The following is a 72,089-nucleotide window of genomic DNA, read 5'->3' as shown; positions in this document are numbered from 1 at the left end:
TTTCTTTGTCTGTCCACAGTATACTGGGCTAAATTAATTTATTTTATAATCAATTTCTCATATAATATTATTAATCTACACCAGTGATAAATTTGGCCCTCTGCACAGCGCTAAGAAGATTGTCTGGGAGCAATGGGAGGGTTTTGAGGACCGTAATTCTGCCTTCTTATTTGGCACTTAATTCACTATTAGGTTTCATGGTATTTTATGTTCTTTAAAGGCTCGCTGTGTGCAATCACATCAGTTAAAGAAAAATCTTRCCATCAGGTTCTCATTCTTTTCACTAACCCAGGCAGAATGACCCCCAGGACTGAAATATATGTCATAAGACAGAGCCCTAGTGGGTTTTTTAAAGGCAGAAAATAGCCATCAGGCAAATCTGTCAATTCCTGTTGTTTATCTCTCTTAATTTATATCATTAAGTCTAGAGCAAGGTTAGCCAGCAATATCACAGTCAATTTGATACGTTATGATTGGTGGGAACTGACCAGTGAAATTATTATTCACCTCTGGGGATATGAATAAATATATTCTAACAGACAACAATTTTCCCCTCCCAATCTAACTGTTGGCGGTGAAAGAATACGCTCCTGCTTGATCTTTCTTCTGARCAGACCGTCATAGCAAGGAGGTTGAAATCCCTTGAGGGGCTGGAAGGGCAAGAGGACAAGGGAGGGCCCCGTTTTGTCTGCCGAGGACCAGGAGCAGTTCGCAGTTGCCCTGCATGTGTATCACTTTTTGTGAAAGATTCCTCTAGTGTGTAATGTTAAGTGCTATAGCACCACTGTGATTTGAGGTGTCATGCCCATTTTTACTACTGTGTGATATTTAGAGAAGTATTAGAGAAGTAACACTGGCCTAAATCCATATAACCAGGATTAGGAATTCTAAGTCTGCTGCAGTCTCTGATATAGTTTTCTGCTTCACAACTGACCCAAGTAATTGCCACTTAGGTACCAAAATGATAGTCCCAGCAAAGCAGAGAAGATGATCCCTTTGCAGTTAGTGGTTCAGCAGATAGCTCATCATTTGTGTTAGTGCACATACACATGTAAAACATTCTGAAATTAGTGTCTTTCTGTATGTTCTTGAATAGTAGCTTATGCAAGTAATAGCGGCAACCCAGAATTTCATATCCGAAATGTAGAATTTTAAAATACCTGCTATAGTCCAAATTTTARCAGTCTTTGCAAGCACCTTTCTGAAGTAGCATATTCCCTATGTCAGACAGTTCACAGAAAGATGATAAACATCATCTTACAGTGAGAATTTATCCTAGACTATCCTGTGAGATTTAAGCCCAGTGCTATGGCCAGTAGTTTGCCAAACAGGAAACATTCAACATGCTACAAATTTAAGGAAGATAAGAAAGATGTGAGGCACTGGAATGTGTAGAAAATGCTAATAGATCAAGAAAAAAATACTGATTGTAGGTCTCTTGAACCTGATAAAAAACTGCAGGATGTAGGCTAGAAACTTGAGATAGGAAAAAAGGAAATGATCGACAGTACTCAAAATAAAAATATATCCTAAGAGGCCAGTCCAAAACCTGTCTGCTTGTGAAAAGAAACACCTTGGTAATAAGAGCACAACTGCCTGTCACTGGATAGCTGAGAAATAGGGTGACGTGCTCCTGAAATTTTAGATACAATACTCATTCCCAGGTAAAGCTAACTTAGTTGTATAAAGCTAGTGAGAGAAAATGTGGTTCTGTGCTCCAGAAAACTCCACTATTCCTCCTCTAAGGAAAAAAAAAAATATATATATATATATATATATATATATATCTTGTAGGAGAAGAGACAGAAGAGCCCATGATTATGTTAGAATGAACTGCAAGTGGGTTCAGATATTTACTATACAGCAAACCAAAGCCCACCTTAAGAAAGCAGGCCTCAGCTGCACTATCAGCCACGTGAAGAGGCTGTCAGCAGCTGTGTGTCAGTGGGTATTAGCAGCAGAACATCCTACTGAAATGCACTGCAATTATACTTATTATCACCAAGAGTACTGTATGTTAATACTGTTGATTAAATAGATGCTTGTCATGAAAGGGCACTTTTTTAATTCAAATGCCCTTGAAACATGTTTGGGGAGTTTCAGGAGTCAGTGTTGGTAGTAAGGAGGCTTTTTGCTATGCTAAACTTCATTTRCTGTTCTGTTACACTCTGCTTAGGTGTAATGCAACATTTCAGCCTTTGCTGGGTAGCTAGCGCTCCCTTTTTGACCTTGCCAAACTTTGGAAATGGGCCATATCCTGCCCAAAAGGCTTACAATGTTGTTGGAGTGGTGCTGTATTCCAGCCACTACTGTGCTGTGTCCTACAATATCCCAGGCTTCTACTAACCAAACTCGTTTGGAAACAGAGTTAATTAACATTTAGCAGGCCAGATGCATGGGCAGAGTGATTGCTTGCCTGTCTAAAAGGCCGTAATGCAGGAGGGTTACAAAGYGGTTGAGGTGGAGAAGCAAAACTTCTCTGCCTGCAGCCAGCAGCACAGCTGGTGAGTGGCCCTTCCACATGCTGGTCAGATCCCCAGCTAAGGAGACGGGGCACAAGAACCAGATAGGTTTCAGGGTGGAATCTTCAGCTCTTATTCAGGAAAATAATGTACCTAGCAAGATCTTTCCCTGACCCTTCTGAAGGTCTCAGCTCCTGGGACTGTTCTGGGCAATGCTATGGTACCCACTGCTAAGCTTAATACATTTACAGAAGGGAGTCTAGCTCTGAAAAACGAGTTTGGTAAGTGTCTGTGGCCTATTTTGAGCTAAAGTCTCAACCATTTTGAGACACAARACTCCTCCAGGGACTCCTAGGACAGTCCAGGGACATCACAAGCAACAACTCCATAGAAAAAAATCAGTTAATTTCCCTCTGAAAACCACTAGCTTTCCTACCTTCTCTATTTCTCATGGAAAACTRTTCCAGGGTTTCATGGCTATACACCTCCAGCAGTTGCCAGCCTACGATCTTGTCCAGTTTATACTAGGGTCTTGTGCAAACAGTGTATTTTAATTTTAGTAAGTCCCTTCTCCCRCTCTTGTGTTTTCCCCTGCTTGTATTTATAGGTAATATTCTCTCATCAGCCATCTGACACGTGGCTTTTCGGCCTTATGGTGATAAGCAGACATACAGACTGCAACTTTGATTCGAGCTCTTTGTTATTCAGGTACTCAAAGAAGTCTGGTTATTAAAGTGATTCTATCTTGAATGTGTCACTGCAGGACGTGGAGGACCGACTTGCCAAAGGGGATGTGTATGCTGGTGGCCATCTCTGTGGAGCACGAGGAGGCCCCTCTCATGGGAGGTGTGCGAGCCATTGTGATGGACTCGCAGTACCTAATCGAGCCATGTGGCTCAGGAAAAGCCAGGCTGACCCATATCTGCAGAATTGACCTAAAGTAAGTGTCCCATCTGCAGAGAGCAGATGCCCATTCACCAGGGCAAAAACCTCCAGCTCAGGGAGGGGAGGTGTCAGGAGCAGAGGACACACTTAATGTAGCTTTGCCACTTCAGGGGAGAATTTTTGCAGCATTTCTATTCAGCAAGCTCATTTTTTTGTTCAGAGGCCATCACTGTTAAGATGATAAAAATAAAATCTGGTTATTTGATTTCTACAAAGGCAAACCTCAGAGTATGCTTACAATGCCAAGTATTCCAAGTTCCCAACACCATGGGCAGGAAGGGATAGGAGGCATGACAGGCCCATTCCTGTGGAGCGTATTTCTTGGGTATTTGGGTTTCTCAACAATCGTGTCCTTTCATTTCTTCAGAGGACATTCCCCAGAGTGGTACAACAAAGGCTTTGGACATCTGTGTGCAGCAGAAGTTGCCAGGATCAGAAACTCATTTCAGCCTCTGATTGCCGAGGGACCAGAAACGAAAATCTGAGGAAGTGTTCATGGAAGTGTGTGAGCATAAATCAGGGTATGGCGGAGYAGAAGGACACAAAGCAAAGACCTTGTTTAATTTACTTGTAATAGAAATCTGACTAAAACTGGGTCTGAACTAAGGTGAAAGAGGAATTTTATAGGAAAGWTCTTTTATTCTGGAGACTTCACCTCCCCCCACGACAGCCTTTCCACATTAATTTCAATTATTGAAGTAAACATTTTTTCAAAGAGATTTTATCATTATTACTTTAAAACTAGACTATTACCATTACATGTGTGTTACATAACTCTGGTATTTAAAGGCTTCTAAGAAGCGTATTTTAATTGTAAATAAATTATGTACAGAATGTATATATTATATCTATATTATATCTATATATATGTATATGTATAAATTAATTATTTTGTATATAACTCAGTGCTTTGTAGAAGAAATCACCTGCATCAGCTGGACCTTAAATGAATCCGTCACTTGTTTTTTAGTGTGACACTGCTATATAAGCTGTGTTTGCTATTATCACAGGGCTACCAGGCAAAATCCATGTGATAACAGAAACACCTGTTTTTAAATTTGTTCCGTGTTTGTGTATGCTACAAGGAGGTACCTGGAAATAGATGTAGGAAGAATTAAAAGAACTGAGGAGGAGGGAGGTTATTGTATGTTTAAAAGTGATGAGGAATGAATCAGTATCACCAAATAAAATAAATGGAAATGTGACCGAGGTAGGCATTTTGAAGGCCATCTATATTCAGCTGCAGAAGGTTTGTGACTGTTAGTACAAGATGATGAAAGTTTACCTATAGCCTTAATTAATGATGTATTTGCCACTAGAGAGTCTCACTGTTTGCAGTGTTCAGAGTAACTGCTCATTCTTAGCAAGTACAAGATGACGCTGTGTGTACTGAGGTGACCTCAGGTGACCTCCTTGTCTGAAGTCAAACTGGTAAGTTATTAAGCTGTAAATCTTTTGTTTAGCATTTTGTCCAGTAAGTGTTTCTGTGTTGTTTTTTCCTTCTTCCATAGAGATGGCTAATTATTAAGAAACTCAAAAAGCAGATTTTCCACATCCAGTGACCACAGAGATGTGCAGATAAATACCATGCCTTTTTATACTCTTCCTATAAAAATAACTGAACTTTTTAAAGCTTTTAAACACATCTCAAAGATCTGAAATATTAAATGCAGACTATGCTTGGGAAGATCACTTTTGCAATAACAGCAAGCGTTTTCATACTATATTGCACTGATCTGCATGGTCCTGCCTCTGATGGCTTGGTGGGAGCAGGATCAGCCCTGACTATGAGGAGTAAGAGCCATTTAAGCCCATTACATCATTTCGTTTTCAGGGACCTATTACTTTCTAATGGAAGAATGCTTTAAAAGTAGTAATAATAACGTGTTGCCGTTACCTTTGAGAAGGGGTTCCGTTTTGTTTTTAACTAACCTAAGACCAAAAATGAACTTGTATGTATGAGTCATGAGAATGTACAAGTCAGTTAATACTGTACTTCATTAATCGCTTTTGTTTATTTATTGCTGCATAAACCAGCTGAGTCATTCACAGCCAGTGTTTTAGTTCAATCCTTCCAACAAAACCCACTGAGATTTAGGATGAGGCCAGTTAAGGGAAAGGCCTTTCCTGCATGAAGCTGCAGAGTTTGTGCCCTGGCTGGCATGAGAGTGCAGGGTGCAAGAGCCAGCACGAGACCTGGGCAGGTCCCCCAGCGCTGTCCTGCGTTGGAGCAGCAGGACCCTGGGAAGTCCCTGTCTCCTCTCCCCGGTGAGCTGCCCCTCTCTTTCACTCGGTCTCAGCCGTGTTTTGCTGTTTGACTCGTAGGATGGGGGCGGTTGCGTGCCTGTGAGCTCGTGTTGTGTTTGTGGCCAGCAGTGTGCAAACAGTTCCTGGTTTGAAGTGTTAGCGGCGGGTGAGCGTTGGCGTGCCTGCACGCCCAGGAGGTCCTGGTGCTGCCCAGGTGGCACGGCCACCAGCCAGCCCTGGGCGTCCACGACGCCCACCTCGAGCAGGATTCAAGGTGCAGGAGCTGGCGGGGCCAGGGCAGCGCTCTGCCACCRGCTGCCAGCGCCCCTGCGAGCTCCAGAAACCGGCACCTCCTCCCCTTGGCGCCCGTAGCCATGGCAGCAGGTTTCACTCGGAAAAAGGATGAGCAGGCTGTTTCCCAAAACATGAGCAATTAGAGCCCTTCTGCTACATTAGTTTGCATAAATGAATACAATAGTGCCTCTGGATTAATGGACATGGCATTTCAGGCACTGGAAACAGCAATTGCCTAACACTAAATAATTTCATAAAGAAATGAAGGGAAAACCTGGGCAGCGGTTTTACCCTGGCTGACTCAGCTGGAAGGGACCCTGGGCCACCTGCCGCGGTTAGCAAGGTAGCTCTGCCCTCCTAGTGTTGCCGAATCTTTGCCATGTACTTCCAGCAGCTCTAAGCCACGTACCAATGAAATACGTTTCCTTTAAAATGTACTTTATGCCATGTCTACAGTTCAGCTACCACAGTATTTCGTATTGTTACATTGCCATTGAGAATACGTTATGATACTTACATTTTTAAATGTTATACTCATATCAATACCTCATATTTTTACCTCATCTGTTGGTATCAGTCATTAGTTGTAAATAATTGCAGAGCTGAATAAATTTGCATACACTAAAGAATCMCGTTTCCTTTATGTGTTCATTTCATCTGTTGGCACAAGAAACAAACACGGCCTGTTTGAGCCTTTTTGTTTTTATTACAGCCTGCTGTATGCCAAGCTGTTCTGATATGGGACTTTAAAAAATAACTGTATTATTGTCTATTAGGCTTATTCTATATTATTCTTAGGTATATACAAGAGCTTCTTGGCAAATACGTGTGAGAAATATATTTTCTAAAGAAGCCAGCAAGTTAGGATGGCCAACTTGAGAAAGGTAAACTTAGGTCTTCAGCAGTATTTAGGCACTTTTGATTCCCTCTGAATTCACCTTGTTTCTGCACCTGCATTCTTGTCAATAATGTAAGTCTAGATTTACAAGAGTGACTACTGAGTTGTGGTGTTGATGGTTTGATTCACCTCATGAGACCTTAGCCACCCCAAAGCCACTCAAACTACTGCAGAAGAGAAAAAGACACAACATCAGGATAGCAGTTTGTGTGGTCTGTCTTGCACATATCTGCAGATCAAATGACTTTCCCTTTGAATATCAAAAGAAAAGATGTCTCAGAAAACAGGATACTGAGCAGGGAGCCAGCTATTAGACACTGCTAGAAGAGCAAATGCTTTTTTGTCCCACTCTTCAGGGAAAACTAAATATTTAACTTTGGACTGAAAGGAAATATTGTTTTCCAATTCTCTGACATGAGCATCTACGTAAGTCCTTTTTTTTTCTTGCAAAGAAACATAGTATGTAATGTGCTCTCACTCCCATCTTTCCCTCCAACCTACCTTCAGCAATCTCTGGACAAATAGACTGTCCCAACACTAACAGCACTGGTGTTTCCACTCCTAGTATATGCAGTCTTGATAATGATGAGTTCTTGGGCACCCATCCACCTTGTAACCTCTAGCAGGAGTCACAACAAGACCTCCTGCCGTCTGATGCACTTGCTGTGCTGAGTCAGCATCAGCCTTTGAGGATCTTGGCATCCCTAAGAGATGATGTTCTTAGAAATAGCAGGTAGCTGTTAGACAAGAGCATGGGATGTACACACTCAAACGACTGTGACATAAAAATATTGGGAAAAATACACAAAAGATTGCTGGAGCCAGCAAATCAAATAGGAGAGGCTAAAGAGTTGTATTATCACTTCAGCTCAATGGTGACTTGGAAGAGCTGGTGAACAAATATAGATCTTGCCAGGCATCATAACAGCAAGCAGTGCTTATAAGGCATGAGCAAGCTGCATTCCTATGGGGATTTAGCATGTCCATGTCATGCTGTTCTTGCCAGACGGGCTGCACAAAAGCTTCATGTAGGTGACTGCTAGACCAAGCGCTGACATTGTTACACCTGCAGTTGCACCAGGACCAGAAATATGCTCTGGGTCCCTGATTCAGAACAAGGTGGGTGTTTGGACTTTGCTAAAAGGTACAAATGAAAGTGAGGCCTGTAATCCCAATACTCTCAACATCATAGGTTACTCAAATGTAGTAYGCAGATAGCAAAGACCATTCCCCCCAAAAATAATGGATGCAGAGTAGCACCATGCAACTCYAGACTGTCCTGTTTCAATGTGAATAAACTCAGCTCAGCAAATGTGTAAGTATGTAGAACTCAGGGACTAACACGAAACTGAACAATGTATCTGGGTTAATGAGTAAAAAATCAAGAAAATATAAAGATGTCTGTCAATAACTATATGTCTATCTCTTATAGGTTGATGTTAGGGAAAATTACACATACTCCCAGATATATTTCCTAATCCATGAAAAGTTATTAGTAACAACAGAGGGTGATTCATCTTGGACACTTATAAGGGAAAGGAGCGGGGGGGGGAGGGGGACACTGAATTTGCTGTTTACTGTGTAATGAAGCTATAAAAYGAGGTTAGGCCAGATGCCATTCAGACTCCATGGTAAAATGAGAAGAGGATTTGCTGAACAGAAGGGAGCCTGAGCACCAGAGACACTTCATGTCTCTAATTAAAGCTGGATCTTTTACATAAAAAGTAACTTCAACACTACCTCCTTCCATCTCCTGTGACTCTGAAACTGGAAACTGTATCTTCTACCCTACTACTGACCTGTCACAGGTAGCTGTTACTGACTGCATTATGCCACTGTGTAAGCCTGGATCTTGGACCCAACATACTCTCTCATGGGCTCAGCTCCAGCATGCCCCAAGACTGCACAGAGATCCACAGGGTTCATAGTTCATGGTAGGGTGGTCATGGCCATGCAGTCAATGGTCACAGTCCATGGCTACRATATGGGGAAGCTGAGCATCCTCAGACAGCTAGAGTTTGAATGCACAGTGCACCAAATGTCCTGTGCACCACAACAGAGACAAAGGTCCGTGATGAGGAACAATTGTGTCCATTTTTCTCCTGAAAGTGCAAGAGCAGGAAAATAGCCGAGAGCGACCATGAGCCTGCACCACTGCACAGTGATTGCACTCCTCTCTTAGTCCCACCACCATGAAAAGTCAGGGCCTCCAGTTCTCCTCCACAGAATGTGTGTCCTGCAAGAAGAGGGAGCTGGTAGCAGCTGCATTTTGAATGCAGTCTTTGAACTAGTCTTTACCTGAACTTTCTGGAGCGGGAGCACCTGCATGCRGTTTGTTGGCACCAATTTGCAAGCAGAGGGGCTGGTGCACAGGKTGTGACTGCATGTTACCAAGAAAATCCCTCATTCTGCAGCAACAACTTCTATTCCAGCAAGAAACTGCCCTGCTTGGAAAGAGTAGCAGCATGGAGCTTCACAGAGACACCAACTAGAGGATTAGGGCTTATTTTTTAATCAAAATATTCAGTTTTGCAAATGGGCATTAGGAAAACTCAGCCTAAAACTGCAGACTCTGCTCTTTCTTTTTCACCTGCTTATAGCAACTCAAACATGGAGCCAGCACTTGCCACAGTGAGACTTTGCAACAGCTTGMAATTTATGGGAGCGAATTAGCTGCGTGACCATCTGTCCCTCCCCAAACCATGCCAGACCCACTCCAGAGTCTTGTTGGAACAACTTCTTTTTCTTTAGAGGTTGCATATCAAATTACTATTTTTTAAAAATTAAATAAATGTGGCAACCACAGGTGGCAGACCAGACAGCAGTAACCCTACCAGCAGCATCTGTTCACCAGCAGTAACCCCACCACCACCATGTGCCAAACAGATGCTGGTTAGGTGCTTATGCACAGCCCGATACCCAGCACCCGACCAGAGCAGGCAGCTGAGTGTTGCTCAGCCTGCCCGACCACCTGCTGCACCTCCTGGGCTCCACGGTGCCTGGTCTTCTGCTGCAGCACCATGACTGGTCTGGCTTGGTGGGGAGGGGGAGAGCAAATCAAAAAGAAACAGTTTCTCCTTTTTTTCCCAGACTTACTTGGTTTAGAGAGATTTTGAATTTGCCATGGGGCCTAGCTGAAAGCAAGGAGTTTGACTATAGAAAGCAATATACTCTTCCATGTATAGCACTGTTAGTGTGTCACCAAACAAGATCCGCAAGGAGCCCAGCACCACGGTAAATGCAGACCTTTCTGGGTTCAAGGCAGCTGCAGTCTTTTGCCAAGTGTTTGCCTGACCCAGCCTCATCACTTGCCCTGAGGAAGACGGACAACCTCGCACACTATCTCCTTACCAGATACTTTTTTAGTAAGTCATATCTGCTTCTTAGGGAGTCTGGTATTTCTGCTTAGTCCCAGTAGGACTGGTTTGTTTGGTTTTTTTCCTTTGCAAGACACTGCTGGTAGAGGCTTTGGTGTGATAGGTCTGAGAGCAGAAGGCTGACCGACCATCCCTCCTACTTACTAACCAACCCAACCACCGACCAACCAACCTACCCACCAACCCACTGACTGACCCACTCATCCACTGACCTCCTGAGTGAAGAATTGCATGGCTCGGGCTGTGCCCTGTGCAGCCAGGTGCAGGAACAGATCTGGCTCAGGAGTGTCCCTGAGGAGCAACACCTCCAAAATGTATATCTGCTCTGGAAAACCTGACACCACGAAAGAGGATGCAGACGTGCTTTGCTCAATGTTTCTGATGTTAAGGGCATCATAGTACAAAAAACCAGTAATAGAGCCAGGTGAGGTTGTCCTTCAGTTGTCATGTATGGCGCTCTCAGCCCTTGAAGAGGTGCCCAGACGTCTGTAAATAGCTGAAGAGTGCCACTCACTTCACTACTGAAATCACCAGGACAGGATGGAAAATTTTGTTGCTATTTTTGATACAAATTAATTATTGCAAATAATGAAAAATTAAATAGCCTGGTAACACTGGGCTAAGCCAAAATGTTCCAGTATGGCCTTCTTGGCCTCCAATATTTTGTGCTGTGGGCAACCTTTTTCAACCATCGCTTGCATTTATCAGAAAAGAGATACAGTTATTGCTTTCATTTTTTTCAAATAATTGAGTAATTTAATCTTTTAAGTGCCTCTGAGATCACTTGCTGTAATTAAAGACAGAAGATGAATGACTGAAGTACAAGAGCACTGGAGGACTTTAAAAATGAATATGTCCTTGACTGTCTCCTGTGCATTTATATAATGATTATCCTGCATTAATATGACCAAACAGATACAAGGAGAAAATAGTAAGAGCTTGGTTGCATTTTTTTTTCTCCAGCACAATAATAGCACGCCATCAGCTGGAGGAATGTGCAGGTGAATACCAAGTAGGAGCAACCATGTGCTGCACAGTGCAGGACCCTGCAACCTCCTGGTATGAGATACACAGCAAGGCAATATCCGTTCACATATCCTGCAGCAATGTGACTRATAAATGAGTTACAAATGTGTAAAAAAATCACAAACATCCACTAGGAGCGGGCTTAAATGCTCAGCTAATGCTGAGAAAGGCAACTGTAACACCAGCAGCTCACTTCATGGGCATTTATTTTCTCAGCTTTTGGAAACAAGAAATGTTTGATTCTAATGGAGAAGGGTTACTGCAAAGTAGTAACTATCAGCAAGAAAATCCATAAGGCTTATAAACAGCATTTTATCTTCTGAATAAACCATACATCCTGGCTTGCCTGTGTCATACTTCAGTATTTCAATCCCCATTTCCTGGCCCAAATGTAAATACTTGCCCAAAGAGGGAATACGAGCCGGTGACAGAGTTGGAACTGATACTGCTGCGTTCTCCATCCAGGGCTAAAATCCCCGGACTACACCTGTGGCCAGCTGCAAAAGCGGCAGGCTCCTGCGCTTGCTGGGAYGGCACGGCGGGCTGCAGCCTGCCGGGAGCCTGCTCGCCCGGCTGCTCCCTTCCCCGTTCCCGGCAGGGCACTAGCTGCCCTCCAGAACCCGTTTTGCCTTCCCCACTGCCAGGCTACAAAACGCTGTCACCTCGTAAAACTTTACAGCACACGGAGTTCAGCTGTTGCACCTCGCTGAACACTTGACCTATTTGTGGTTACTTCCAGCGGGCGGAAAAAAAGAGGTTTCTTGGGTCAGGTGTTTTGTTTCTGCAGCCCTGCGAGTTTTCAGCTCTGCACAAAGCCCTTTGCAGCGCCGCAAACACAGAGGGAATCAGACAACAGCCAACTCTTTCCGTGCTCAGCGCCAAGCCCTCCCTGCAGCCAGCATCCCGCCGAGGCATGTTTTCATCTCTGCTTTTCCCCAGGGTCGCACCACACATCCGGCTCTGGATGCGCCCGCAGCTTCCTCGCGGCTTTTTTGCAGACACTCACTCGCCCCCCGGCAGCCCTTGGCCCCAKGAATTGCGCTTGGCCGTCAGAGGCATCTCAGGCTCCTAACAGCCAGCCAGGAGGGCTGAAAAAGCTCTGCCCAGGTCCTCCGTTCCCCTTCAAGTATCACTTCCATAAAAATCACAGCGACAGGCAGTATTACACCTCCCGGGTTGGGAAGGAAGTGTTAAAACTCATCCTCCCTCCTCAAAAAAATCCAAAGCTTTTTGTGTCACTCACCCTCTTCTTTTAGTGAGGAAGAAACTATTTTTACTAATAGAAGGTAGTACTAATACTAATAGGAAAGCGCTTAAGCAGAAACTAATAGGATCTGATATGAACTTGTAGTATTCAGAAAACATCCTCACCATTACTACTGCTGTTTTGTTTCGTGTAATGGTAGCACGGATCGCTTTGGCCTGTCGGTGCTCAGTTTCCCTCTGCACCTCAGACACCTGAGGGTCTCMTGGGACTTGGGCCAGCAACACATTTTGCAGAGACCAGGAGAGCCAGAAATGGCTAACGATGTTCTCGCACGTTGTGTTTTGAGTAAGTCTGGAGACAAGAAAAAGCCTTTTCACCTGCAGTAAAATTCATCATGTAGCATTTATCTATTAAGGGATAAATATGATGAATATAAGCATTTTTCAGATTATATTCTTTTTTTCTATTTTTTTTTTAACAAAGACTATTCAAAGTCCCATGGTCCATTAAGGGGGCCCTCGCATGCCAAGGGATTGTTCTGTCCGTGCTCTCCGGGCGACGAACTCACACGTCTTCTTGTGTCTTTGGATTTTCTGCCCTGCTTCATTAACTTTTTCCCTGGCTTCTTTCCACTTCTCTGGCCCTTCTGCCTCTCCTTCACAAACACACAAAGCATCACAAAATAATAGCCAGCAAAATGTCACCACCCACAAGTGTCTTGGCTGCAGACTGCTATTATTTCAACTTGCTGCTTTCTTAGTGAATTTAATTTTCTTAGAACTGCCTGACACAAACAGTTGTGCTCTTGTTCAACCCAGGAAACAAAATAAAAGTCTCTGACATATCTGATTCTGCTAGTTTCATCTTTTTTTAAAAAAAAAAAAAAAAAAAAGGAGGAGGTAAGGGGTGGCTTAACCAACCAGCACCAGCCTAACCTTGCAATGGTTCACTAGGGGTGGTTTGGCAAGCTAAGAGTGCTACATCAAAGGCAGGAAAGGCTTTTCCCTTTCTTTTCCTTGCCTCCTCTTCTTAGCTTTGTATGACTGAAGAAGGAACCAGATTGAACTTTCTTAGCTGAAGCTGAAACACAGCACCTAAACCTGACTTCTTCCTCCTTAATAAGGCTGGTTTCACCCAGCAGATGTTGAAAGCAGGAGGAACAGAACGAGTTCTCAAAGTGACTCAAAAGTTAAATAATACAACACAAGAAAAAGTGAATCCCGCGTGGTGTGTTTAAAGATTTTGACACTTGTATGGCCCCCGTCTGATTCATTTGTCTTTTTCCCTTTCTGCTCCCACTTCCTTTAACCCTGACATTTACTTTCCTTAGGATGTTTAATAAATATGCCACAAACTGGCTGCTTCGTGCCACATCTATGCTGACAAAATCCTTCTAGGCTGTGATTAACTCTACTGTAATAGAAGAGCTGTAAAATTTATTGCAGTAATACTAATGGAATAAGCTATTGCATCAATACACTTTTATATTGGTATGGTGGTTACTTTTTTTTTTTTTTTTTTTTTTTTTTTTTTTCTAGCAATTTTCACTCAACCAACCATCAAAAAACAGAGAATCAAAAAAATACTTCTAGAGCCCCCATGACATAACTCTGCTGGAAAAACCTCCATTTAGGCAGAAGCCTAACGGCTTGTCTCCACCAATCCCCAACAAAAGCTACAGTTATTTATGTGGCATTGGAAAAAACAAATAGCAGCACAAACTCCTTTCGGCATTATCACAGCATCTCTCCTAAGGTACTGTATAACTCTTGCTGCAAACAGAAACCTCGAGAGATTAAAAATGAAGATCATGTTACAATTTGTTATGTACAATATCTTTATTTCATCTCTCAGATTGTACAAAAATGATATACAATTCCTTCATTCACTTAGCCAAGACATTCTCCTGACATTCACTCTTCAATCTTTTTCAAGGAAAAGAACAGAAGCTCTGCACTCATGTCACAAAAATATTTTGAATAAAAATATAATTTTGTATGCTACAATATGTTAAATTTGGAGCACTGGGCAAACTGGCAACAACGATCCATTCTAGAAGCACAATTAAAACCAAGAAATGAGTCTACTTATCCTACGGCACGTTGGMACCCACTGCTACACTTGCATACTCCTGTGACTCCTCAGAAAATAAACCACCATGCTCTCTCAAGCTGTTTTTGTACTTCGAGTATGGAGCTCTCTCCGTTTAAAATCTTTGCTGTTGTTGGCGTTGCTACTCGAGATGCACAGATGGCCGCAGAGAAGTGCCACAGCGTCATTCACAGAGAGGTATCGCAGGAAAGAAATGCCCCRCGGCACGCGTCCTCGTTACAGCACGCGATCAGCGAACCAGTTTGCACGAGCGCACCGCAGCGCGCTCCGGACAGGTACCGAATCTCTGCCTATTCCAGGGCATTTGTGTTGTTAGTGGTGGGGTGGGGTTTTTTTCGTAAGAAAATCAACGAGAAACTCATGCTGGACCCTGATTACATACAATCAGGTAGATTCCCAGGGCAAAACCAAACCGTTATCTCCATCAGAGCAGTCTGCATTTCGCCTGGGCCATCACGGTAGAATTCATTCTCTGAAAGTTATACACTGCTTTGCACATACAATATTGTAAGCAGTTTGCTTTTGCAAATTATCGTACCCGAATCCAGGCGGTTACTGTTCTGCAGTGACATTTAAAAACTCCTCTGAAGGGAAGAACGCCAGCAGCTGTGTTATTTCTACGGGCCACAACACCATTACTGTATGTGATAATACAGCTTCAGAGTAACAAATCCCAATTTATCTACAAATTAAATATCCAGCTGGTGCCATCTGCCTGTCGGTGGTTACATATCACCCAGCCTGTATGGCAGAAGAGCCTGCAGCATCTCTTCCTCGCTAGGACTGCTGGATTCACACGTTGTTCTGTGACTGGCCCATTAAATAGCACAAGACAGTAACTTGCTGGATGTTTAATTGTTAGTAAAGTGTCAGCATGACGCAGGCACACTTTCGGGGACCGTCAGAGTGGCCCCCATATTGCCCTGGACTTGCCATGTTGGAGAGGTCCAGCTCAGGCCCACTGAATYCAGGGGAACCCAAGAGAGACACACTCAGCTCTGCAACAGGATCAAGCCCAGACTTATTAATCTATCAATGGCAAAATAATGGAACGGGAAAAGTTATATATGACCTGGCCAAAGTTTATACTAAATGAATGTCATTTTTTGTTATGTACTGCGATGGCATCTGACACAATGAAGTAAATGTACTGCAAGGTGATTCACTGCTGTGACATGGAGAAAGCCATTTGGCATTTCATATATTTAGGGAGAGCTACTTTTTTGCAATCCACGCTGCACCAGGCAGTAATACATAAATATATAGCAGTTTAAAATTTGCTCTTCTTCAGCAAATCCTATTAGACTATATATAATTTTTATATACCTTTTAATACTTAATCACTTACTTACCCTGAATTTTTCACCTTAATCTTGATAGCAAAATATACATTAGTGCAAAGAGAGACAATTTTAAATCTGGAACATAATTAATCATTATGATAAGATACTCATTCTTATCTATTTTTATATTTTACATAACAATAACTATGATCCAAATTACAAATGAAAATCACATTTCATATGTAAATTTTAATTTACAGCATAGAATCAYTGAACTGTAGAATCATTTAGGTTGGAAAGAACCTTGGGAGGTCATTTAGTCATCTACTAGCCATCTAGTAGATAAACATCATGTTTAATACAGTATAATCTGCTTTAGTAGATAAATAATTCTTAATTGACATAGAGCTTTAAAAAATTCTTTCCAGTGACTGACATTATTCACATGGCAATAAAAACACAATTACAGCTGAAGGCAATGCAGGCCAACAAACAGAGTGGAGAAAAATGACCACACTGCTTTATACAGTAGACACTCCTAATGCACTGATTCACACGACAGGCAAAATAACATAGGGGTTTATTCTATTCTCCATTTCTATTTCTATTAGCAACAATATTGCTAACATTTTGCCGAGGAAAAATGAGAGGCCCACAGACATTCAGTAATACTTTGGGAATCAAGTGTTGTTAGGGCCAGATCTAGTTTCTTAGGGTAGACTCTCCAGCAGACCTTGGAAACGGGTCAGAGAAAATGAACAGCATGTTTCTGAAGCAACAGTTCCAAGATCTCATACCCTGGCAAAGCAGCATAGAGCGCTGGATTATTACACTAAAATGTGGGGATTTAAAGTCTCCACACTTACTTACGTGCAAAGACTGTCTTTCTGAACTATGTACAAGACTCCAGCACACAAGCAGCTAGGCAGAAGCTCAGTTCCAGCTGTGGGTAACTGCTGCTGTGAGAAGTGCACAGACAGGGCTTCCCAGCTCGGCTATGTTCACAGACTCCGGTCCAGTTTCCTGACATCTGAGACAGCAAAGACATCACAGGCTCTGCTCTATGCTTTTTTGCTGAGCAGATCAAACAAAGAAACTTTAATCCATCTTATCTCTTCTCCATAGCTGGCATGTTCTCTGTCATCCCTCGGCATCTCCTGCTCCGAAGAGGGCAGAGCTGCCCATGCTGAGGTTGCTGCGACACCCCTGGTCAGACAGAGCAGGCAGTGGTGTGTTGCACTTAAAAGAACAGATCCTGCATAAAAAAATCCATWGTGCAGCAGCAACAATAAGAAGTTGGTGGGGAATCAGCAACCTGATTCATAGTTAATGAGTTTACTGAGAGTCGCCAGCAGCACAGAGACAAGAGTTCTCCGTTCTTGACCCCAGACCTCCTTGAGCAGTGGGGCCATCCCTTCCCCATTTGGCATGCTGGGTACTTCTGCTTAACATCCATAGTCATCATTCCCTAGTCATTAGGTGTTGGCTCTGATCACCTAACATCAGGACTCACCCCTAATTTGGAAAAATAAATCATTTTGTTTCTCTTCAATCTTTTCTCTGAAAATTTGACATCCAGGCTCTTCTGTCATTCCAGGTCTTCAAAAAAATKTATCTATCAAAGTCAAAGAGGGAAAACCAAAGAGGGAAAAACATCTGCTCAACAGAAGATCCCAAAGAAAGTTGTGTGATAACTCCAACCACAGGAATTTAGGACTTGTCACAAACCAAATATACTAAACCACAGAAAATTATTTCTGTAGACCATTTGCTAACAATTTTTTTCAATGTCCATGTCCTTCAGTATCAGGCAGCGTAAATGGCTTCCTAGTGCTGAAACAGTCACAACATTGTGTGCTATTATTTCAGATTTTCCAAGAGGATGCAAGTAAAAGTGCAATAAGTGATAGATACAGAGGGACAGCTCTATTTATATCGTCTTTCTACTCTCCTGGAATAGTAACTAATGAGGAATATAGTAACAATAAAAGCAACAAATATGAAAGCTATAAAGGCTAATAATGATTTTCTGGTTCGGAAAAAGTGACATTCGGGACATGAGACAATCTCTTCAGGGCATAGTATCTCAGGAGCTTCAGGTCTAGGAAAACCATTATTGTCAATTATTTCTCTGTAATGTTTCATAGAAGGCTTTGGTTCATACTGATTTGCAGCATAACTGTAGAGACCATATTTAGGAGCAGTCTTGTCATTAAAAGAATAGACAAAATAGCCTTGTAAGTTAACATTATCCAGGGTGTAAGCTGAAAAACAAAACAAAGTGTTGAAGAGAGGAATAAAAGTCATTTTGACATTCAAGAACAGTGTAATATGCCAGTAACTAGAGTAAGGGCAAGGGAGATGTCAAATGCAGATCTACACTTCTCTTCCCAAAGATAAGGTAGTATATACATACATCCACACAGTGCTTGTCATAAAAAGTAAGAGTTTTCCAAACATTCCCAGGTAGTTTGATCTGTGTGTACCATATAATTTATTCCTTTTGCATACAAAGCAATGAAGGTATGACTGTTTAATGATCAGCATGCAGCCTATTCTGTGATGGCTTTCTCTTCTAGCACGTAAAACAGCGTAAGTTTTGGTTTTCTGCACACTGTGTGCTTTCTTTATGTTTCTCTGATTGCTCTTTATCCCTTGCAGAGAATCCCCTGAGAGGGAAGGCTGAGGAAGGAGGACAACAGGCTACACTTCTGACTAGCAAATGTGCACTGACATCAGGAAAAGATACGTGCCAATGCTGAGGTCATATACTGGAACACCATCAGCACAGTGGAAAGGTCGTGCAGATCACAGGCTTCTCTGGATATTGGCCTGAGTTTCTGATCCAAGATGATCTGTGTTACTCTTTACCGAGAACATGTTCATAATCCATACTGTTAACCTGGCTACAGGAAGAACTTCAGCAGCAGTAACGCTATCCTTGAACCATCAGTCTTGCTTGACAAAACCAACCAGTCTACAGTAATAAAGGCAAACTGTAATATTTTATCCCTCCAAATCACTATTTTGCACAAATTAAAGCAACATCTAGCATATATACATATGACTGGAAAGTAACAACTGCTGCATATTCATACTCCCTGTGAAAATAATACTTTCTGCAGACATGCGCAAGGTACTTAGCACCTCTAACCACCTTTTTATCTGTGAAACGAGGTAATATTTACCTTCCCTGTTACAGAGCTGCTACCAGGGATAATTAGTTTGTGTTTGTAAAACGGCATGTGGATCTAATGGTGTTGCATAAATGGTTACTGCTGTTCTTTGTTTTCCATTGGCAAAGATGTACTTAAATACTGTACAAAACGCTTAAAAATATATCCTCATTCCAAAGGGTCCTGAACTGTATTCTGGAATCATTTATCTGCATAAACCCATTGGCTCCCCTGCAACAAYGCAGGTGAGCAACATTACATGCCCAGATGCTCCCATGTGCAGTCCCAGAAACTAGCTGGAGGAAAAAGGCAGAGTACAAAATTTAAGACGTGTGTACCAAAACCTCCTCACATTTCCCTCCAATGTGGTAAGGACAGAAGTTAACTCATGTGGGTTAGTACACAGGTCTTGCAGGAAAAGCGTAAGTTTTGGAGAAATCTCCATCCRTCATGATGTCAAGGTTAAGAGCCTGTTCCATGTGTAAAGACGGGATAGACAAAAGCACAATACCAATACGAGAGAAGAAAAGAGAGTGAAAAAAGATGGTATTACTGTGTGAGTAAACCCTGAGGAGAAGGGTGTGATGTCAAATACAGAACAGTGAACTTTCAGGCAAGTATTGTGGCTGTTTAGCAGAGAAATATTCACTAATACTAAGACCGGATCTATGCAAAAGAGAAGTTCTTTTAGAAACAGGGGGACATATAGGTTTTTTGGCTATTTGGAATTGGGAGAAAAGCTCAGATTCATATACACTTTGGAAACAGAAGTGCTAAGGACTCAAACAGCCTAAAGTGGTGGAGAGGAAAGAAAGCACTACAAAAAGACCACACTGAAACCACAGGCCTAACTATACCCAAGACATGTTTTTAACTCTACAGATCCAGAGAGCATGCACCCAGAGCTTCAAAACGCCAGAGGAAGAACTCCTGGGCCTTACTGATTTCCAGTAATTCCTGAAAGAGGTGGAAATTACAGAGAAGTTAAAGCCGATAGTTAAAAGAATGGACAGGAAAGGATGGACAGGATGACCTAGGAAATTATGGAACTGTCAGCCATACTTTACTCCCTAGTAAAACAGTGGAATATAAGGCTTGATAAATAATAATTACGGTAGACATTTATGCTTAATGCCAATCGGTTTAGCTTTATGGAAAATAAATCTTGTCAAACTAACTTGACATCTTTTTTATGAGATCAGTAGATCAATAAAAATAATGATGTTTGATGTAATATACTTAGAACTTCATAAGGCAGTTTACTAGGTATTATAAGGCATTTGGATCAGGAAAATAGAATGTTATCTTATGAGGTCAAGGCAGGCCCATAATAAAAAGCTTTCAACCGGTCTCAATTAAACCTGATAGGTCTAGTAATGTAACTGCAGAAGAGGAAACATCACAGGAAGAGTTTTCTACTGTGGTCATGTAGAAATTGTCTCTCAGCTCTAAGATATTTCATGACTTCAAATATTTCACAGACCTGAAACAAAAGTAGAACTTTTTCTCACAAAGTCTGCAAATAACACGAAGATCAGGGACACAGTGTAGCTAGTGCAGCATGCTTGGTACAAGCAAACAACTCATAGCTGATATGACCAAATGTAAGGATGTCAAGGGACAAGAAGGCCATGTGTCTGTTCAGAGGAGTTCTGCACTGAGAGCAGGGATCTTCRCAAGAGCTTCGAATCACAGCAGATAATCACATAGTGTGTGACCAATCTTCTGGTCAACAGGGCCAAAGGGCTAACAGGCTGCTTCAATGTATGAAACAGGAGTAAAAAGCTAAGAGATTTTATATACCTTGGACATAATTATGACTGTTATAAGAACAGCATGTCCAGGTCTGAGATTTACATCTTTCTTGAAGAATGATGGCAAACTGGAAAAGAGTTCAGTAATCAAAATGTTCAAAATCATGTTTAAAACAAGGGGCACAAAGAGCTTTATCTGCATTATCTATCAAAGAGTAGACTGAGAGGCGGCTTGTTTTCTGTCTGTGAATAGGTAGGCAATAAATGGAAACACATAACAAAATATAATGGCTTAACAGCTGAAGCTAAAAAAATTAATGCTAGAAGTAAGATTTATATATATCTATATACATGTATACATATAAACTGTAGCTACTCAGCCACTGCAACAGCTTACAGAGAGATTCTTCATCAGGAAGTTTCTCATTCAGGACTGGGGCTTTTCTAAAAAATCTGTGTCTATGTCTCAGGATGACTCAAAATGCCCCCTTTCTGCCTTATAATTTATGAATCTTTAAGACAGAAAGAAAGACTGGTTTGARTTCTGAATAGCAGGAAAGAGTCCAGGAAATGGCATAATGCAGTAGATAGCTGAACTATTATGAACAGCCAAAATCACTATTGGATAAGATATAGAGATAGCTGAGGAACAGAACTCATACCCAGCCTTGGGGCATATAAGTGGAAAACAACACAGCTAAACAACAGTAGAAGTGCAGTAAGAAGAAAATATGACTAAATGTATGTGGAGTTATTCACATAACATCTATTTAAATATCTTGAATCAACATAAAAAGTTCTTCTAACACTTTATGAAGAGTATGYGCAAAATCTGTCTCCCTGATGCTTAATAACATCAACTGATCATAAGACAAATGAAAAAATACATGTTAGGCTATGACAACATTTAATTTTTAGAGTACTATGGGTAAAATTTCTTTTTTCCTTTAAGTAAAGTATACTGTTATCACACAGTACACACTAATACTGGGATTTGTGGCATATAAACCATCTACAGTTCCTTACCTTTTAAAGCTTCATTGATATAATTCTGTATGTAATATACTCTGAGTTTATCATGCACCATATTCTGGTCATCATCAATTCCATTTGCCATAATATATATTGGGACATCGCCATACTTCGATTTCACCCACTTGAGCAATTTACGCAATCCCCAGGGCACCACTGCAACTCGTCCAGGAGAGTGCAGCCATGTGATATCATTGATCATTTGAACTTCCAGATAGTGATCATATTTTAGTGCATCTTCTTTCTCCCAGCCCACAAGAGTAGTTGTGTAATGACTTAAGGCAAAAAAATCAAATGAGCCTTGGATTAACTTCTTTTCTTCTTCTGAGAAATAAGGCAAGTGAAAATTATACAGATCAACACTGTTTCTTTGGTGAAGCCACCCTCTCATCATGTGTGGGTAATCACCATTCCCAAAGATGGGCTCTGCAAGCCAGCCAATGTCAAATTCTAAAATTCTGTCAGCAACTTCTTGGTCATTTTTTGAAAAGGGACAAGCCGGTTCTACCCAGTCAGCTTGCAGAGCTATAGAAATTTTCCCTTTCTGAGATCTTCTGAATTCTTTGTCATAAAGATGCCACGCTTTTGCATGGGCTTTCAACAGATTGTGTCCTGCAGTGTATGTCAAGTTCTTCACAGAGGGTTCGTTCATTGTGATCCAAAATTTCACATGGTCCCCAAGATTTGTGAAACAGAGTTTGGCATATTCAAGAAAGGCCTGAACAGTTTCTGGGTTTTCCCAAGCTCCGTATTTGGCAAGTGAAACTGGAAGCTCTTGATTCTCAGCCATAGGTTGCCACAATGCAACAACAGGAGTTATGTTAACTCTGAGAAGTTCACTAACAAAACACTGATAATAATGTACAAGTGTGTGGTTGATTAGAGAAAGGTTACCTAAAGGAAGAATTAAAGACCATTTTAGTGAAAAATGGAAATGTGTAACATGCATTTCCTGCAGAAGAGAGATCTGGAGCCTGATAGCAGCAAAGTCAACACAGTGTCGTTTGCGTTTGGAGGTAAAAACTCCGTTTACTTTAATAAGCTGCTTCGTCTGGTGAACATCCCACACATAAACATTAGGGTCAAGAAACTGAGAGGGTGTTGTGTCTACCTAGAAGGAACAAGAAACATGACAGACAAAAGTCATTAGTTCTAGATGTGTAGGAACTTCATAACCATCAGGCACAATCTACTGAAAGAACATCACAAGTGAGAACGTTGCATTTAGCACCTGTCACATCTCTGATTTGATAACATATCTGACTCATAAGAACGAATTAGTGTTCTGTTAACATGTGATATCAGAAAAGTACCGGATATATACATAATTTTCATCCTACTTCCCACACAAGCTTATGCCAACAGTCATGGTGTTTATATTTTCTCCAGATTGCTCCATTCTGCATGGGAAATGAGGGACTGGTCAAGGGGCAAGGCAGTAAACCTGCAAGAGATCTCCAGAGAAGCARCTGTCATTAAAGATTTTGAACATTTTGAAAATGTTCTTCTTTCAAGTTTAAGAAGCTCCACTGAAAGTCCTACAGAGAGCCTGCTTGTTGTAAATTACCCAGTGACTTCTTTTTCAAGACCACTCCCTGAATGCAGTAATAGAAATAATAAATGCAACATCATTTGTGTTCAGTTTTCTTTTTCATAACTATGATGAAAGATGAGTAATGCTCTGCACTTGATTTTTAGCATGAACTCAGATGATGACTAAAATTCTTGCTTCTTACTAAAGTTCTTCTTTATTTAACTCATACTGAACTATTTTCCAAATTATTTTAGCAGGCTATGATCTCTGAAACAAATTTTTTCTCTGACTTCTGAGTAATACCACTGTAAGTCACTGCAACAATAAATACATTTCTCTTTAGGGCTAAAGTCTGCATCTGAAGCCCCAGAGGCTTTGGATGTAGGAAGCATCTGTATGACCTACAAGACAGAATAAAAGATGAGCTTCTCAGGGTTCCTTAGAATTACTCTTTTACTTTTTAATGAATATCAAAAGCATACTAAGGAAAAATGAGAAAAAAAATGAGTTAGTTAAAATAACACACACCATAAAATTTCCTTCTCATTCATAGTCTAATATAATTTTTACAAAAAAGGTCCAAACTACAAGGTGCTCATCCTATATATGTGCCTATTTATCTTTTGCTGTTGTTGTTGTTGAAGGTCCCCATGAGTTTGAATTTCCTTATCCTGCCCTCYGTTTGAAAAGCAGGTGTCAGCCTACAACCAGTGTTCAACTTGTAGCTGAGGCTCTGCGGGTCYGCATAGAGAAGCTGCTGAAAATCAGTTGCTGTTTTCTCTGGAGAGGTCAGTGCTGTGCTTATAGAAGAAAGTAATAAAAAACAGCATGTCTGAGGGAAATTGCTTTTCTGAAGAATCGTCCCTTACAGATTACCAAAGCATACATTTCCACTAATACTGTGGGAATGCTGTCAAAAGAGTTTTTCCACCATGATGCATCTACAAACCATGCTATCTAAGCTTTACAGCACAAGATGTTTGAAYGGTCTTTGAAATTAAAATATTCAGTTTTAAAGGTTTTGGGGGTGGGAGGGATTTCTTAACTGTCTTGAGCTGACTGACTCAGTAACTTTACAGCAGTAACTTTACAGCAGATTCCAAAAGCAGCAATTTCATTTCCAATCTCTAATTTATCTGGGAGATTGAAGGAAAAACAAYTTGAATTTTCTTGGAAATCAATATACCCAGTAAGGAAGCTATAGTATTTTTCAGCAGAACAAAGTAAGATCTTACTTTCGGAATAAGAAAAAAACAAACAAAAAAAGCCCTCTATGCTCTAGCCTTAAAAAATATTCTGCCTTTGTGGAAAATCTAAATTAAAAATTCTGTTCTTCGACTCAGTCTCAAAGCTGAATTTTACTGCACAGCTTTACTATGGTTAAAGAAGCCCTATAAACGAAAACAGCATCTGAGAATTACAGAGCCAAACTGTTAAAGAGCCCATAACTAATCTACAATTTCTACACATGCTATGAAGTCTTAAAATTTGAAAGGCTGTCCTGACATTTCAGATTTAATTGAAATAAAAAGACTGAGAGTTGTGAACTGGATCCATGCYAAGTGCTATCCAGGGATGCTGCAGCCCCAGAAGCAGATATGATGCTACACAAAGTGGCAAGGAAGGAATACAGAAATGTCATCTAACTCTAAGATGTAGAAACAGGTCCACTGGAAATATTAAGAACTTCGAGTATCAAGAAGTTTCCTAAACCACATAATACGTAACAGTAAGATATGTTACCATTAAAATTATGGACATGAATAAGCAATAATATTTTCTATGTCATATCTTAGGACCTTTAGACATACTGCTTTAGGTCTAATCAAGTTCCATTTGAAAAGGACTGACTTTCAATGACTGCTCACATAATAAATGTTCAAGGAAGATGAACATCAGACCCATACCTTTAAATTTCTGTATGTTTTTTCTTGAATGTTTTTTATCATCGCTGAATCTGACTGGTTCTCACTGGTAACACACAAATGTCTAGTGGAGACTGAAAGAAACAGTCTTTGACCCGAAAGTCTTGTACCCATCTCCTTGCAGCACTCTGATAATATATCACTTACCAGCAAGGCCCCCCAGTTCAGCAAAATCATCATTATGATCTTGTGCAAYGATTTGGTTGGAGAGTCCGTCAGCTTTCCACCAAACTTACCTGGATGTAGTTGTCAACAACTCCCCAAGCAAAGCCACAGGGAAAGACCCCTTCTATGGGCTGGTTTTCAGGCAAAGGTGGGAAGCCATTTTTCTCTATCAGCTTTTGATAGAACAAGACGGAAGATTTTGGCATCAGCTTCTTGTCATGGCTTTGAAAATCAACATAAAACAGTCCACGTCGAATGCTGTACCCTCTGTGCCACTCAAAGCCATCCAGRAGGGACCAGACTGTGTATCCAAACACATTAACTCCATCGTACCGGATGGCTGAGGAAAGAACAGAAATGAACTCATCCCAGCGTTCATTCTTTCGACGCAGATTACCCCGTATCAGCAATGACCTCAGCGTTCGTGCGCAAGAGCAACGTGCTAGGTTAGGTGAGTATCTCGGCCCTGTCTCACAGCCCATGCAGGGAAGGCATTTCAGCTGCCCTCAGGAAGCGCGGCGCAAGCTCCTGGGGCACGGGTGCATTGCGCAAGGGAGCAGAGGCATCTGACTGGGTTTTCAACTAGAAAGAGAAGCAGTACGGCAGGGGTTCGGGAAGTGCTGCTAATTAGGCCTTGCCACTCCCCAGCCTCAGAGCAGAGCGTGCTACGGTCAAGACAGTTCRCAGCACCCGAGTTCATAACCCTGCACCGCGCTGCGTGCAGCTGAGCAGACACTTCAGCTCGCTCACAGACAGCTCAAGTGTCCCTAACGTAGCACTACTGTGTACACCAAGTTACAYCCCTTTTTCTCCTTCCCCTCTGCTACAAACATATTGCTAAAACCCAATAAAACCTTTGTGTTTTTATGGATTTTTTACTAGCACAGGTTTTCAGTAGAAGTGATAATGCAGGAAGACTTTCTTTATGTTAAGATTTTGTCTCTTTACACCTTTTATACCATAGTATTTTTCTGGCTTAAATATTTAAGGGTTTCTAAAAATTTGTACGTATTCTAGATCCACTGTTTGGCTTTTATGGATCACTATACCCGTTGTCAGTTAAAATCAGGGTCTACTGGCATCTACTAGTACTACCAGCATTACACTTATACTTTGAGCTTTACAAATGATACTCAGTTTTAGCTGTATTAAACACTGAGATTCTGCAAAATGTTCCTGGGCAAAGTTCAGATTCAATAAAGCACAAAGGAGTGTGCTTATTTAAATTACATAATTAGACCCACCCTAATTCAGCAATGCATTTAAGTACATTCTTAAACGTTCTTTTGAACTTGAGTTTGGCTCAGTAGCCAGAACAGTTTATCTTTATTACTCACTAWCTTCTGTAAATGCAAACTGGGTACTGACTGAACAGAATATTTTCCAGCCTAGTAACACTGAAAGCATATTTCAGGCAACCAGAATATCAAGATCCTCATTTCCTTTTTGTATTAATGCACCTCATTACAATCAGTTATGAAGGACCAAATGGATTCTTGACTGTAACTCTGTTTGAAACAATTAAATTAACTATGGTTATATAAGCAATGAATCTGGCACAGTCTCTTTCACAGGTCATGAGAAGACATCTAAGGAAATAGAATATTTCTCCTTCTACAGACATCATTCCTTTGCATAGGGCAAATATTGGCATTTTTCTAATCTGCACATGCACTTGATGAGGCGAGAGCTGGGCCTCTTCAGCCTGGGAAAGAGAAGCCTGAGGGGGGATCTTATCAATGTGTATTAATATCTGAAGGGAGGGTGTCAAGGGGATGGGGACAAACTCTTTTTGGTTGTCCCGTGTGACAGGACAAGAGGCAATGGGCAGGAATTGAAGCACAGGAAGTTCTGCCTGACCGTGAGGGGGAATTTCTTCCCTGTGAGAGTGACGGAGCCCTGGCACAGGTTGTCCAGAGAGGTTGTGGAGTCTCGTTCTCTGGAGATATTTACGGTCCCCCCCTGGATGCAACCCTGTCTACCATGCTGTAGGTGACCCTGCTGAGCAGGGGTGTTGGATTAGATGATCTCCAGAGGTCCCTTCCAACCTTACTGATTCTGTGATTCTATGATACTAGCAGAGTGAAAGCCAGTACAGGTCCACTTTTTTAAGTCTAGCTACAGTAAGAATTTCTCTTTGAACAACATCTCATTCCCTCTGTAAGTCACCACAGAGCACACCCACATTTTGATCACCTCATAAAAATTCTCAAAATCTTCTTTAAAAATGTATTAACTAATGTCACCCATGAAAGAAGCAACCTGAAAAAATTCTGGATGTTTCATAGACTCAAACATGGTAACCGATAAGAATTGCACATTACTGAAAAGCCACAAGGAGAATGGCAACCTTTTTTTTTGTCTATTTCTCCTCATCTTTTTTTTGTGTCTATCAGAAACTCTCCTTGCTCATACTGCCTATTGGAAATAATTCCTGACCTCAGTGATATCCCCCAGTATGCCTGGAAGGGTGCTACTACACAGGCAAGAATGGTACCAGAACTGTGTTAACAACTAAACAACACTGACCACCTCTTACCAACATTTAAGTTCATGCTCTTTTTATCCCTATAATATAAATATAGACCCTGGGAACCCTGACACACCCATAACTACCAAAGTTAGATTCTTAAAAYCCTCCCCTCAGCTGCTGCCTGATCCTGGAGGTGCATAAAGCCCACAGCACCTGTTTCAATGTGGAAACTGCCCAAGAGTCTATGTTTTGCCCATGGGTATACCCGAGAATAGCTCAGTCTTGACCTGTTAAAGGCCTAGCTGTTCATATTCTGCTTAAGACTCTCTGAATTCAGATCTGCTAACTTCCAGGATAATTAGCTAACCACTAAGCTAATCAAAACTACAGTACAGAGGAACTCTCATGCCCTACTGTTCAACATATATCACTTTACATGAAATAATCAATTTATTTGGAGCATCAGAGACAGAGCAGGGAAGTGAATACAAACCTAGAGTAAGTGCTTAGACAACCACCCAAGTGAAAAGACATCTTCAATCAATCTTTGGCTCTAATTAATATTTAAGCACTTTATATTACAGTTTTATTCAACCCTCCAAGGCATTTAAAAACAGATCAATAATAGAAGCAGTGAAAAAGTTTGAAAGTGAACAGAGGTCCTTTCCCACAGCCAAGAAAAGGATGCATAGGGCTTGCCTACAGCATGCAGTGCAAGAGTGCATGCATCCATATCAGCATTTTAATTGAAATCAGGAGTGCACTCCTGAAGCAAATCTCTTGATTGCCCCTGCTTATCCTACCTCAGTTCTCACCACAGAGAGGTCTCAGAAGGCATGACCTGGCTTGCTTTGGGGTAAAATTAAACCAGAAGCATGCCTCAGGAATGCACAGTTGATGGGGCTTCTGCAACAGGATAACTAGTGCTAGGCCTGAGTGAACCCCCACTTATGAACGCACATAGTGTGGACACCAGGCCCTCAAAAACAACTGTTTCTACTCCATAAGCTTGCTCCTATAGGGCTGCACCTAGCTGCTAATGTAGACATAGTGATATGCATCAGTATTGTCTGAACTGCTGCATAYGCACAATGTATCAGGCAAAGCTATTAGCCAGATCTTGGAAGCAGCAAAATCACATCTGTGTAGCCTTTGGTCTAAATTAGTTATCCAGGATTCTCAAGGCAATAGCTCTGATGCCATTTGACTGCTCCACGATTGCTGGAGTGAATTTGGTGGGCACTAGTTCAGGAGTCTCTGCATTGTAGTGCAGAACTAGTGCACAGGATAGACATGTCCTAAGTCTCTGAGAGAGGAATTTCCCTTTGGCCTTTTCTGTTGTCTAAATTACATTGTTCACYGCCAACACGATGTCTTTATGGGTTTCTTTCTAAACTAAGATTCCCCAGGTACTGCACAGAGAACATTGATACTTATAGGATATTGCACATTCTAATCAGAAAAGTTGGGTGCAATAATTTTCACCATGGTAATACCAAAGTCCCTACCATAGATCCAGTCCTCAGTCTTTGGGAGTTTTCTTTCTTTTTCTGTAAAAAGTCTAGCCAGGTGCTGGCACTCATGAATTAATATAATGACTAGACTACTGATGTTGTTGTTAATGTTGTTATTATTTACTGAACTGCACATTAAAATGGAAGAAAATCTACAAAATTAATTGTTTCCAGCCAGCTGTGATTAGAAGACAGATCCATGTGTATCCAACAATTTACAAACTGAGTAGAAATACGAGTAACAGGAGCATGACCTTTCGTAGCTTTTCATTTGACTTCATGCTAACCAGTAATACTGTACATACAATAATTAGTAACTGTTTTGTATTCCATTCCTCCTATTTTGGATGCAATGATTCACACATGTATTCACTTTTTAATTTATTTGTAATGATAAAGTTTCTGGAATAGCAGACACAAATATGGGAGTTCTTCATATTTTTATGAGTGCTGAGAAGAAAATGGAAGTCATTTTTGCTATTACCATATTTGTAAATGGCAATGTAAACCCAAACGCTATCAGGCCAGAACAGCTAAAATAAAAATGTTTTTAAAACAAGAACAGCAAACTGTAGACATGGAAATCAATTACTAAATTGCAAATTAAGAAATTAAAGGCAATATAGGTGGAAATGGGGAATAATCACACCAACAATTTTTTGATGACTATTAAGATTGAAATAATTTATTTTGTCACAGGAAATGTGAAAATAGAAAATATATGTCATAAAAGGTWGTGTATTTGAAAAGGTAAGTGGTCAACTGCTTAAACAATTCACATTACATAATCTCACATCCTTGGTTTGYCTCAGATTGGTGTAAATTCAGGTCATTGTGACTGATGTTAACAGTTGTACTAATGTAAAATTTTTTCAAGGGCAGAAATGAGATGCAGAATGAAAAAGGTTCCAGTTTTTCATTTTAAAATGCATTATTTCAGCCTTATGCTGTATTTAGTGGAATTCCTATCAGGTAGTATTTACCTTTCAACATACATACTCTTACTTTTCATATATATACATTCAAGTCCCGAAGATACAGAAAGCAACTATTAATAAATATCACAGTAAATTTCCTAATGTCCACAGAGGTCTACACAGATCACACCAATTTTGCACTTCCCCCACTAAAGACAGTAGTTATGAGTGCGCCTGTTCAAAGACAGCAGCATCAAGCACACAAAATGCTATCTACAGATATTAAAGGTCCTCAAGAGCTGAGAAGAACAAACCCAAGAAAGTGATGTTCTCATTTCACAAGGGCCTAGATGAATATTAAATACCAGAATTAATTCTCAGACTCGTTCATTAATGAGCCTCAGTAGGCTATTTTGCATAATGATTCTGTCAGGCAGATATTAACACAACCTCAATCCTACCTTTTAAAGTTTCCATAATGAACTTTTTGAGATAATAAATGTATTTCGCATCATCTCTCTTGGTGCTACCAGAAACAAACCAGCTGTTTTCCACAATGAATATTTTGGGGTTGTTATATTCACTGCTTATCCAGTAAAGAAGCTGTCTTAGGCTTATTGATTCCAACTGCTGGAATTTCATGTGAGAGTCCAAGAGCTGGAAACTCAGGGTTGCTCCAAAGGAAAGAGCAAAAAAGTCAGCTGTTCCCTTGATGTACTTCTTCTCAGCTTCACTGAATTCGGGCAGCAGAGATGAGAGGTTACTCCTCATGCTCTCTGGATAGTCACCATCAATAAATATGGGCTTAGCAAACCAGCCAAGCACAAAATCAAGGGATTTTTGACACTCTTTTATATTTTTTTCAGTCATATTTTGAGGTTTTATCCAGTGGGAGCTAAGGGCAATGGACACTTTTCCTCTCTGAGTTGGACGAAAATGATCATTGTAGAGATGCCAGACTTTAGCATGGGCCTGTTGAAAAGAAAGACTGTAATTAATGCACCTGAAATTCAGTTTGAAGTAACATAATTAGTCTCAAGCACCAATGAAGTCCTGTGTCACACAGTGATCACATAAACTTTGCATTCGAGGGCCCAGCCTTACTCATTTACCAGCAGCTTACAATGGCTAAATTAACTTTTCCTCAATACCRTATTAGTGAAAGAAGAGAAATCTCCAGTTGTTTGGTGAAAACAGCATCTCCAATTTTCTAAGAGATACTCCAAGCACCGAACACATATCTGACTGTTAGTTAGACATCTCTGTTAGCATTAATTATAAGTTAGGACGTATTTCAAGTACATACAAAAATTAAAATGCAATTAATAAAACATATTTCAAACTATTTTCCCTACAGGAATATCACTTTATTTGTACATTCACAGATACATATGGGAAAAAGTTCTATTCTTACTATCCACTCTGACTTCTCAAGCAATGCAGGACAAAGAAAAACCTTGAATTTCCTCTAATCTGAACCACAACACACCGTACATGAAAAACTACCAATCTAGATTAAAAAAAATCTAGTGGAAAATAATTTTTCATAGCTCTTGAAAAGTTACTCTGATAACTGAATTTAATTTGTTTTATTAAATTTGCTGTTTATCTTTAGCATCAGCTTTCAATCACTTCATTCTTGATATAACTTTACCTGTTACCTTTTTACCAAATTTCTCTTTCTTGTGATTTTACAGTGGGTTGAAACAGTCTCTCGATGTTCTCTTTTGAAAGCTAAACAGATTAAGTTCCTGGAGCCTTTCATTATCTTCAGGCATAGTTTCAAGCGCTCTACCCATTCTCATTCCTCTCCTCTGATTCTCTTCCAATTTGTCATCATCTTTTTAAAACTGCAGAAGCAGAGCTGGACATAATATGCTGGTAGTAGTCTTTCCAGCAGTAAAAACAGAGAGAATTAATACAGTATTTCTGCTTATGTGGCCATAGCATTACATTGTGAGCATATGTTCATCTAAATTACAACATCTCTTGAGCCTTTCACCACCTAAAACACATATTCTTTCTTTGCACCTAACTTATCACAGAATCTCAATTGTTCTGTGAATCAACATGCCTGTATACATCAGTAGAAACTGTAATGTTTTTTCCTAGGATATTGATAAAAACATAAAAAATGTAAGATCTGCTCATAAGAACAAAACATTAAAATAAACAAAACCTGCTAACTATTCTCAGTTTACAACTGCATTTTGAAACTTTTAAGTTAGTGTTAGTTCATATAATGCTGTGATAACATGAACCTCCATGCAGGCCGTACAAATTCACAGGAGTGCTAGATACACAATAGAGTATGAATCAAAATGTTGTAGTCATTTTTTAGCCCTCCCTCGGATATAAGCCATGTAGAAGGCCCTATACCTCCACTCTATGCAGTTAGTATGCTGATGAATTTTATCATTAATGTATTGATAACTGCTGATCACAGTTTACTTTTCATACAGATATCTTTCAGACTTTCARCTGTGATGATTTCCAGTTGCCGGTATTATTCAAACATTAAACAATTAGCTTATTAATCATTTTTGACAAAGACACTGTTAATTACCCAAGAAAAATAACAAATTCTATCATTCTACTGTTCTTGTAGAATTTTAATTCTCACTGCTGGGAGAAAAGCAATTGGAAGTCAAGGACAACTAAAGGTAAGATCAGTAATCAAGACTCAGTTCAATTGCACCCATAGAGAAACGTGCTGCCTTTGAATCATCACAGGGCATATAAAACATCTGTAGATCTGACAGCTATGATGCAGGCTTTAAAGCAGACTTGACCCATGTCCTTTTGGAGTGGTCACTGAGACCCAAAGAGAACAATTTTGGAAATGTTAAATGACAGTATACACCACTGAGTGCACATCTGAACCAACTCCTCAATTACAAACTTTATCATACATGCCTTCAGTTGTAATTCAGCAATAACTCAAATTAAGAGAGATGCAGCCCTACCATCTGTCTATATTAATACAATGGATTTTGATGCTCGTGAAAAACTAAATATAGTAACCACTTTAAAGTCTCATGACAAAAATGGTATCTGACTCACAGGAACATAATTTTATTTTATGGGAAGATCCATTCTGATGAGAAAAGAACAAAAGACATTAAACACCATGACCAACACTCTATACTCCCAATACTTTAACTATGTTTTTTTTAAGTACCATCAGGAAATAAATGTGTCACCACTTGCAAATGTAAGGGAAGTTTCGAGATACATTATTGATAGTACAATTTCAAAGGATTATCCTTGGTACCCAATCTTAACTTCTCACACAGTACCTACATCTCTCACTTTCTTTCTGGCTATGTCACCAGTGTAAACAAAGATGTGATGGCACAGGTAGCTTACCCATTGTAACTGCTTTTATCTAAAGTAGCAGTTTATTTAAAGTTTATTTTGGCCTGCCTCATTGACCTTACCTTAGCAATGACACTTGGATTAATGCTACAACAGAAATGTCTACACATGCTGCAAGCAACCTATCATTTGGCTTTGCAGGTATGTCTTAGAACCATCTTAACCTCTCTCAGAAAATGCCTACATTTTCCCTCATAAAGGCACCATATATTCTTCCTCTGACCTGATTCATCTCCAGATTTCCTGCCTCAAATGTTAAGATACCACCACGCCAGCTCCCAGACACACAACTTCTTCATCTCTCTGTCATCTGCACTTGCAAGGACACTGCCCACCTATAAGAGCCCCCCTACGATTATGAAGAACTTGCCCCATAACTTATGGCCCTATCCAATTCTTCCCTACCAATGCAGAGAAATCTTCCAGTATTTCAGTATCTTTGATTCCACCATGAAGCATAATCCCATAGGTTAGTCCTTTCTCTGAAGGTATTGAGGTGCTGGTTACTCCTTCATAGGAATACAAATATATAAAGTGTAACAATATGGGACTACCTCAAACCACTTTGCTTTCTAAACTGGACATCTTGTCTGCCTCTACAGAAAATGAGTGCTGATGAGAACACTAGTTTCTAAGGTATGCAGGATGAGTTACTCTTTGGGTAAGTCCATCTCTCCCCACTGATGGACAGAACCTATCATTTAGTTTAGACCAGACATATGATCTATAGTCACCTAAAAGCAGGTGAGAAGAAGTCCACCTTAAATCGCTGTCTCTACAGTTCATGAAGTAAAGTGGAACGGTACCACGTTCATGATAATAAACCAGCTAAACCCAAAAAAGAGTGTTAAAGTTCCCGGGCTCTGTGGATTTAGATTAACGAAGTAGTTCAAGAAGAYAGAAGAAGCCAGTGACAGAGCAGAGAGTCTCTATGGATATCTGGGACAGCTGTTTAAAACAGCTGCCTAAATACAGGTGTCTTATGCTGTTTTAAGCCCTTCAGAGTATTCCCTTCTCCAGCTACAGTTTCAGAGAAGTGTGAGTCTTTCATAAATCCTAAACTACATCTGCCAGCCCCACAGAGATCATTTGACTTGACTGGAAAGACCTTACTAAAAAAGGCTGGTTACAAACTGGCTCTTGGAAGAGTCACGTAGTCACCAGTCTGTTATGAGAAGAATTAACTGCTAAAACCTTGATGTTGGTTTCTAGGTCTCTAAATTTGGGCAGTCTTGTCATTACTACTTGCTTTCAGACAGTAGCCATATTCGTAGGCACCAAACACTTGACTAACACCTTTTTCTGGAATATTGCCCTACATTTCTGAATCTGCTGAGGCTTGAGCTAACTTGTTACTGGGAATGCCTCCAATCAGGATGTGGGCTCCCCGTGCTAACCAGTGCGTATTCTTCAGGAACATACTGTCTGAAAAGCTATAAGCATAAGCTTCAGAAAGTAACTTTTAAAATGAAAATGAAAAAAGGTTCAAGATGTAGCTTGTCCTTGGCTAAACCCATCTGTATGTCTGCAGTTCACTCATGGTAGGGCCTCATTTTCAAGTTGATATGYTCTGCTTCCCCCTACCTTCCCACTCTTTATACCTATTTAGACCACCCTCYACCTACACTGAGGCTGTGAAAATCTGGTGTGGGTCATGTTTGCCAGCCTTGYAGAGATCCCTGTGTGAGTCAAACTCATAATCCAACCTTGATGAAGTGTCAAACTTACTTCCAAGGCAGAAAAGCCAACCGCAATGCCACAGCACGGGCTGGTCCTACAAAGCCCACATTCCTGCAGTGATAGCAGAAATAATTTAGCACAGGCAACAAACTATAGTCTTGAACTGTGTAGATCTATCCTGCAACAGAGTAAGATATGACTGTGTTATTCTGTGAAGTCTGTTCACCTGTGCTGAATTATTGTCACATTTCACATAATGTTTCACTTTAGATSCAGAGTCAAGTAGGTTTTATCCATACAGTCTTTGACCAAACATTTTCTTTCACAAGCAAATGACATCCTTAAYATTGAATAAGCAACAGATACAGCTATTTAAAAAATGCTTAAGATTTTTCCCATAATCAAAGACTAATAAGGTAAAATTTTTATGTATAATGCACAATACATGACTGTAGATAATATGCTAGTCATTTAATRACTTCATTTTTTCTCAATAATTTTCCATAAATATCTCTTTTTCTAGTTTTCTTTTTAGAGTCAGTTAGCCAACATTACTACAGATGTTTTATACAACAGATTTGGTATTTTCCACCAATCTCAACAACCTGGGACTTGTAAGGCTTGTAAATGGTACACGGACTGTGGTGTTTCAAGTGAACATATTTCAGCCTTTAAATAGATAATATACAATTTGTTATAATTATAGCTTTAMGTATTGATCATGTACCTGAACAATAGTGTTTTGCTTAGTTGTTTTTCCTGCTGTATTGGTCACTGTAACATTTTGATGCTCCGTAAACATGAACATATTTATGCCACAAAAAAAAGGCAAGATGTATTATTATCCCTATTTTCAGAACTGGGAAGGAAGATTRTGTGACCTGCCTAAAGAAATACAAGGAAGAAATAAAATTATCTTAAATTCTAGAGCAGTATATTAACTCCAGACRGCGCCTCTGTTTGGTACGATACTCCTCTTTACAAAAAAGCACCAAGGATGGCACCAAATACTTGTATAAAGACACAGTTGCTAAAGCACCATTCATTCTCATCACAGGCAACACAGATGAGCTTTGTTAGCACTAGAATAAAAAGGAGAAGATAACCTCAAAGTCTGAATTTGGAATCAAGAYGCATTACAAGCACTCCAAAAATATTAATAGAAGAAATAGAAACCAAAAGATGAGAGCAGGTAAGAGCTATTTTTAAATTAGATTTTGAATTTTGTAACAGATAAATATGAAGGTCTCGGTAGCCTTGTAATTTTGTATGCTGTAACTATGTGGGAATCAAGCATAAGTGAACATTATCATAAATAAATATGCAGGGGACAGATACAAACCGACTGCAGTGCAAGAGAAGGAAACTAAAACCCCACTTGATCACAGACTGTTTCACGATGACTCCCGTAGGAAACCACTCCTTTGAAGCACACAAAGCCTAAACATTGTAACACGGGCCCTGAATTAAGCCTCTCTCAGACTCATCCTGTCTTGAAAGACCACTCGCAACAGCATATCTCTGTGGTGTGGCAGCCAGAGAGGGCAGCTAGACTGTGAAGCAATCTCCAAATCTCCAAAACTCCTGCAAGCACCTCCAAAGACTCTGTAATTACAGGCACTGACTTTCTGGGGGAATTCATCTCACCTAACCTTTTCTGATCAACACCATGGACAACTGCATCTGGGCAATTCACATCAAAGGGGGAAGCTTCTAGACCACTATTCGTCTAGGCCATATTTAACATCTAGATGAGAGTGAGATGAAAAGTACCTATTTCCCACCAGTTATCACAAAGACAGCCTGGCACAACCAGCTAGATTCAGCCATTCTATCTGAACAAACAGAAGTACCAAGAGATAAGCAGACTGGGAAAACAGATAAGTCTCAAAAGATTTAATAGTYTCTGAAAATACAAAGGTCAGCAGGGAAAGGATTAAGCAGCACTTGATTTTGGGATGCAATGGGAGACAAGATAAAAATAGTTTTATTTCTGACAACAAATGCTTCTGAGACCCTTGATGTTTTTAATCATTTTTCCGTTACTCCTGATAGGAAAGATTAATTACAGAATTGCATAAAAATTGTTCAAGGAATGTTGTGTCCCATGTGAATATTAAAGATATGAGAGATTCTTAAGCAGAGTACAATAAGAAGATAAAAGTATAGAACAGTTTGAGTGATTTAAAGCTGAGAGACAATCTTGTAGTATTGAAGGGAGCTAAATTAGTCCCAGCTAAAAGATCCAACTTCGATTGGAATTGGGACACAATACTTAGGRAATCTTTCGAGGAACATCTAGATAGAGTCATTGCTACCAACATTGTTTTTGGCTGTAAGTTGGAGCTACATAAACATCCTCCATCACTAGCCATCTACTAGAGTGTGATCTTCTGGAGGACAGGGCATGTTCAAATCCTATTGACAGGTACACAAGTACACAAAATACTGCCAAAAAATATACATGTGTATGAGGCAGAAAGACATGGAGAACTTGATTGTAACCCACTAAAGCAAGCACACAGAACAGTACAGGCTGTAGTAAACAACACAAAGGAAGACAATAGTACCATTTTGCAAGAGCTGATAAGCACTGGATAATTTTGCTGAACAAAGAGGATAACAAAAGCGTCATTAATCTGGAGGAACTCCTAACAGGAACAGCAGTAAAGGATGTGGTAACTGAATACACTACTACCCCAAAAGTAAAAGGAACATTAATGGATTTTAAGTCTAAGACTGGATAGAGAGAAAGTAACACAGCACTGGAAACAGTAACAAAGAAGAAAAGTTAAATATAAAAAACTCAAGTCTGATAAAATAATGCTTTGTCATAGCCCATAGATTAAATGCATACTAAAAACTGGAAAATAAAGAATTTTTAGTAATATTGGCAAGGAGAAGACACCCATAAGGATTCCAAAACTTTGGTCTCATCAAGACTGATATAAACTGCAGAGGGAAACCAAGCAAGTGCAGAAGGACTAGAGGAATACTTCCAGAAATCTAGAAGCTCTTGAAACACAGAACAAAGCTTCAAGAGCCAAAAACCCCAGAATTYACAATTCTTTCCTGCAGTAAGGTAGGAGGTGAAAGAAAATACGGATAATATGTTATTCTCAAAATTATATAGTGAGAAGGAAAATGACAGAAACATGTATGCTACTAATGACATGAGTCAAAAAAATGACAGACTATTTTTTGGCTATGCATAGATTCAAAAGAACCAAATAAATACATTTGAAGGTACATTTTCAGTACCTTCAAGGGGAGAAATTCTAGGAGTAACTAACGCCAAGTACTGCTCTATGTTTTCTGGTAGGTGCACTGAGGAAAGTCAAACACCCATCTATGCGTATTCACACCACTTGAAAATGCTCTCTGTACAGACTGCTGACTCTCCCAACTGCTGACAAGGTGTTTTCAGGAAAAAAAATAATGTGTTTCTAACAGTTTGGTGAGGATACAGACAGTATTTTGTTCTAGGGAAAAATTGTAAAAGTGCATAAAGAGAATTGGTTTGGAAAGGCTCAAGGCAGCTGGGCGGAAGCTAAACAAATAAAAAGCTCAATTATGTGTAATTAGAATAGTGTGCTAGGAATAAAAATTATCTCAATAAGAGATAAACAAAATTAAACCAAAGCCCATCATCAGTATGTGTCCCAGACAGACAAGGAAGTAACATTGGGGTATTTTGGCTTGGTGGGCCTTATCTAACCGCCTAAACCAATAATCCATCTTGCAAAGATGTTGAAGATGACGGTTCAWAATTTTGGATGGGAATGATGGAATAATCATATTACACTGCCTGCACCTCTGCATTTAAAATGCCTGTAGTAGAAGGCCTGTTCACAGATGTGAATCATTAACGCAGAATCTCATCTTGGGCACACTAGTTCATTCAAAATGAATTGGCCCTAATGAAGTATGTATGCTCCTGCAGCAGTATAGGAAGATTTTGTGCACGGCAAGGAATCCTGGACATGCCATTTTCACAGGAGCATCCGATGATAATGTATTTGGCAGATCAATGTTTACACAATTGGGAAATGTATATCACCAGAACGATGAACAAAAATTATTCTGGGGGTATAACATTACTGTGCTGCCCAAAATGCCCCACAAGTTCTTAAGCCACCTAGCGACAAATTGGAAGAAGCTCTTCTCGAAGTATGGTCCCAAAACACATTAGATCATTAAAGTATTCATGCCAAAGTGCTAATAATGAGTCCTGACCTTCAGCCACAGAGGCAGTAAAAATATCCTCAAAACCACAGAGAAAAGTTCAGAACTTACCATCCACAGCTTACATGAGCAGAGAATATTTGCACAATGACCATGAATCTCTAATACTCCAATCTGGCCTGTCTTAAAAGCAGACAACAAAACTTTCTGGTTAACAGCTGATTTTTGAGCAATGAATGCTGTTATACCACAAATGGGACCTGCTGTAGCAGAAATGCCAGAGTCTGACTAACAGATGTAGCAAATGCTATCTTTGCAACCTGGTTACCAGAGAAGGTTATGAAAGTTTTCCCCTATGTTTAAGGGGCAGAAGTTCTGCTTTACATACATCCCCCAAGGATTTTACCAAGCTCCAGCCATAAGGGATGTTCATGTTATCCAAACATCAGAAAAATTACCAGAGGCTGATCAGATCCATGTCGTTTCATGAGCAGATGACGTATTAACCAACTGCCATACTCAAACATAGCTGAGAGAATTAACCAAACAAGCGCTTTCTTTGCAGATATGATTAAGCCTTTAACCAAGTTTAACCAGCAATGGGAGTGGAGATCAGAACCAAATTTGAACATTTCAACAGTGAAAGAAAAAACTGGCACAGTTATCCACATCGGGGAAGCTGTTCCAGCATGGGCACTTCAATTGCACTTTGTCACCCGTCCAGAAGCAGTAGAGGCCCTGATATCACACAAACAAGGAGAGAAAGTCACAGCATATGGTCAGTTCACACTGTGTGAAAAGGAACATATGGGCCCTACAGCACAGAGAACATTACCGGAGGCAGCCCAGTTACAGTTCCCACAAAACAGGGTATTTGACATACACTGTATCAAGAAAGGTAAAAAATATGCACGTTTCTGGTCTGCAGCTAGCGAGATGGACTCTGGCTTTAATGAATCCGGGAACTAATCTCAACCTTGGACAAGCTCTGCAGTCTCCAGCAGAAGAGCTGCTGACCACAGGAACAGAGCACAACTGCCACTAGCAGAGAAAAACTCAACAGACCAACCAGCTAAGATGGAAATAAACTTAGACGTAGCACAAAATGAAGGACAGGAACTGTGGTTCACAGATGGCTCAAGTTAATTCAAGCAAGGACTTCACAGTTATCAGTAAGATATCAGGATCTCAATGATCTCTACAATGGATGGGAAGTTGAATAATTATTATTTCCAGAATTTTAAACCAGGCAGTCGGATGTGACAGGAACACATCCTCAAGGCTATAGTGATCAAAAGACCCAAGAAGTCTACTGAAATGAGAAAGGAGACAAGATTACAAAGGAAGTAGTAAAAGATTTGCAGCTGATGCTGGAAAAAGTGACAGCTGCCACAAGATCAGCAACACAGAAGAAGGCAGCTTTCATTTGGGAAATTTAGCACTGACATAACAGTGGAAGAAAGGAGTAATTACCAACCTCCACATTTTTAAGGCTAGTAAGAGAATTGTGTGAGCTCAATAGCAGAAGGAACCTACACATGAATGAGTGGTCCCCGAGTATACTGTCTGGATCTCATACAATTTGTTCAGAAGAAAAGTTATTTTGAAGAGATTAGAACAACAGAAGGAGTAGTACAAGTGGGATACTAGCATCGTCTGGAACAAGGCATTAAACAATGTGTACAGAACTGTATAATGTGTACTACAGTAAATGCTGTAAATGCTTTTACTACAAGAGTAGTAAGGTAAGTAAGGTGACATCCATGGTCACCAATATAAATTGATAGGTTCTTTATCAGTCACACAACAAAACAACAAATATTGTGTATTAGTAGTGGATCCATTCTCTATAAATAATTAGTGGCAATCCCAGTGAAGCAATATACTGCTAAAGCTACTGTGATACGGCTCTACAACATTGTGACTCACCATCAGGGAATTTTAGAAGACACTTACTCTGACCAACTCCTGTGCAAACTTTATGAAATACTAGGGATCAAAGATTTCTGCTGGGCACCCTCTGAGTTCAAGCCAGGTAGAGCAAGCTAACTGGACTCTTAAAGATGCTCTGAGAAAGCTGGTAAAATATACTGGAAGGAATAATAAACTACCCATTTTGTTATGGCCATCTGGATAGCTGCCACAGTGCACAGGTGCATCCTTAAAAGATAATTACAATCTGAGGTATAAGAACACCACAGTGGTGGTGGTTTGACTGGGAGCTACCCACTAAACAGCATCAGAAAGTATTTTTGGAGCACTGGATAGATGTGCTGGTAGAGAGCTTTTTCCATTGTGAGCTCCTTTGTGAAAAACAATGGCCATCAGGCAGCAACAGCAAAGAACTGGAAGACCTTTCTATGAAAGGGTAACTTGGAGGCAYTTGGTACTATACAGCTGGTACCACATCAGGAATTTTAAACTCAGACAATGCATATGTAGCCAATACCTTAGAAACTGTTACAGATCATGGATCACAGCAGCACCAAAGGGAAGACAGTCAAAAAAAAGAGGGGGGGGGAAGATAAATATCATGAGGTAAACGACATTGTGTAATGACTGTAAAAACTTTTGGATGGGCAATGGCATGTAACAAGACCCTGATGTTTGCACATGAGGCAAAGCTGAGCATCATTAGGCAAAGTCAAAACAGAACTACTAGATCAGAGCTTTGTGTGATAACATGGGCAAATACAGCCCAGAATGAAAGGGACTTACCTGAATGCTGACTTCTACAAAGATTCTTAAATCAAACCTTGGGTTATTCATCCCTAAATCTAGCTCAGTCACTCATGGTGCAATAAACCCAGTATACCCTGCTATAACCTTGGCTATTAAATTCAATCATTCTGAGACTAGAGCTGTTCATCAGTGATAATGGACTACAGAAGAGACGAAAAGTTTCAAGAAGCCCTTTAGAGGGGTGCCAGAAAACAACAAATCAGGATATGCATTATATATGTGAAGATACCAGGTTTCAATCCTTAGATAACTGTTTAGATTATAATTTGACCAGATGTGAATAGGGAATTGTTTCTTTTTTTTTTTCTAATCAGTCTGTAACAGTTTATGTGAGATCCAGCTGTTTTTGTATGCATATCCAATATACATAAATCACTACTAACTATTTCTTGGTGTATAACCTGCTTGATAAGATGTGTGCATGTCAAAGAACTGATTGAAGGGGGTGATTTGAATTATACAGCACCTTTGCAAGTAATGATCAATTTGTAAAAATCACTGCAACTGTATACTAAATAACTTTTATCCAGTAACTTTTGGAGTAGCTTTTATAAGATTATTGCAGATAATAAAGTATTCAGCTGTACCAGCTGAAGTCCAGTGGATGGTAAAACAAGCCACAAATGCAATGATTACGAAGTACTGCAATAACATACAAATTACTCATGTAACAACTGCAGTAAAAAAGGCAGAGCGTCATTCTCTATGGGAATCCTTCTTGTGTGGTCCCCCTCCACTGCAGCAGCTTTGAACTTGGCTCTTCATCCTGTAGTTGTATTCCTACTTACCATTTTATACTTCAGAATCTGTACAAAAAAAGAAGAATATTAAGTGCTAAGCAAGTTGTGGGATAGCTATATACTGGAAAGAGCTATGGGATACCTTCAGACCTACACAGGTTACCACAAGGACAGACCAGACAGGAGAGAGCAAACATCTCCAAGAACATCCATTGCCTGCTCCTGATCCATAAAAGCTGTAGGAGGATTTGAGGCATCCTTACTGGATTAAAGCGTGATAGCTCACAGTTGGCAGATTATTAAAAAAGGGGGATTATAGCCCAGTAAATACAGTACTGCTACTGATAACACCAGGCTATTTACAGAATCACAGAATATTTGAGGTTGGAAGGGACTTCTGGAGATCATCCAGTCCAAGCTCTCTGCTCAAGCAGGCTTACCTAGAACTTAGACAAGATCATGTCCAGATGGGTTTTGYATAGCTCCAAAGAAGAAGATTCCATAATCTCCCTGGGAAACCTGTTCCAGTGCTCTGTCAATCTCACAGTATAGAAGTTCGTCCTCATATTCAGATGGAATTTCCTGGGTTTCAGGTTGTGCCCATTGCCTATTGTTCTGTTGCTGGGCACCACTGAAAAGAGTCTGGCCCCAYTCTCTTGACACCCTCCCTTAAGATAGTTGTATACTCTGATAAGATTCCTCTCTTAGTCTTCTCCAGGCTAAACAGGCCTAGCTCTCGTAGCGTTTCCTCATARGGCAGACACTCTAGTCTCTTATTCATCTTCATAGCCCTACGCTGGACTTGCTCCAGTAGTTTCATGTCTCTCTGGTACTGGAGAGCCCAGAATTATATACACTACTCCAGATGTGGAGGAGTAAATGGGGAGGATCACCTCCCTTGACTTTCTGGTAACACTCTTCCTAATACAGCCCAGGATTCCACTGGCTTTCTTGACCACAAGGGCACACTGCTGGCTCATGGTTAACTTATCCACCAGGACTCCCATGTCCTTCTCTGCAGAGCTCCTTTCCAGCAGGTCAACCCCCAATCTGTATTGGTGCATGGGGATATTCCTCTCTCGGTGCAGGACCCTGCACTTGCCTTTGCTGAACTTCATGAGGTTCCTCTCCACCCATCTCTCCAGCCTGTCTAGGTCTCTCTGAATGGCGGCCCTCCCCCCAGTTTTGTATCATTAGCAAAATTGATGAGGGTCCACTCTGTCCCCTCATCCATGTGATGGATGAATAAATTGAACAATATTGGACCTGGTAGTGACCTCTGGGGGAAACTGTTAGCTACAGGCCTCCAACTAGACTCTGCACTGCTGATCACAACCTTTCAAGCTCTGCCATTCAGCCAGATCTCAGACCACCTCACTGTCCACTCATCTAGCCCAGGTTTCCTGAACTTACCTATGAGGATGTTACAGGAGACAGTGTTGAAAACCTTGCTGAAGTCAAGGTAGACAACATCCACTGCTCATCTACTCATCCAGTCTTTCCATCAGAGAAAGCCTGTAGTTGCCTGGATCCTCCTTCTTGTCCTTTTTGAAGACTGGAGAGACACTGGCTTTCTTTCAGTCCTCRGGCACCACCTCTCCTGTTCTCCATGTCCTTTCAAAGCTGACGGAGAGTGGCCTAGCAATAACATCCATCAGCTCCCTCAGCACTTCTGGGTACATCTCATTGAGGCCATGGATTTGTGGGAGTCAGATTTGCCTACATGATCTCTAATCCAATCCTCCTTGACCAAGGTACAGACTTTCTCTTGTCTCCAGGGTCTGGGATTCCTGACAGTTGGCCTTAGTAGTAAAGACTGAAACAAAGAAGGCATTCAGTAACTCTGCCTTCTCTGTATCCTTCATCACCTTTGTCACTGAAAACATACTACTTAATCTTGCCTCAGCAGTTATGAGTTTCAGGAATCTGCTTTGGTCAGTCACGAGTTTGTTTTAGTTGCAACTGCAAAATTGCTCAACAATCACAGGAGAGAGGAACTACTGCCCAACTTTATTTTTTAACTTTGCTTACAATTGACTCTGTGATGGCTTGATTTTATCCAAATGGTATTACATGCCTACTTCTAGGCAACTGAATCCCAACACTAATTATATCTTTGGTCTGAGAGAGAACCTGCCTAACCTAGACCTGCCATTACAGAAGAGTACAGTCATTGTAAATGTAGTATCATATCTGTGAGCCTGTACAAATCTCCAAGACATTCTACAACACTTCAAATAGTGAGAGATATCTATTCTGAGGCAACCAAATCCTACCCCTATAGAGCAGAAATCAATTCCAGATCCTGATGCATTGCATTACATGTCAAAAGTGTTGATGTCTACATGTGACCTATGAGTTTGATTCACTTGCTTACTCAGAGAGATCTAATGCCATCTGAAATGTTCTGGACTACCTAAGACACCTGCATGGGCTGGCAGATGACACAATAGCTGAGGGAAACCTGTGCCTTCAGGAGTGGCAGCTGGAAGCCAGGCAGGATATTCTAGGCTTCTCAAATTGTGCACATCTGTCCATGTGTGCAACTTTACTAGCCCTAGAAGTCTCTGAAGAGATAGTCTCACAATCATATGAGGTTATGATTGGAAGAAAAAAAAAACTGTGCAGAGTAGGTAAGACTGTCTCAGAACCCTGGAATGATTTGAGGAAACTGAGAGGACCTCAGCCAGCCATTTTCACTCCAAAAGTCTTACACAAGTAACAACCCCTGCAAAGCTAACATGGTGACTCATAGGACACTGCAGATGGACAAGGCAAGTGGGATGGGTGACACATAACCTAGTGACCTTGATGTCTGAGTGGTTATTCATGTATCTTTGCAACAGTACAAACAATCATGAAAACAGTATAAACACCTGAAAAGTTTTAGTTAATATCCTGGCTGTGACTAGCTGTAATTCTTCCTAATGTTACTAGTTTTTTACTGGTTCCGTGATGTTTGGCTACTTTGCCAAACTACTCTGGTTACTCAGCAAGACACACCACATCAGCAGGGACAGAGTCACTGGAGGAGGCGGACTTCCATCAGACACCTTTATTTTGCGGAATCACCTCAGCTGCCACTCAGAAGATAAAGTGCAAGTGTTCAAATCACAAGCCAGAAGATGAGAAATTCCAGTATAGGGAAAGGCAGGGAAAGGAGAGACTCAGTTAGGGCAAGGAAAGCTCTTGAGATACAATGTTCTTATAGATTCAAACAACAGTGATGACTTCAATTAAGAGATAGAGAGACAAATGGGATATCCAACTTTATATAAAAAAAGAGTAATTCAGGATCTTAGCACTTCTACAGGAGGAAGAATGATTTAAGTGTATTTCTCCATGTTTTTCCATGAGCTTATAGCTTCACTGCAGTTACAGATTAAACTGGTTTCAATTTATATCTCCTTTGATTTGGGAAATGCATTTAGAATCTCATCCAAAGCCTGCTGAAACCATGAAAATACACTTTCAAGGCATGAAGAAGTCCCTTTATGTTTGTTTCTAAATGCATGTTTAATGGCAGACATAAAATTGGTCTGTTACAGATATGAGTGTTGATTCAAAAGCGTGCAAATGAAAGTTTTTCTGCTTTAGTCTCATAGTCTGCAAACGTAATAAAAAGCACCATTTCAGATAAAAGGTAGAATCTCAGAGAACATAAAACTGCAACAAAAAAAAAGCATATAAAATAAAAACATATAATTCTTACTTTATGAATATAATCATTATATTGTTAATCATCTGCAGAAAATAAGCTAGGTTTTATCTGTTTGTATACAAGAATCTACTTATTTTGGTTAACAGAATATTGAATACATATTTTAACATAGTTGATAAGAAGCTAAATGTTAGAAAACCTGGTATAAAAATCCCATCTACATTTACATAGTAGTTTGACGTACATCCTATATTTTTATAGTATAAAGGTACTGACCACGTTTAGGTTTAGACTTGACTCTGACAGTGTAATCAGCACTTCTGGATGCCAGTCACATCGTCTTTTAACAAAACATATCAGCATGTTTCACATTTCCTAGACCAGTTCTTTGCTAGTTCTCTACACTTACTCTCTTCTGCAGAGAAAATAGTCCTCTCCTGAAGAAGAGATGGCTACTTGGATATTGGGCATTCACTGCATAAGAAACTTAGAAAACGTTATTTTCACTTTGGTTAACTCTTGCAGAATGATGTTTTTTAAAAAGTACTGAATTGAAGGAACTGGCGCGTGGGGAAGCTGACAGGACTGACCTTTTGTGTACTATATCAAACTCCAGATTGCTCAGAAATAAAACACCATCCCATAAAAAGCCAGTCATATCAAGGGATTTGTACACATGAATGAAAGTCATCATTGGACTATGAATCTAAAGAGTAAATTCCCAGCATATCCACATTTTATTCTTCTCATTGATGCCAGGTATGGCAGAAAACTTTTCTCAAATGGGTTCTTCTAGCTCTTTTAAATTCAGATGTAGAAGCATAAAGAGAAATTAAAACCTTAAACAAGCAGTTAATTCACTGATTTAGATACAGTTTTCAAACCACATGGCTGAGCACTGAAGGTCAAATCATATACTCAGTTACACCATGGGACCTCTTAGGTAAATAACAATGGCATTTGTGTCTGCACAATCACATCTTTGGAAATCCTGCCAGTACMCTGGGATATGTAAATACTCAATAAAAAGTCAAATAATGCCTTGAATGATTTAGAGAATTTTTTTTCCTGAGAAGAAGCCTAGACCTTAAATTAAAACACACTAGAAAAACAGAAATGCTAGTTCACATATTTCCCATGCAATGGTGGTAGCACCATTTCATCCTCCTATGTCCAGCTACATATATGCAAGAAAATAACACTACTCTGCTTCACARTCACTGTGAAATTAGGTACATTAGCACCTGTGAGGAGGATATGAACAATTACGGTAATGATGACCAGGTCAACACCTAATAGAGAGACATGTCTATCATTTAAATATTGCCTATTTTAAAAGATGACAGTTCAAAGAAAAGAGTTTGGAGAGATGCTTCACTTCAAAGTAATTGACCAAAAAACTGCACAGGGACAGCAAAATCTTTCAATAGATTTCCATGAAGACATTCATCAAAGAACTCTCTGAAGCATGCAGGGTTTGTAAACTAGCTCAGGAGTTGTTACAGCCCCCCTCCAGAGACAACAGACTCATCAGAGACATAGACATCTCAGGCTTAAATACTAGATGGGCAGCAACAGAGCCTCAGCCRCTCTACTTCTCTCCCTATTTACAAACCAGGGATAATTCTGGTGACTGAATTTTTTTTAAATCCTGTCTTTGGATTTTAGATCAATACAAATACGTGTAAGCAGACGGAAGTTTTACATATATTCTGGGCTTCTTAGACAGAAAAGGAGATTAAGTATATCCTTATGCCTAATACAGTTTTAATATGCAGTTGGTTAATTCCAATCATGTGTACTCGAACAAATGGAGCAGACCAATAAAAGGAAATCTGTAGAACAAAATATTTGGTGATGAGGACCAATATCTACCCTACTCCATGGACCAGAAGCGTATTAGCAGCTGAAGTACCCTAGCTGTGCTCCTGCAGAGCAGTTTGCAGGTTAGTCTCATCCAAAAATAATAGTTTGTGCACTCAAAAGCACTTCAAGATACAAACCATAGTATAGCAAAGGGACACAACCAGGGATTCACATACCAAACACACTCCTGATTTGAACAGCAGTGCTATTGTAGATGCATGCTTAAATAGCATAATACTATAGAAGCATGAAAAATATTTCATTTTTTAAGAAAATCAAACAGGAAAACAGCTTTTCATTTTGAGAGATTTCAGACATATGATAAAGAGCTGTCTAGCAACTTTTTCCTAGAGAAAAATGTTTTCACTTACTACAGTTATGCCAACATAACTCTCAATGAGCATGCACTACAAAGGTTATTGAAAGAATGGATTTAGGAGGGGGTACATTAAATCAAAATGATGCTTCAAGTATTAAAAAAAATCACCAATTGCACAGCTGACATGAAATCTTGGTTGCAGCAAACGTGCTGCAGGAAGCAGAGCAATTGGCAGATCAGTAACTAATTAGTTGCTCAAATGCCAATAAAAAACAAGTGGATGGTCTGAATGAGGGTCTGAAGGGCTTGAAGAGCCAGGCATTTTGCTGAGTGAGAGAAACGAAAGAAGTAGAAGAGGTTCTGGTTCCTTGCATGACTCGAATTTTGAAAAGGAAAAATATTTCCAGCCTAATACACCAGCCACCTAAAATCTAAATGCATACTCTTACTTTCTATCAAAATCTCTTCTATATGTGAACTTAGCTCTGACAGAAGAGCTAAGATATCCTTGAACAGACACACATACATATTTCCTTATTGTCGCATCATGAAGGAAAAAAAATCTTTGTAGAAATGAGCAGTTGGAAAAAAGTAAGGTTTCATGTATAGCAATCAAAAAGGGGATGTGTTTAAAAGGCTCTTCTCATACTAGTGAGATGCAAAAAAGCAAAGATGTTGGAAAGAAATACAGAAGAAAAAGTAGGGAAATTTGTAATAATTGAATATTTGAAATAATTGAATAATTGAAATATTTATAACTAAATATTAAAAACGTATTAGATGTTTACTACCAAATGAGCCACTGGGAACCATGCATCTAAGGACAAAAGGACTGCTCCTCTTGTCAGACCAAGAGTCTGACCAACCCAGTACCATCTCTGACAGYGGCAGCAGGACATGAGCCCAGTCACCTTCTTGCCTGGCACCCACGCTGCTCTACTGGGGATGTGAGAGGGTACATCTCTGCCTGTTTCCTTTAGTATCTGCTTGCAGACCCACTGTTCATGAACCTGTCTAACCCCTTTTCAAACCTGAGAGTAAAATCTGCTTCCCTGACCTCCTATGGCAACAAATTCGAGAAGTTCAAGGGCTCAGRGGGTTTGGGTTTTTTCCTGTTTTAAACTACTAGTTTCGGTGAGTGTCTCCTAGGTCCAATACTGTAGGATGTGATGAATAATAGTTCTGCATCTACCTTATCTGTGACTTCCATCATTTTGTAGGCCTCCGTGTATTCCCCTCAGCTTTCTCCTCTCCGGACTGAAGTATCTACTCATAAGACAGTTGTTCATTCCATTAATCATTTAAATTGCCATTACCTAACTCCACTGTGTCCTTCTTGAAATGCAGAGTCCAGTGCTGCACACTGTACTTAAAATGTGGGCACACTGATATTTTATGCTATTATGACAATTCTGTCCTCTCTCTGGTTCTCAACATTCTTCCTGATGATGCTCAGCATTTTCTTTTAGAGCATTTAGATTACACAGTCCCACTGAAGAAAAATATGTTAAGAGCTACTAAACACTCAAAAATAAAAATATTGCTTGGTGTTACAGTACTTTTCCAACAGTAACAGAATTTTACAGGAAATAATTATATCAGGTATCTACAACTAGAAGTGTAAATTATAAAGTTACATTTTATAACAATTTTTCAGATTTCAAAAATCTGTATTTATTTTAGTATCAAAAGGAGAATTTACCAGCCATGGAGAATAGCTTGTACGATTTTCTTCAGTGCTTTCAACCATGGCATTTGTCTTGTAATATGGACTAACAACAACACTACCAGACGTAGAAGGTAGACCAGAAGGAGAAGAGCGTACTGACCTATACCGTACATATGGCACAGCATATGGCAGAATCCCACTCTTTGCTGATATATGTTCATCTCAGAGTCTTTGCTATCTTAATCCAGGTACAGCTAAAAGGACAGAGGATTACTGAATCCCAAGAGGTCCCAAAAGAAGGAGCTACTATGATATGGCCCATTATCAAGACAAGTAAGAATGGAAAATGGCACAAGCCCCTGTCTGTTTTGTTTGGTTTGTCTTCTCTGAAGGAATCAGACTATAACYAGTGAAACGAAACAAACATCAATCCCCACGTGGACATTTGCTTTGGTGGGAGAGTGGGAACTGAATCTGAACTGCTGCTTCTGAATTGTTCACTCCAGGTTTCTTTTATACTCCATGGAGAGAAACAGGGAATTCTAGGTCCAATTTCTCTTACTCCCTGTACATGGCTGGAAACGGTCAGAAGAGTCATGCCTTAAAAGTATCTCCACTGAACATTAAGGGAGCACAAGGTAACTAGTTCAGATGTAAATGTTTGCAATGTAAATGTTGAAAGTAAAGTGAGGTGAAACACATCCTTTAAGTCTGGTCCTTTCCAGTTTAAACTATATAGTTTAGCAATTTTAAATAAATATGCTTAATATACATTTAAGGGAAAAGAAGTTTTTTGCTTACTCTAAGAGTGCTGCCTCCATAAGCTTCAGGAAGGACTCTGTACTGAAGTAAAATAATTATGAATGAAAGCAAACACCTTCCACAAGCCTCATTTACTGCAGATTAGGAGTTAGTCCTGCTAATTGTGAATATCTCCAAGTTTTTGCAGGATCATGTTTAATCAGCTACTACATTTTCACTGTGGATACAATAAAGAATTTCACAGAAAAGTGTAAAACATTCTGGGCAAGGCATTAGAAACGCTTTGCTAAAATATAGAATATGTCACAAGAATTTGATGAGTCATCTAAATGTGAATGAAGAATTCTGACTTTGGAGAATTTTTGTAGGAATATGAAAAATACTGTACTGAAGGTCATTATCATTTTCAGGATCTTGTGTCTACTATATGCCATGCATTAGGAAAACAGGATTATAAGATTAAGAAGAGCCTCAAGGGCATCAGGTTCAAACCCCTGTTGTCACAGGCTTATATACAATACATCCTGTTCATAAACTGATCCAGATTCATTTTAACATTAGCTAGGTATTTTGTTCCTACTATCTCCTCTGGAAGACTATTACAGCATCATAGTTCACAAAAGATTAACAATTTATTTTTCTATTTTTCAGGTTAAATTTATTCATGTTCAGTCTAAACAGTTTGGTTTGTATAACAAAACTGTCCTTTGGCTTAGACAGTCATTTTCCTTCATGTGTTTCTACCATCGATCCAGTTATAGAAGCAAGCATATCTTTTTGAAGTGTTCTTGCTCAGGTAAATAAGCCACATTCTAGTACAATAATTCCTCATCTCTGCTGGAAATATCACTGATACAGACTACAAACAAATGCATCTTTGTCACAGCTGGATTATATTGGCATCTCACAGTCATGCTGTGATCAGCAAGTTCTCAGCTTCTAGCAAAAAAATAATTATTAGCCTCTCAGTTCATCTGTTTATTATCCTGATGATACTTTGCATTGAGTGTTTCCTAAAGAAACACTCAAAACACATTAGAGCTCATGATCTAATTGGTGCAATCCTACTCTGTGCCAAAGCATGGCAGTCAAAACATTTTAAAAGTTCAGTTCCACTAGGAACTGCCCTTCAGACTGGTACTTCAACTTGCAACCTGTCATGATGTTCTCTTAATCAGTTTCTTAGCTACTGCTAATAATTCCCATTCTCTTGAGCTTAGTCATTCCCCATGTTCACCATCTCAAGTGTCCTACGGCAGAACAGGTTGATCACTTTTATTCTATTTTATTTTTCTAAATAATCGGTTATCTTATCACAGAAAGTCATCCAATGAGTCTAGGTTGACTTTGATATCGTAAATTCACACTGTTTTYCACCTGCAGTTACTTCCTTTTGTATAGCCATCAAACTCATTAACCTTTCTGTCTCTGAATCCCAGTGTGCAGACTGATCACCCTTGCTGAAATATCAGTCAAAAAACATGAATTCGTTTTAGAAGGTTTTTTTTATCCTATCTTCTTCAGCCTGACTGCTGTATGTTTTCCCTTATTCTACTTTTCCTTAYATGATTGAAGAATAACTTTCAATTTGTTTTATTTTTTTGAGGCAACGTATTTTCTATTTTCTTTTTATAGTAGTCAGTAAATACCTGTTAAATACAACAAGTAGACCTAAATTGAAATGAATTTCCATGATTTTATTAGAGAAAATAACAGGGCTCTAAAGGAAGGAGACATTTTTTGTTTCCAGACAGAGAGAGATTGTGACAACTAGCATGTGGTTTACATCTGCACAACTGTTCCAGCGAGGAGTAGAAAGACTGTATCAGCCTAAACATTTTTAAATTTTTGACGTATTTTTAACTGTATTTTCCAAGGACTACACTCCTTTCATTTCTGGAAGAGGCATGGAAACACTTTCAGCATACTTCAGCAGTCATCCTGGACCAGTGGCAGCTGACTGGCAAAGGGAGTGAAGAACCACASGACAGGGCTACTCAACGTCCATGGTGAACCATGGCTATTTGTCTGCTCCAGCTTTATAGAACCAAGCAGATGCTGCAGATCACCTCTGCACCCTGAAGGAGGGAACTCCAGGGATGTATCAGCTACTTCTCCATGTCAGATCTTACTAAAGTGCTCAGAAAAACCAGGAGGTGAGCAAGAGATACAGGAYTGTGCCCAGCTCTGCAGGAGACATCACATGCCTGAAGTAATGTGAAGCTCAGACAAAATCCGCTTAKGATCCAGATCATATGTAAGAGTCAACCATCTGAAGTCACAGAAACACAAACTACTTTAAGGTAATTACTAAACTAGCCYTCCTGCACTGCCAGCCTCTGTCATCTCCCCAGCACAATGGAAGGAGCTTGTATTTCCTTAGCAGCCAAAACAGCYACTGCAGATTTTCACAGACCTCGGAAGCAGGACTCATTTGATTAGGTGTAAAAGTCCACAAAAACTCAAGTTTTATCACTGTAGATTCCCTCTATATACCACAGACAGAAATGGGCACTCCTACAGGACTTTTTTTTTTTTTTTTTAACCTGAGGATGAGTGGATGAGTTACATCATGCTCACTTCTCTCTATTACCTGTAATAGGATCCTGGGATGAGTAACTCAAATGCAGACGTATCTGCTGAAAGTGTTTAAAATTTGTTCAGGTGTGATTTCTCTTACCTGTGTCAATTCCACAGTCTGCAAGCAAGGGAGCTTTAGTGGGAKGAAGGGTCTGCGCAGCAAAGCACACGCATGCATTCCTTCACACAGCCATCATCAGCCCTGATACAGTCCTGTTGCATGACTCTTAAGCTCTTGGYGCATCAGTTCAGATTACGCTGCTCACCGCCAAAGGTTTGTAGGAAGCCAAGCACAGCTTAGCCAGTATCTTCACTTGCTAGTTGTGGTGCAGAGCCAAAGTACACACAACTACAGCCCCGGTCAGCCCAGTGGACAGCTGGCTCAGRACTGCAGAACGAGTCCTAGCTGCACATCCCCCTGGGATCCCTGGGAATGCTGTCAAACCATTTTAAGGAAAATATCTTTACACTTTATAATGGTTATTGAAAAGCCAACTATTGAAAGATCAAGCAGATGCCAAACTCTGTGTCAGAGCTGATGCAAGCACTGCCTGAAAACAGCATTATCATACTGTTAAAYTGAGGCACAGGAGCTACTTTCCAAGCTACAGTTTCACTAAAACTATCAAAAAAAAAACTTGATGCTGACAGCTAAAACTCAGGGTAGACATGAATTCCAGCCTGTTTAAAATTGGGTTTCTAGCAGCTGGATAAATATAATTTATTACTGATAATCCTTTCAGACTGAAGATTGTCCCAGCTGTAACCAATGCCAATGTCATTGAATTACTTTCATACTAAATACAGAGATGAATGTGGGGGCTGTGAAAAATCTAATCCCCCCACCACCACCACCTTCCTATTAGCACCATAAAGTGGAGTTTAAGAGCTGATGGCAGCTAACAATGAAATAAAACAATGGCTGTGCCCACCCTTGATTAGGCATGCTCTCCTCCACCCAGAGCTGGATCTGGAAGAGATAAGCTGGTTAAAAATAATCATTTAACTATTTCATAGACTATTCTCCAGTTAACCCATTCATCCCACAGTCAGCAAAATGAAGCCAGTTTTTCAGCTGGAAAAGACATCTGTATTCAAATCACGTCATGCTAAAGTTCCAATAATCTACACTCTTTTTCAGCTTTTATATCAGCAGTGCCACTCCACTAGCACAGAACTGCAGTCCTTTCACTGAAAACACTCCAGAATGACATATATTACCAAACCGTCATCTGGACATGCTGTAGCCTTTAAAGATTTAGAGACACAAAACTGAACCTTTGTGTGGGTGCTTCCTGAAGCTGTGCATAGTTATATAATGCACTACTGTTTTTTGCAATAGTGATGGGGTCACTAATTAATCTTACCAGAAACATAATGTGGGAAGAGAAAAAGCAGCATTTCTTACACTTGTAGAAGAGTAAGAATAGAATGCAAGAACCACCGCAACAGGTCAAGCTGTCCAGCCCATCTCATATCAGTTGCAGAAGATCCAGAATAAGATGCTTCACAGAAAAATGTGAAAGCCCCTCAGGTAAATGTAGCATATTCCATCCTCCAGGCATCACACTGATGTGGRGTTATACTAGAAAATATGAGCTTTAATAGTCCTTTCTTTTTACAAATGAATAACTATTTTAAATCATCATCTGTATTAACACCCCACTTTTTAGTCTTACCTAATTTGGGGGTTGAGCCACCTCCTTTAACAAGGAGTTCCTCCATCTAACTGGCCATAACAAACTGCCTCCTTGTGTTAATATGAATCACTACATTTCAAATTCACTGACTGTTCCCATGAACATATGTAGGACAGGAATTCCTCAYCTGCCTTTATGAATTGTATTCAACACCATCATAGCACATAACTGAAACTTCTCATGGTCATTAAGCCATTACTCTTCTTGTCATGTACTGAAAATATTTACATAATTTTATTTGTGATCTTGTTTAAACATATTTCTTATTTAAACTACAAAGTTTAATATTAATTTATCCTCTCCTCCTCCTCCCACTACTCCACAAAATGAAGGTCACACCATTCAGTGTGTTTGTTGCAGTGAGAAATAGAAAGGTCAAGTAAAGAAATGTGGTTAAAAGGAAACTGAAGAAGGTGGTGAGGAGAGAACATTGAGATGGAGTTCAAATTGGATATCGCATCCAGGGAACTTACACTACTGCTGAGACTCCTCTACCTGAAATCAAGGTTATTCTTTCCATGTGTGCTTTCACATGATCACCGCCATTAAAAAATAAATAGAACATGAAAAAAGCCTCATAGAACATGAGACCTAGCTCTCTGATTTAATGTTTCTTCTTCCTCTAGCCCTCTTATGTGCTGCATCCAAGCTCCTACCACAAGGAAGTACCTATTTTGGAGATACAGAAATAGCTTTCTGTCTGTTCTTAGCAGATTCACAAATCCAAGCTCTCAGCTAATCTGGCTGTCTTAAATACAAGATCATCCAGCTTTCTCTAAGCAAGACTATGTATGCGTTCAGTCAAAAAGTAAAAGGCATCTTAGGAAGAAGAGATTATTCTTAGAAATATCTGAGAAGATCCTGCAATCTTAACAAATACGGATGGATCTCTGGCTACTTCTGGAGACTAAGCAAAATCAGCAAGGAAATACTGAAGGGAAGATAACCGTCAGTGCTGGGAATGAAAAGACATAAAAATGGGCAATGCTGAGGATAATGAATTTTTCTTGRGGAATGGGATTCAGAGAAAGAGTTATGCCTGTCGAATAGGAMAGGATAAGGAGTACAAGCTGTCAGCTTTACTGTGACGGGGGGGATACAACATGAGGTCAAATGCTAGAAGAGTAAGGGTTGCCATCCAAGTAAGGAGTRGCAATATCTTTTCAGGATAGATGCCAACACCTAGTACAAAATCCTCATTTTTCTAAGTTCCCTGCAAAATAAAACAAATGAAAATGCTTCATTATTTGTGTTTCATGTCAAAAGAAAATGTGCTGCTTTGGTGATGCAGCATAAGCAGACCACTAAGAGTATTCTAACCGGGAAAGTCTTTGCATCACAGAAAACAGCAATACTAGACTAGACAGACTCACTCTAAATGAAGATCATCTCTTGGAACATAACTTGCTCTGAACTTCCTGCATAAAACTCCCATAGGACTTCAGCCACTTGCCTAGGCCACCCAAAAATTTGAGATTGCTTTGTTACATTACCAGGGATGTAATAACAAATAAAAAAAATGAGTTAATTTGTCTGCTTGGTGTATCAGGACAGTAGGAAGTGAGCAAACTCTATACTGTCTGCATAACAAGTGGACAGATTCAGTTTATATATGCCTATCCTTAGTTACATGAAAAACAGCCATCATAGTTCTCTTCCGTACACCTGTTTTGCCAGGGAGTCTGTCTGGCAGCTTCCTGGGCCATTGTCACTGATACGGTTTCCACTTTATCAATCAGTGTTAGTGTCACAGGAAGCCTGGTCCTCTGTTCAACAGTTAACTCTTAATTTTGGAAATTACTCTAAGGATCTGACATGCCAATCGACTCCTTTGTCTATGTATACATCTCTGTAATACTTTCTCCTTAATCTGTAGTATTTTCTCCTTAAATACCTCAGTCACACATTTCTCCATGATCTTAGGTCAACTGTCTCCTATGAGCATGAAATGCTTGTGCCTCACAGGCCTGTTTCCAAACCCTCTAAGTCCTTTCTCGCATTGGGTGGGCACATGCTGCTCCAATGTATGTTTGACCCTTTCCAATTCCTATCTTTCTTTGTAGTTCACTTTTCCATACTCAGTTCACTGTTAAAAATATTCCTCCTGTAGTCCTTCCACTATATGAATGGTCCCTCAGCAAAAAAATGGAAAAGGAAATATATGGACCATCAAGTTCAGCTGCCTGCAATTGCGTAGCAAGCTTTTATCCCCAACAGTACACGACAGTATCCACTGTATGACCTCTTTCCCATGTTCATGGCATTGTGAGCCAAGGACAAACTCTGAGACCCTTAAAACAAACACCCAAATGCTCCAAATGCCACAGCAGGTCACAGGAATAGAACAGGAAAGAACAGGGATGTCATGAGAATCCTAAAGTTTTCATAATAGAAGGAAAATCATTTAGGTAAAATGCCCTAGTGAGCCTGTGAAACTGGCCATGCTCCACACCACAAAAAGAGGAAAACAAAAGACGCCCAACAAGAAAAATCACTGTTCCTTAACAATATAAGCTGGGTGACATTCCTTCCTGACCACAAACCCAAAACTCCCCAACCAGATCCCACAGGCCAGCATCAGTATCTTTTCTATACCTACACTGAGCCTCTCTGCTTTCTATAAACCTGCTGCTCCAACTTACCAGTTTTGTACCAAGGGAACATTCTTCTTCAAAAAAGTACAACTTGGGTAAAGTGGAATCTGATTTGTTTAGTTTAGACTTCCTCTCCTTTCATAGCTTAGCTTTAAAATATTTCTATAACCATTTCGACACCAACCAATTTTGGAGCAGTCTCTATTTCATTACTCTAAGTGTGCTATGGAAAAATACTGTTTCCAAGCTACTCTGTTCTACAGTTTCCTAGCTCTAATACCCAGACTCTGAAAATGATCATGTCAATTTGTTGCTGCTTTTATTAGAATTTTTTATCCCCCCCTTCCTTTTAAGTATCTGCCTCCTTCAAGTACCACTTTTCCTTTTTGCCAAAAATAGGGAAGAGGAGCAAAATAAATCACTGAATAATTACTATTTCATATAAAAATGGTACAAGCAGTACAGCTACAAAAATGAGACACAGAGTAACCACTATGCTACAAGAATTCTGTCTCAACAGCTCTTAGACTGCTTTATTTCTTTCTTCAAAGAATAAAAGGCATCAATTTACAGCTTCAGGAAGTCAGCAGGTTATAGAGCAATTTCACAAGGGTTAACTGATCCAGTTGAAGCAACGTGCGCTCATTCAATGAAAAAATACAGACGGCAGTGTGTGAAATGAGTGACTGATGCACTGTATCAAAATGAAATTTTTCAACATTATGTCAAAATGAGAAGCTAAGATTTGCCATGGTAAAATCAAAATAAAGTAACTGTTTTTTATGTCCTTTATTTCTGAACTTTTTCTGTGAAAGTGAAGTGTCTATCTGAAATACCTTAATTTCAATGAATCAACAAATTCCAATGGCAAAGGTTTTAGATMTGACTTCTTCTAATTACATTATATTACTTTAGGAAGACAGAAAGTATTAGGAATCTGAGAAAAGGCCAGCTGACAAGATGGGGGTGGGGGCTGGAGTCAGGGCTGACTATAAAGAAGAACAAGAAGGATTTTAGATTCTACCAAGCATATGATTATTAATAATGAAGTAACACTTCAGTGGAATCACGTTCTAGCAGCCCTGTTCCTTGCCCTGCTTGGTATACCCCAATATTACTTTCTCAAAAGAAGCAYGTTCATGGCCAAGGAAGGGAAGCAGCGTGATAAAATGAATTCAACAGCTCCTTCACTGCATTTCCAAGATCTGACACCTTCCTTCCACRGCAGAGATGTTACATGAATATGGGAATATACATTTTCTTCAAGTTACGAGGAATGCATCTGTTCACTCTGCTAATTTATTTAACTGCGTGAAAGTGACAGGATTCTCAAAAAAGTTTAAGGAAAACTCAGCTCTGATTTTCCTTAAGCTCCTTTGAAAATCCCAGCCTTAATGCAGYATTGCTCCTCGCTTTTCAGGTCACTCAGTGCTCCCTCTTCCAGTGCCATGGAGGCAAGGGGAGGACAAGTGGAACATGGTAAGCCAGAGTTGATTCTTGGTTTTACTTCCCTGACTTTTCATGCATTGCCCATTTTTCTAACAATAGTCCTCTYTCCTATCACCTCCTGGTTTTGTTACTGCTATGTCCACTTTCTTCTCTTCCTGGTCTGACTTCTAACTTCTTTATGGAATAAATAACCGGCCATTCTGTTGTAGTGGCTTTTCTTTCAAATTAGTGACCAGAAAGCTACCTTTCCAAAGAGGGTTTGTAACTAAGCTAACATTGTACTACAACAGGAAAAAAAAGCGAAGAACAAATAAGCGTATTACAGTACATATGTCATCATTGAACAGTAGGGAGCCAATAGAACTTTCATTTTAWACTTGAGGTCACAGCTTTGAACTGACTTTTAAGTAAAATTGTACTAGCTACAGAAAAAAAACACTCAACCTGACAATGCAATRTATTTCCAATGTACGTTCTCAAAAGAAAATAAATACTCCATAATTCCACCATATTTGAGCTAAGGAAATATAATCAGAAGACTTAATCAATAAATAAGCTCAACAGTTACACGYCTGTAGTGGAAATGACTTTATTTTTTTAAATGCTGAAAGTTAAGTAAACATATTGAGTAAACTTTGTTCTTGGCTCTGAAAGTCCGTCTCACCCCTACACTATTTGCTATCTTCCCTAGAAGCAGGATCAAAACAAACTGACACCGTTATCTGCCCAACTGTAAAGCAAACAGCTTTTAAACTTGTACATCAAGAAATAATCCTAGCGATGCCAACATTTTCTAGCTTTTACTAAGGACATGACACTGATTAACCTACAAAAAGATCTCTGGGTTGACTTTTGGACTCAGAAAATAACAAGGTATTTCCATAGTATAATCTCTCCTGACCAATTTTAAACCATTCAGTTATTTTTCAGGGCATGCTAACCCGACTTAAACAGGAGTCAGGAAAGCTCAACTGTTAATACGGCCTTAAAGAGCAAGTATCAAAGTCATCGTGTGCAGACCAAAGTGACAGTCCACTGGAAACCTGCGTGGTTCCCTGTCAGCTCACCCTTCTGCTGAAGCGCACCTGGCAGCCTGCCTCCCAGCACTYCCAAGCTTTCCAGGCTCCCGCGCCGGCTCTATCCCGAGACACGCAAAAGCCTCCCTGCTCCAGACACGCAGCAGCTGCACAACCCCGTACGACAGGCGGCCCTGGAGCCATCCTCGGTCCCAGCGCCTCAGTCCCTGCAACGGCTGTTGTAAATAATACCTGCAAAGATTTCAGTGACTGGGAGAACTTAAAATATACTTTTGTTCAGAATAAGAACAAAACCAAATTTAAAAATTTCTACAGTTCTTTGTAACTCAGAATTGTTATTTTCCTCCCAGACTAAAYATACGCAAAAAATGAAGCAATACAAATATGCTTCAATGCAACTGAATCCAGAGATTCTTAAAYTGCTTTGTCTTTCTCAAGCGTGCATCCAGAAGGCCCTTTCTGCCAAATCTTTAGGGAAATATACCACGAAATTAATGTAACAGGACAGTTTTCCTACAAGTTTTGTGCAGTGTTGATGCTGTTACCAACAGCCAGAAGTAAAYTGCTATCACCAATATCCTAAACAAACTGTTTACTCTTAGTGCATACTATTTTAGTTTCTCCATTGAATTACATTCCCAGGGTTTAAATCCTGACATACATCATTCTACCACGAATTTGCAAGCAAAGAGAAAGAACACAGGTTTCCAAGTTTCCAGGTGCTTCTTTTCTCAGACTGACCTAACTCGTGACTTAAAATAGCATTTTGTTCCCAGTGTTACCACCAAAAGGCCATTCCAGAAACTCATTCCTCCAATAGCTATAGAGGTCTTCTATTGTCCAATCTAATTTTATTGGCAGTGAATTTCTAGTCACTTGCTTTTGTGTACACATTGACTCTTAACTCACAATTTTCTTTTTCTCACTGACATTTACAACTAGGAATATTTATAGAGAGTACAGCTGTGACTCTATTCTTTCTCTTTCCTTGATATCATTTGTCTCCTACTGATCCCATTTCACTGAAGGCTCCAGTCCCTTTCTTTGGCTAACATCCCTTTTTCCTCTCGTGCTTTGTTAGTTACTCCTCCCTCTTGGTATCCCATCCTCCATTTCTGCTGGCTACTTTCTCTCAAATAAGGTAATCCAGTTCCTCAACTCTTTTTCTCTGTCAGCAGACAGTCTCGTTCTCCCATGTTTTATTCAGGGTCTTTTATTATGGGTTACTTTCTCTTCTAAAGATCTGCCTGATCTTGATTTCAGTAATTTCCTAAATACTCTGGAGAGTTACTACAACTTTTTTCTTCTGCTCCATCATATCCTCAGATCTAATCTAAAATCAACAATCACATTGACCTAAGACACTCTTCTATGGCTTTGGCAGGCATATGTAGTATGTTTTATTTAGTATTTAACAACACATAATATGCATCCTGTAATTTCTATAATCTGTCATCTTTGTATCTGGAGGTCACCACCTCTATTTCTTCCTCTTGTTTATTTTTACCATCATGGAAAAGAAAGGAAAAAAATCTCCTGTAAGCATTTCTTTACTTACAGTTGCTTTCAAACAGGCTCCATTGATGGCTTCTTGATTTTCTAAAATTTTGCCTAGATCAGCTTTGTATCTTCAGATAAGCTCAGCAGTTTGTGTTCACCATCAACAACCAAATGCACAAACCACATACTCACTTGCAAGGATTAAAAACAGCTCTCAAACAGACAACAGCTCTGCCAAACAGAAACTGTAAACAAATCACAGACTCCACAAACTACAGAGACAGAGAAACTACATGCAAATGTGTATTTTCCCTTTTCTGCTCCCCTCAAAGTAAGGWTACATATTCACCAAAAATAATTAAAATGCAGCATCCCCAAATCCACACACCCAGCACTGCTCACTATTCGTTGTTCCTAACTAGTCACTACTTCCTAGTAGCACCAACAGCTATCTAGACACATTTACTGTTAGCCCATATTTCAGTCTAGCCAAGGAAATACTAAAAGAAAAATATCTTTTCTTCCTCAGAGTAAACTGGCAGGAAGGAGATGTTTTACTCAGAGGAAGAGTTTATTAATGTGAGGAATGAAGCTAAGGTAATTGCACAAATAACTCAGAGTCCCAATCGGATTTAATTTCTACTAAGGCAAGAGAGAACAAAATATGACCTTCTAGAAAGTCAAATTCGCAGCATWTGATGAGTGAAGTAACTTTCTTTTACCTCCAGACAGCACTTATGCCTCCCAGAAGAAGTCTGTTTCTAGAGAAAAGACAAAATTTCTGCACTTTCATTCAATTAAGGTAACTAAATGGAGGCTGCTTCTACTTGACTTGTCATGGGAAAAGCTTGCAAAAGCTCTCTGCCTTCAGTCAAAGGGAAGGACAGGAACTACAAGACAGTCAACTCTATCTCAAATTAAAATACACATTTAACTCCTGCAAAAAATACATATAAATATATTTTTATATACACTATCCTAACAACATTGTCAAGTATGGGTAAGACCTATGCCCATCCACTACCTTAAGTACTGGAAATGTTCCATAGAAGCAAGATGAAATGGAAACTGGAAAAGCTTGTCAATACAAAGGCATGCCTGGTAACAGAAGCCCTTCCACAGACTTCAAGTCAGATCCCTCAAAACTGTAACAAATACTGGATCTCTTCTGCATGATGAAGAGGTTGGAGAGAAATAGCAGTGTTTCATACTTTATCAGATCTTATTAGTGGATACAGAAAAGGGTAACAAGGAACAGACAGCTTTACACTCATGTACTCACTGAAACTTTAGAACATGTGAATTTTTTGGAGCCTATCTGAATGCCCTTATCTGTATCAAACTGCTATTAATCAGTAGTCATTATCTTTCTAACACTGAGCAGAGCCCTGTACAATTTGTTAAATAAGAACTTTGATCTTTAATGAAAAGCATAGTACTATCCATAGTGCTATCTAAATAGGAAGCATACTAGATTACCTTGGATAAGAACCAGGAATGTCATTTAGGCACCTTCAACTTTGGTACTGCTATTGCAACAGTTAAAAATTTGGCATGTGAAACTTAAGCTTTACAAACACAGATTTGGGGATGGCAATAGGTTTAAATACAGAAATCCACTGCTATACAAAACAGAACGACATGAAATTCGCACAGCAACCCTAAAATCCTCATAATGAACAGCAACTGCTTCTCCCTCTGAAGCCAATCCATACAAAACACAGTAGAAGGCCTGAACTGCAGTTATTATGTGGAGAGCAGGCGACCGACTCATGCTCAACACGAGACATCTCTATCCGCTCACAGCAGAGCTCCCAATAGCTCCTAAATGAAGAGAGGTTGCTCCCTAGGCTGAAGACATGGCTTTTATTCCCTTTAGGCCAAGGAAGGAAATAATACTCAGGTATCCTACTTCGTGGATGAGCAATTGAGTCTCTCCACTAACATCACTATTTCTAAGAAGGAGGGGAAAAAATGCTGATATGCTTTCTACCGAACTCAGTGCTTTTGTTGCTATGTGTGGTTTGAGYGTGCTTACCAGACCTATCCCAGAGCGGCAAGAGTTGAGGTGGGATCTACACACCTACAAGCCCTCCCTGGTGCTCCTCTACACAGAGCACACACGTTCTGCTTCTGTCCCACTTTAGTCACCAGTGCAGCCTTCCCAGGTACTGCCAACTATCATTTTAATAAAATTTCCTTCAGTCTCTGCAAAACTTTCCAACCTCTCCACCTGAGGGAAACCCACTCATCCTTTTCCCTGATAAAACCTTATTCCACAAGTAGTCCTAATATTTCTATAATTAAAGGATAAGTTACTCTTTAAAGATAACAAACTGCTTTTTATTATGACTGAATATTTAAAAATAACATTCCTTCTGCAAGTGTGTATGCATTCAAGTAGAAATGGCAAAAGAGAAGTTACATATTCTATCTTTGGAGCTCATTTTAATAAAAGGAATGTCAAAGTCCAAACTCCTCTATTTATCACAGTTCAAAATGAAACTCTGTTTATTTTCTCTTTTGATGAGTAAAGCTTYGGAAAACCATGCCAAATAACAGCTGTTAATACAATTTGTGAATATACCATAACCATCCTTAGCAACTGACATAGGAAATTGTAGCATCTTACTCGAATTTGGTCTATGGCTTGACTATACTTGCTTGTCATCTCTGACAATCGAAAGGTACTTGATTCAGTTGACTGGTGATTAACATTATCAGTGYTGTAACGGATTCTTTGCAAATACATGCTATCCAAGCAGAAAGGGTGACTGATACTCGAAACCAGAAACAGAGCCCATTTCTTGTTTTTTTGTGAATTATGTCTTAAGAAAGCATAAATAGGAAAAAAAATCAAAATGCTATTTACTTGCATTTTTTTAATCTTTATGTATTATTACAACTATTATGAGTTTTACCACTCTCAAGAAATCCAAAATCATTCCATTTGCACTGAGCTTAAGTTACAAGGCTGTCTGAATGTTAAAAAGATAAGACGCACTGAGAAAAGACTATTCTCCTCTRCTGCAATTATTGACACTTTATTAGGTTTAGCACTGAAGGTCAGCAAAAGAGTACTTACCTTTTGTTTTGGAAAGAGAAAGRAAATCAGTATTCTGTTGCTATGTGACTGGTTTCTAGGCAGCAGTTCCACTCACTTCTTCAGGAAACAAAGTGTTCTTCTGCTTCTGCAAATGCTGTTTATATTGAGTAAATCCAAGTATGTTCAACTCGGACAATATACTGTGAACCAGTAATGAAAAAATGCTTTTGCGAAAAAACAGAACATGGTACAATCACCCCTTTCAGCTCCTACCTGAAGAAAGAGATGCATCATACACACAACAGATTTCTGGCAACGCATTTTCTGGCTGTTGACTTGAGAGGATGCCAACTGTTCTGAACTGTACTTAATCTATTCAATTTGWTTTGTGAATAAATATATATTTCCTACTAAGTTTGAAGGGCTTAGACATGCCAAAACCAACAAGTGTCAGTGGAAATATTATAAAAGGGTGAAGTTTTTGGCTAATGTCAATCAGCACCACTCCAATAAACAACTAAAGATGCATCCATAAAATGTTTTTTCTTACATACACTTTTATATCATTGTTATTACTATTTGTTCTTTACAAAAACTCTGCCTTAAACTGCCCATTCAGATATGACTCAATTGTGGAATTTCCTGACAAGTGGAAGTATTATTTAAGAGATGTCTTTTCTCTCTCCAAAAAACACCTTATATGTTCAGAGGTAGCGTGTAACTTTGTCAGTGTAACATTTAACATTTTCAGCAGGTGACACTGGCCAGGTTGAGGCTATTAGCTAGCTATTAGCACAAATTAATGAGGGGTGGCTGGAAAGCTTACCTTACCTGGCACCAGTATACTTCCTCTATGGACTCAGTTCTTAAAAAAAAAAAAAAAAAAAAAAAAGTTTCTGTCATCTGTCCTTTTGTCCTCAAAGAAGTAAATGTAAATGTCACCAGCAGAAAAAAATCTGTGACTACAACAGGGGCTCTACCAGCATAGCTCCAGCAGATGAAGCTCTGCAGTGCTGATGTTGCTCTTGTAGCAGATGACGTTGAGCAACATGCAGTATTTTGCAAGTCTGGTCCCCAAACTTATTTTGCAGTTAAAGGATGGGGAGGCTCAAGGTCAGGTCCATTCAAACATGTGTGAGCATCGAAAATTAATGAGCATAATTACATCTGTAAATATGTGCAATTCCTTCAAAAAGTTTTTCCATAATGTTTTTTCTGCCTCTCCAAAATCAGAGTGGGACTCCACACACTAGAGTTTGAAAATACTATCAGAATATTTTTAGCTATCTTTTTATTGAAATTTATCCATTCTGGAATATTGATAAGAAACTGGAACAAACTGTTAAAATCACAGAAAGACTTCAGAAAAAAATCAAGGTAATTAAAAAATCCAATTCAATAGGACAAAATCCATTCAAGTCAAATTTGAATGTCATTAAGCAGATCAAACTTCCTTGCCCTGTTTTCACAAGCCCTGAACTGAACAGCCTGAACTCAATCAATTCTTATTGGATTACATTTTCAGATAATAAATAACTCATAGAGGCCAAAATTCACATTTAAATCTGCTGAATTTTAAAGAATTTAAATGAAATGATTTCATCTTTTAATGTAATTAGTGTCCAGTAAAATTAATCACTTGAAATCAGTGTTCACTAGCAATTTATCTTTTTCCTCATGAGGGTCTTTGTTTGAATAAAGGCAGAAAGATGACTGAAAGTTTTTGCATATTGTAAATATGGAAAAAACGGTGAGAAAACACACTAAGAGTCAGTCATCTAATCTGTCAAGAACCAAATATTTATGAGAATACATTTTATCTTTTAAAGAACAAGCATGTTCTTCAAGCTCAATCTCACTGGGAAAAGGGGACAAGAAGGCCCCAGAGAAGAAAAAGGGACTAGGAAGCAGCATGGGAACGGTAACAGAAGACATAAGCAACAAGAGTTTGGGTGGCTGAAAAGTTTTTTGTGAGCAGAGATCAACCAGATGTTTCCAGGAAGGTCTCTGAGGACTGTAGCCCCCAAGCGTACTGCCTAGTGCTGTGCACATCTCCCAAGTGATGTGATGAAGTGGTGGATCGACAACTGCACAGCCTTCTGATCCAGATCAAGGCTGCATGTGCTCCTGAGGATCAGTGACCAAAGTTACTTACAAAATTATATCCGATACCTCTCTACCTCCATTAAAAAACATTATTCAAGCTGTAAAGTCAATCACTCAAGAATTAGGGAGAGGAAAATTAAATTTGCACATGGAAATGTAATTCACTCCCTTTACCATATGTGGGTAAAACTTGGCCTTTCACTACATGATCACATACACTTTATGCATAYCAAGTAACGTATTCAGGGAAGCCATATTCTGAAGCTTCCTACTTCATTGCTTGCAAAAGTTGAAATGTGTAATTACGGGGATGTAAGAAAGGAAAGAAGGCCCTCAGTGTTAAAACCATTAACTCTTCATCCCTGAAGAGTCAGGCCAGACCTCTGCCTCTACTAAAGACTCCTACCTAAAGATTCATGGATGGGGGCTCCTCTGCAGGAACTGCACATCCATTTTTTTCTGTGTGGATAATCTGAGATTCCGGGATCCGACTAGCAGAAGAGCTGAATGTATAGCTGCCCAATATTCCAATATTCTAAAAGATCAGAGGCCAGGAAGAGAGCATTAACAATTAGTGCATACTTTTGACCTTCATTGCGTCTATGGTTCAGTTCCTCATTTGTCAAATGTGGAAAAAATGATACCTCTTAACTTAYAGAGTTGTATAAAAAGAAATGATCGTTATTTGTGAAAAAGAATGAATGACAGTCACTAGGAGAAGACTAATCCAGAGGTTATGTCACTAAAATATTTAGAGTACACTTTGTTAGTCTAAATGCTTATACTTYCTACATGCCTTACGAAAGTATGTGCTGTGGTTTCTCATTTATGAAATTGTAAGGAAAGCACTTCCCTCTTCATAGGACTTCTGTAAGAACAAGCATATGCTTGAGATTATGAGGGGCTCAGATACTATGGTGACATGAGATATAAATATTTGAGATAAACAGCATTGTGGAAAATTCATGGAGAAAATTTGCATTACATTTAGTCATCTGTTTTCAGAACCCTTTATTCAGATCAGAAGCCACAAGCTGAACAGCAGGTGGAGGGCAAAACCACACAGAATACTGAATTGGTACTCATCAATTGCCCATTTTGCACAGCGACGGAGAGGCAACAAAGCAAGAGACAACATTAAAAATTCATGGTGGCATGCCTGTGACCCTCGGAGCTGAAGTAAGAATTGCAAGGTAACCTTTATTTCGGCAGCTTGAGTGCTCAAATCAGCAGCTTTAATTATTTCTTTTGCATACATCCACAGGAAATCAGAGAAATAAAACTTCAGTTCTCAAAATTTTTGTCACCGATGGCACCAAGCCTGCAACCCTTCCCCTTGTGCAGTCCCACTGATTTCAGAATAACTATGCAAATAYAGAGACCAACTATTTAGTGATTTCATGAAAACCGTAACAATCGTTTATAGGTAAGCAATAAAGCCTTGCTGCAAAATTTGGGGYTAATACTGCAAACACTTAAATTTAGAGGTAACTTCACTCACAAGCAGACTCACTTCAGTGAACTGTGCAATCACGGCACCAAACTCGGTCAAGTACATCCTAAGAGCTACTTAAGAGTTTAAAGGTTTCAGGACCAGGAATTTAAGTTCCATCTGCAATTCTACCCCTGTGCAAATTATACCCATGCGTATACCCATGTATACCGCTCTATTTTGTCTTGAAGCATTTTTAACACCAGATGATGCAAAGTTAATGCATGAAAGAGGTAAAGAAGTTGACTAAGCAAGCCATGAGCTGGATGTTTTATCCATGTTCTCCTTTCATACCTGACACTCAGCAGAACAACGCTCTTGCCAGGAAGCGTACGTGGAGCAAACGAACGCTAGCAGAGTTTAGAAGAACGTGTATTACAGGGAAATAGATTATGTCTTAAGAGCCGTAACTAAATACCATTCCAGTTAGACACACCGAATCTTTTACTGTCAGTGAAAAGATACGCACACACTTTTGTTTAATTCTGACAAGCTACAAGCACTTCTTGCAAACTTTACAAATATTCTATACAAAAATACATTACATTAAAAACTACCTACAGCAAAGTAGTTATGACACTTACTAGCCTAGCTGAGGAACACACGGTGGTTTTCCCCCCAAAACGTTCACTCTGTCCAAAAAAACGCCTACTCTGTCAAGAAATATTTTCGGTAGGACCCTTCAGCCACCTCTACCACCTCCATTAATCTGATCAGTTTTGTGTCAAACACRGGAATTCTTTGTACAGTTGCACTTAGTATTTCCACAGCAACTTGAAGCGGGCGCTGGAACTGGCGCAGCCACAGGTCTAGAACCACACGTGTGCAGAATCGCATTAGTAAAAGCGCGCCCAAGGGTGCCGCTCCCACTGCCGCCCCGGGGCAGCGGGACACCTGGAGGAGGAGGAGGAGGAGGAGGAGAAGGCCCCACGGTGCCAGGGGAGCCCCTCGGCCCACCCGCCGCCGGGCCGCGCCGCCGCGTTACCTGCAGCAGGTGATGCGCCGCCCGGTAGCCCAGCCGCGGGCCGCCCCGCACGCCCGGCGGCAGCCGCCCCGTGCCGTAGCCGTGCCAGGCCACCACGTAGGGGTTGTCCATGGTGAGCCAGTAGCGGACCTGCTCGCCGAAGTGGCGGAAGCAGAGCTCGGCGTAGTCGCGGAAGAGCGCGGGCAGCGCGGGGCTGGCCCAGCCGCCGTAGGCGTCCTGCAGGCGCTGCGGCAGGTCCCAGTGGTAGAGGGTGACCACGGGCTCGACGCCCAGCTCCCGCAGGCGGGCCAGCAGCCGGCCGTAGTGGGCCAGCCCGGCGGGGTTGGGGGGCGCYGTGCCGTTGGGCAGCAGGCGGGCCCAGGCCAGCGAGAAGCGGTAGTGGGAGACCCCGAGGCGCCGGAGCCCCTCGGCGTCGCGGAAGAGGTTGTTGTAGCTGTCGCTGGCCACGTCGCCGGCGGCGGGCGGCGCGGGCGGCGGCGCGGCCGCGCGGTGGGCGAAGGTGTCCCAGACGGAGGCGCCTTTGCCGCCCTGGCGCCAGCCGCCCTCGGTCTGGTACGCGGCGCTGCCCGCCCCCCAGAGGAAGCCCTCGGGGAAGGTGTCGTGCAGGAAGAGCTGGTCCTCCGGGTAGGGCAGGCGGGCGAAGCGCGCCCAGGTGCCGGCGCCATGCCCCGGCGCCGCGAGCAGCGGCCGCCCCAGCAGCAGCGGCAGCAGCAGCGGCGGGAGCAGCAGCAGCGGCGGCGGCGGCGGCGCGGCGGGGGCCATGCCGGCGGCTCCCTCCGCTCACCCCCCGCCCCCGGCCCCCTTTTATCCTCACCTCCGCCCCCCTCCCCCCCGCCGGTGGGCACGGCTATTAATGATTACCTGGGAGCTGCCGTCGCCACCCTCCCCGCGCGGCAAAGGGGAGCGCGGCGCCGGCTCTGGGGGCGGGATCGAGGGGGGCACACGACGGGGCGGGCGGCGAGGAGAGGAGCGCAGAGGACGGCGGCGGCGGCGGGGGGAAGGAGGGACTTGCCCTCCCCTCCCCGCTCCGGGACCACCTCTGCCCCCCGCAGCCCGCTGCGGGCCGCCCCGTCCGCCCGCCCCGTCTCGAGGGACCTGCTCGGGGTGTCCCACGCTCCCCCCCCCCCGGAAGCTGCTGCGCTCTCACCCTTTCCCTAAAAACAGCTTTTCTAGTGAGCCCCCCCCCCGAGGGCCGCCCCCCGGGGGGAGCCCTGCCTTGTCGGCCCTCCGGCCGCCGGCGTCGGGGCGCCGCGGGCCGAGGGGAGGGAGCTCCACGGCGGAGAGAGGCGAGAACACGGTGGACAAAGGGAAAAACATCTAAAGAAGTTTTCTACATGGCTCCTTGCAGAGCGGTGATGGGGCCGGCCCCCGCCTCGCCGTGTCCGCCGCCCGCCCCCCAGCCGTGGGCGATTCGGGATGGACAGGACCCTCCAGCACCGCTGTCACTGCTCCGGGGGCCTGCACAAGTCCCGGCGTGTTAAATGTCACGGGCGGCGGGGCTCCCGCCTCTTCTTTGTAGAAGAAAGTCAAGGAAAATAAGTATGTGCGGGGTTATCGAAGTCTTGCGATTGCCCCCCCCCTTTTTTTTTGCCTTATTCCGGTATTTCCTTCATGGTACCGCATTAAGAGACATTGCAGCTGCAATAATAATTAAAAACGCCATGCAATAACGATTAAAAACGAAATCATTGACCGAGGACCTCATACACTCTCACCCCCCGCACTCAGTGATTCATAAGCTGTCATCTCCAAGTAGTACTGCCTTTTCTTTTCTGGAGTTGAAGGTCGGTGTATTTGGTTGTTTACTGCACGCAAAACTAGTTTCTATTAGAAATGCCTTGCAGATCTTCACGGGAGGAAAAAAAAATCAAGCTGTGTATTTAAGTTTAATTTTTTAGTTATGGGTATTAACTGCTTGTGTGGGTGTGATACGTGGACTTCTTAAAGGCAGGTCTCAGTCTGCTGTTCTTGTCTCCTGCAGACAAAATTTCAACCAAGATTGCAAAGTAAGAAGTAACTTAAAATATTGCAGAAAGTTTGTATTTACTATTCAGTTATGTGAACTCTAGCATGAGTTGGGGCATCTAAGAATAAAACGCATCTACTAGACAGGCTGTTCAGGACAGAGAGATGTTCCCAGGAGATAAAGTTATTGTTTAACTAAAGAATGAAGGCATTAAGATAGTTTCATTTTATTTTTAGCAAATAAGTGCCCTCAGAGGAGAACTACACATAATTGCTAATAATGAGTCGGTGG

At 40.5% G+C, this 72,089-nt stretch overlaps 2 protein-coding genes across 5 annotated transcripts in view; one reads left to right on the top strand and one right to left on the bottom strand.

Annotated features, from left to right (window-relative positions):
• Positions 1 to 6,577, top strand: part of STARD13 (StAR related lipid transfer domain containing 13) — a 305,799-nt gene extending 299,222 nt beyond the window's left edge. For all 4 annotated transcript variants that reach the window (XM_085320652.1, XM_085320651.1, XM_085320654.1 and 1 more), the window contains 2 exons: positions 3,226 to 3,402; positions 3,775 to 6,577. In XM_085320652.1, the coding sequence (XP_085176778.1) occupies positions 3,226 to 3,402; positions 3,775 to 3,892 (295 nt within the window). In that variant the 3' untranslated portion in view covers positions 3,893 to 6,577. The remainder of the gene's footprint in view (positions 1 to 3,225; positions 3,403 to 3,774) is intronic.
• An 11,189-nt stretch (positions 6,578 to 17,766) lies between these two features.
• Positions 17,767 to 70,594, bottom strand: KL (klotho). Its single transcript, XM_085320688.1, has 5 exons — positions 69,833 to 70,594; positions 30,803 to 31,313; positions 25,509 to 25,777; positions 21,808 to 22,924; positions 17,767 to 18,115 (listed from the first exon to the last, which is right to left on the bottom strand). Exons 1-5 carry the CDS (start codon positions 70,592 to 70,594, stop codon positions 17,778 to 17,780), a joined length of 2,997 nt encoding a protein of 998 aa, XP_085176814.1. The 3' UTR covers positions 17,767 to 17,777.
• Between the last annotated feature and the right edge of the window lie 1,495 nt (positions 70,595 to 72,089).

This window comes from Rhea americana, unplaced genomic scaffold (assembly GCF_003343005.1).
Source record: "Rhea americana isolate MKP2758 unplaced genomic scaffold, rheAme1 scaffold_65, whole genome shotgun sequence".
NCBI classification, from domain to species: domain Eukaryota; kingdom Metazoa; phylum Chordata; class Aves; order Rheiformes; family Rheidae; genus Rhea; species Rhea americana.
The sequence above is the reverse complement of the archived record's forward strand: the minus strand, read 5'-3'. Positions and strand labels throughout refer to the sequence as shown.